The sequence below is a fragment of the Aquila chrysaetos genome, chromosome 17 (genome assembly GCF_900496995.4).
Source record: "Aquila chrysaetos chrysaetos chromosome 17, bAquChr1.4, whole genome shotgun sequence".
NCBI lineage: Eukaryota > Metazoa > Chordata > Aves > Accipitriformes > Accipitridae > Aquila > Aquila chrysaetos.
In genome coordinates, this window is record NC_044020.1 from 10,772,114 (window position 1) to 10,844,202 (window position 72,089).

General features: G+C 41.3%; 1 protein-coding gene across 1 annotated transcript; it reads left to right on the plus strand.

The window, feature by feature from the left end:
• Nucleotides 1–7,646: 7,646 nt before the first annotated feature.
• On the plus strand, nucleotides 7,647–51,871 carry PKP2 (plakophilin 2). Its single transcript, XM_030041290.1, has 13 exons — nucleotides 7,647–7,980; nucleotides 15,577–15,689; nucleotides 18,238–18,932; nucleotides 24,883–25,021; nucleotides 28,047–28,254; nucleotides 32,800–32,977; nucleotides 41,298–41,415; nucleotides 42,888–43,049; nucleotides 43,896–44,069; nucleotides 44,670–44,823; nucleotides 47,109–47,298; nucleotides 48,274–48,361; nucleotides 49,287–51,871. Exons 1-13 carry the CDS (start codon nucleotides 7,767–7,769, stop codon nucleotides 49,353–49,355), a joined length of 2,502 nt encoding a protein of 833 aa, XP_029897150.1. The 5' UTR covers nucleotides 7,647–7,766; the 3' UTR covers nucleotides 49,356–51,871.
• Nucleotides 51,872–72,089: the final 20,218 nt, after the last annotated feature.

Below are 72,089 nucleotides of genomic sequence, written 5' to 3' on the forward strand. Positions count from 1 at the left end.
TTTCTGGCTTGTGTCACAGTGTTCCTATCAAGGACTAACTCTGTAATAGTAACTAAAATGTGTTTATATTCAACATCCTTGCAGCAAGCCTGAAGGCCAAAGAAGTATCCTCCGCATTAGTGTTTGACTTCAAAATGTCACCTCAGAAGCAGTAAAAAAACTAACTGAACATAAAGGAATTATGAGATGCAGAATAAGGAAGAAAACAGGAAATAATGAATATATCACTGTATAAATCCAAAGTGTCTCAGAACCTCAAATACTGTGTGCAGTTCTGCTGTCCCATTTTAAAAACGGTAGAGCTCAGGTAGAAAAGTGAAGGCTGATAAAGACGATCTACAGTCTGAAGCAATTTGCATGCAAAGAGCGATTAAAAGGTTAAAACTTTTCAGCCTGGAAAACCAACTGCAGAGGAACATAATAGTGAACTGTATCATCAGTAGCACAGAGAGGATGAATAAGAAACTCTTATTCACTTTTTTTTCATAATACCAAAAATAGATGACATCAAGTGAAATTATCATCTAGCATATTCAAAAAACACAAAAGGGAATATATCTTCTCATACCCTATAATTAAGCTATATAACCTATAACAAAAGGGCAATAGTGATGCAAAAAGATGTTATTCAAATTCATGGTGAAAAATCATTAAAGACAATTAAACACAAAGGTACTGCCTCACACTAAAGATATCCCTGAGCTGCACATTGCTGCAAGCTGCAGCAGTATACTAAGGGAGTACTATTTCACCTCTGTGCTGTTTTTATACTAGGCATCCACTGTTGGTCACCATGACAGCATGGTAGGCTACCTAGATCTTTGGTCTGATCCAGGACAGACATTTTTCTGTTCTCATGTCACTCCCTAAACTGCTGGAAATGCCTAGCATATGAACTTTTTCATTGTATTATACCCAGTGCTGTCTATGTTAACAACAATACCTAAAAAAGAGAAAGAGATATAAAAATTAAAAAGTGTAGGAAACAAGGCAGTTATTTATACTGCAGAACTGGTTGCATTTATTGTGAGCCAGGATCAGATGGGACTGTACTTTTCCTGACCTGGCTTACCCATGGCAAATTACTACCAAAAATGTGCCTATAAGAAGCTGATCAGTCTGACTTACCCCAAAAAAAAAGAAAGAAAAGAAAAGAAAAAGAAAAGACCATTGGGAAATCATTGTGTTCACAGAGCAGCTCTCGACAGTAGTTCTTGCTGGCCAGCTGGACCTGCTGCTTTTAAACACAGATTGCTTCTAAACTATTCTGGCAACTGGAGGTTATCTGAGATTTTCCTTTCCCAAGGAAACAGGCCAGCCGGCTTTGTGACTGCTTTGTGCACAAAGCCGCTAAAGAAGAGTTAAGGATCCAACCCAAAATTAATATGCATGTACACTTTGGTTTTCTTCCAACTTAATCTCCGTTATGTTTTAGTGCATTCTGTCATTTTCTTATGGTGACTGGTTTGGATGCATTAATTTGGCATTATGCAGATGAGTCTCTATTAAAACAGATCTTTCATGTGTGCATCCTCAGGTTGTGGAAAAACAGTATGATATAGAAATAGCCTCCCATCATGCATTAAATAACATATTAAAAGCAGTTTAGATAGATATCTGTGATATTTTAGATACCATTAATCCTACTTTACAGCAGGAAATGAGTAGATGCCCTCCTCAAGTCCCTTTAGCCCTGTTTTCTGCAACTTCACTAAATGTAATAGGAAAATAAATTAAGATATTTAAATGAAACTAGTAATTTTATTTCTGCCTGGAGGAGGGGTGTTGACAGCTCTTATTTAAAAAAAAATCCACAAAATGTTAGTTTTTATCTCAAAAGATGCTTTGATGGGGGAAATATGATCAATAAGAACCTTTCCACTAGCACTAGAAAAAAGAGTGTTTTAAAATGTTGCTCCAACATTGTCCTCGATAACCACATCTCATACATCTCAAAATTAGGAGCCAAAAAATAAAAAATGGTTTTCAATTTCTGGGTTACCACATTTCTTCAGGAATAGTATTTAATTCCTCCATCCCTGACTTGTATATAAAGATGAAATATCAGTCATTCGGATGTATTGTTTCCTCGTACCATAAGGCGAAGACAAAAATCTCTCACATGCAGGCCCTAACAAAAGAGGGCCCTGATAAAATTCACAGCCTCTAGATGATACTGCCTGCAATTACAACTGACATAAACACTGGTGTTGTGCTCCTGTGTCAACAGTTCAAGAGTATTTATACCTCCACCTACATATACAACACTTTCTTTTACTAGTGACCAAAATGCTAATGCAGGGAAAAACAACCACGCCTGAGACAACTGAATAAGCAGCTTACTGAAATTAGCTCTGCCTCATTCCTTTCATTCCAAACCCTGCAAACGAGTCACATTACATTGTTGCTCTTTTTAGCGTAGCATCTGATAAGACCATTTGAATATGTTTTCCTAGATCTTTCCTGGCTGTCTCCCCAGTGCCCAGATGACTGAGAACTGACAGATGCAGAGCACAACCTTTGTTCCAGTAACTGGTTGTGTGCATCTCTGAGCGTAAGAAGAAGAAGAAAGGAGGGGGGAGGAAATCACACTTTTAAAGTCTTACACTCGATTACTAAAGAGAGAGACTTGGAATAGTAGGATAAAATGGCACAGGGACCTGGAAAGAAAAGAGATGAGGACAAGAGAGTAAGCCTTAGGCATAGGCAATTGCCTAGGGCAGCAGCTACTTGGGCAACAAACAGTCCAATACGGGGACAAGCCATGCTGTTACTTTATCAGTGCTTAAATGCAGCATTACCAGCTTTGCTGGTGCCTCCCTGCTGCTCAGTTTTGCCTGCTTTGCTAGCAAGCCTTGAGCCAGCTGTGATAAACTGTGCAAGAAGTGAGCAGTCAAGGGAACGTTATCCACAAGATATTGACTGGCTAGGACAGAATGGGCTTCACCACCTCCCTCCAGAACCTCCTTCCCCCGCTCCAGTTCACAGCGTGCAGCTGGTCCTGCCGAACGCAAAGGATCTGTAGGGAGACGGAAAATCTAGACTAACCCTGTCTCCTCCACTCTTGCTCACTGAAAAATATTTTCCCAAAGGAACTGTGCAGCCAGGCTCTTTCCTACCTGCAGTGCGAAGAGGAGCCCACTAATACGTAAAACACGTCTGGACCCCGCTGGGGAATCGCCACAGAAGTGATTCATAGTCAGGCCTGTTAAAAACCTTATCTCAGTTCTCTCTGTTCCTGCTGTCTCCTCCACTGCATCAAAACCATTACAAAGGACACATATCATCATACACAACGGCAGGCACACACACGCCCCCTTTCTCTTGGAGACTGCTCTATCTATTTCATGTATCAGAGTATGTTCTAACCCCACAACTTGTGCTAAGCATAGCATCCAAAAATATCCCCAGGTTGAATGCAACCCAATGTAGATAGATCTCTAGCAGATCTCTAGCAATAGCATCCCATTCCCACCAGACCAAGCTCCGTGTGGTAGTGACAGCATGCAAAACTGCTCAACAGTCTGTGGCTCAAGCAGAGATTTTACCTGAGGGCTACAGCGTCGGCCAACATCAGCTGCCACCCTGGAATAGGCGGGCTAGGTAACCAACACCTCCAGCTGCAGGAGGAAACACATTGAGGCAAGACTGATGAAATGAACATTGCTTTATCACCCAGGGCAGGATGCAAGTTAGTCCTGCCCTACTACACAACAAAAAAGCCATAAGCCTGAGGAGCCACTGTTATCTGCAGCTTCAGGACCATCCTGAATTCCTGCAGCCCTTGACTCTCCTGAGACATAAAGCAAGGCTCATGGCCATGTGGCAGTTTTGATATGACGCTTCTCAAGTCTGGACACTTAGTCAGCTCTAGGCTAGGGCCTGGATTTCCAAAACCACCAGTTGCACACTCACCTCATCAAAGTGAATGAAGGTTTTTGATGTTCCAGTGAGGATCATTGTCAGTATATGTGTGTGCGTGCGTGTGTGTGTGTTTTCTTTCCTCAGGCAATTTGCTGCTCCCTTGAACTCTGACTAGGTCAGGTAGAGAGCCCCAATCACAGCTCTTACTGCTTTTATTGCTGCATCTCTGTCAAGCAAAGAACTGCTGTCACACTCATTTTACCACTGCAAAAGTAGCATTTTTCCCCAATGTGAGTCTGAAAAAAAATCTTTACTTTAAATTATCCTACAGGACAAAATAGATGATCTTCTGTTTCTCTGCTTCCAAAAATGATGCTAGGACGAAAGGAATGTGTACATTACTGTGAGAAAATTCAGGATACCAGAGCCTGGTGCAAAAGACAGATGTATTGAACTTCAGTTCTATCTCCTATGGCAAACAAAATTGCAATAAAATGCCGATCTCAGATTTTTAAGCACGGAGTTAACTCCTTCCTGGGTACTCTCCAAGTCTGCTTTGCAAGTTTTGCTTTCCTAGGAGCAGCGACAGGGAGCAGGCTGGGCGGTGCGGTTCCAGCAAGGGAACACGCGGTGGCAGTGTGGCCGCTCGCTCCTCGCAGGGTTTCCCTCGCGGGGGAGGAAGAATTGGTTCTGGCCCTCGGCGGGGGGGCTCCCATGAAACCAGAAGGAAGAGGACAGAGGTGGGAACGACCCGGCTAGTCCCGAATAACCTGCACTTGCATGTAACACCTGCAACCATAGAATGAAAATAAAAAAGGGAAAAAAAAAAAAGAAAAAAAAAGACCTGAGCGAACGGCACTTCATTTTCCGTGTGGTCCTAGAGATACACGTAGGAATAATGTGTGTATTTAAGATGAAGCCCTTGTTGTCGAGCTGTTTCACATTTAAACTGAACACCTCAATGCTCATACTTACACCTGTTTCCTCTAAGGTTCCTGCAGCTGAAAATAATCTGTTTCCAGGGTACAAACCAACCTTGTTCTATTAAGCCCTAACGGTGGGGGGAAGAAGAGTGAAAGGACCAACTACCACAACTTTAATATAAATATTATTTGTGGGGGACTTCTGATTGAGAAAGGTTGCATGGTTTAGGCCAAGCACATCTGGTCAGAATAAAAATAATTCTTGTAAAGAAATTCCTGGTTTTCTGATCTGCTTGACTCCATCAGACACTGGACAGAAAGCAAATGTTTTTGTATGTGATTCCTCATCCCTACTCACTATATGCATCATAATTAAATCTATTTTTCAAAAATCTAATGAGAAATTATCCATCACAAATTGTAATCCTTTCAGGGATAATCCCAGCTATGTTGCTTTGCATCTGCAAATGGCACTGATAAAGTATTTCCCTCTCAAAAGACTCGGGGGGTTTTGTTGCAATTCAGTCGAGAAGAGGTGTTAACCCAAAGTCAGTCAGCTTGAAGGAATTGCTATCGATGGGACAATCAGTTACATGGTATTTTCTTATTTTCTTCAGGTAAGAAAAAGCCTTAATTCATTTCTGTTTCAGATCTTGGCTAAGCATTGTCTGAACTGCTGTGCAGGCAAAATTCTTTCTCTCTCCCCTCCTCCCAACCCCCCAAACTTTCCATTCAGCATTCCTAGTTACAAGGAGAGAAATCTGTCTCAGAAATCTCATTAAAGATTTTAAAGCCCAGAGAAAGCTGCCATTTCTTTTGCCATGGATCTCAGAAGCACAAATAAATGTACATACTTGCAAAATAAAGTTAATAAAAATTTAACATTTCTTCCAACAGAGGCAATGCCAATGTGCCAAGAGCTTGTAAACCTATATATGGTGTCCGAGGCATCTGAGGACACACACTGCAAGAGTATTTTCTAAATCCTGAATCCATTTCAGGTGTATTTTATGTATGAAACCAAATTGGCTTCAACTAGAAAAACTATCCAGAATTCATGTTTGTGCTAAAGTTTGGGAACAGAGAAGAGGACAGGGAAAAGGAGGAGGGGAGGAAATGTTTCACATTTTTTAAACTATTTTGTAATCTCCTCAGTAGTCCTTACTCATATGTGTGGAGAATGTAGTATCTACTGTTTACTGGAAATGCTTTTGTGACTGTCTGTGTGGCAAGCCAAAGGGTCTAACATAGTTTCTAACATAGTTTACATTCCTTCCTAGCTGTGATGTGTCTTCCCCATTGTTTTTCCTGCCTTATACTGCCCATTCTTTCATTTTTTTATCCTTCCACTTTTCTGTTACATTTTTTCCCTGCCTGTCGTAGTTCCGCCACATACCTCTACCTTCCTCCTCTCCATAAATTCCTGCTCCTCTTTCTCAGCTGGTACCCCCACAGCTTATCGCCAACCTTTACGCTCCCACACATAACCTTCCCCCGTTTATAAGAAAGGACTCTGTCACTCCATTTCTCTTAACCAGTGAAACTATTCTCACGTGTCATTAACGTGACCTCTCCTCTGATATGCCACATTAGAACAAAAGGGGATGACATTAGCCAGACCAAGTGCCAAGAAAGGCCAGAGCTCCCTCCCCCTCTTAAAGAAAAAAAATGGAAGAGACACAAAGAGTAAATCAGGGGCAAAAGGATTCTGGACTCCTCAGCATGGAGCCAGTGCCTCCCCTCATCCTGAGTTTTCCGAGAATAAAGGAGGTGCCCCAGTTTCTTATGTTACAGTATACCCTAAGAGAAGGATGGCCCCAGTTTCTCCCCAGTCACCCTGTACCTTCACTGCTGTCTGAAATTCTTGTAACAAACAAGCTGCACCAGCTCATTTTGAGTCCCAGAGTGCCTCTGAAATAGCAACACATGAAGTTAAAACCCGCATTAATTTTCATTTGCTTTTAAGAAACATTAGCTTTTCTGTTAAAACACCTACATTTTGTTTGCTAAGGATTTTTTTTTTTTTTTGAAGCGTGCAACTCTGGATCACCTACTTCTTTTTCTAAAGACTGCCCTTTCCTTTCCCTAAGCCATGTTATATGTTCCCTCTTCCCTCCTCCTTTCAACCTACCGTGAGCAGAGCGTTTGTTTAAACAGTAACTCTAAGCTGTGTCCTGAGATAGTGTGAGAACGTCAGCCTTCCCCCGGCTCACGCTCACTGCCTTTCACTGTGTAAGAAGCCACTCACGGCCGCGCAGGCAGGCACGGACCTTTGCAGGGACAGAGCCAGGCTGAGGTTTTTCAACCTTTAATTGAGCAATTCCCTCAGCACCTCTTTACAACGAAACGGAGAGAAGGCGGCTTCAATTCATCTCTCTGCAAATCCTCAGGACAGCCTGAAAAAAAAAACCCGAGAGCAGGAAAACCTCCCGGACCCGCAGCCCTACACCCGCCCCCCCGACACAATCCCGCCTGAAAGTTGGATCTTCACAGCCGGGCCCACTATATTTAAAGCAGTTTCGCGTCTTACGTTTTAGGTTGAAACTCCCATACGTACGCACAAAATGCAGCTACGTGCAAAAACACAGAAGTATCTAAAGTACGTAAGACAACGCAAAGGAGCTATAAGGGAAAAGGCACGAGGACGGAAACGCGCGTGTGTTTGCTGCCGCGGGGCCGGACCCTTCACCTCGGCGGGAAGGGAACGGGAGGGGAGCGGCGCCCCGCCCCTGCCCCGCCCTGCCCCGCCCCGCCCCGGGTGGCCGCTGCGGGCGGAGTGGGGCGGGGCGGGGCGGGGCGGGGCCGTGCCTGGCACCTGCGCGGCGGGCGGGGCAGAGCCCGGGGCGGCGCTGGGTGCGGGGCGCGGCGCGGCCCGGCCCTCGGCGGCTCAGCCCCGGCGCTGGGGTAGGCGGCGGCGGCGCAACAGGTTATCGGAGCGGAGCGGAGCGGAGCGGAGCGGAGCGGCGCCCGGCTGTGCCCATGGCCGGCCGCGGCCCCGTCGCCGAGCAGGGCTACATCCGCACCGTGCTGGGCCAGCAGATCCTGGGGGAGTTGGACAGCTCCAGCCTGGCGCTGCCCTCCGAGGCCAGGCTCAAGCTCTCGGGCGGCCGGGCCGGGGAGGAGAAGGCGCTGCGGCTCCAGCGGCAGGTCCAGCAGACGCTGGCCAGGAAGAACCGGGGCTCGCTGCATAACGGTGAGTGGCCGGCCCCGGCCCCTCGGTGCTGTCTGGTGCTCTCGGTGGCGGTTTCGGCGGCGGCGGGAGCGCGGGAAGGGGCTCCGGGGCGGCGGCCCCGGGGTGAGACCCGAGCCGCTCGGGGCAGCCGCCGGTACTACCGGTCGTCGGCCTTTACCGGCTCGGACAGAAGAGCGTGGCCCTGTCGCCTTTTCCCTTCCTTGTTTCCCCACCCAAGCGAGTCAGAAGTTTCTCCGTCCCGACGGCCGGACGGTGGGTGAGCGGCGGGGGCTGCCCCGGGCAAGAATCGAGCCGAAATTTTCCTCATCCCGCAGCCGCTCACTGTGCTTATTTGAATACCTTCGCTTTCCCCACTGGCCCTGTTTGCAAAACAAACCGGGAAGAAACGTAGGAAATGTTTTTCCTTGTTTCACCTCGAAATAAAAAAATAACAAAAAAACCCCAACCAAAACCAACAACTAAAAGGAGGTTTGGAAAAGTAACTCTAGGAAAGGCGTGAATGGGAAACACGGAACGATATCGCTACCAGACATTATTTACCCTGTTCTTTGACGTGCATGTTACAAACTGACATCAGTCAATCCTTGCTTCTAAGACCTTGTAGCCCGAAGGCCAGATCCGTCAGCCAGGTCCGCACAGTCGTGCCTTTTGGCCCAACCAGGGTCTGACTGCAGCGTCGGGCACCCACAGAGTGACTTTGTCAGGTGCTGAGGGTTAAAGGCAAGCTGCTCGAGGGGTTTAGTCTTAACTATTAATGGCCAAGAGTTGTGTTGTTTTCAAAGTAAATTGAAAAAAAGCAGCCCTTACCATGAAAACTTTAATCCTGTTTTTAAATAGGAAGACACGACTGACTTGCAGGCTGTATACCCTGTTGCTTGGTTGTCATTAAAGAAGTTGCCACCTTTCATTTGCAAAAAGCTGTGAGCCAAAGGTCTTTAAATTTATAACTATACTTCACTTGTCTATCTTGTCAGGCAGAGGAATGTTTCCTTGTACTTCATCTGGCTTCTATCTAAAACATGCCTCATGGCGAAAAATGCATACAATGCAGACACGGACATACTCTGCTCAGAAAAATCAGGTACACAAATCGCATAAACAGGTACACGCAGCTGTGCAATGTGCAGCTACACATGTGAGTCCTTAGTTCGGCTGCTCTCATTTAAATAAGATTTCTAACCACTTTTAGAGTAACTTAATTTCTTTTTCTCTCAACAAAGAGCCTGGGAAAAGCTTTTTAAGAATAGTTAATAAATTATATGGTGTCATGAGCGTGAGACCATGTCTCTAAACCATGCATAAAACACTATTAAGACAAAGTTCCCCTCCTCCTAACTCAACTTATCTGGAATACGTTAACAGACCTGATGGATTTGGGGATAGTTGTCTTGGTTTGCTTTGTTTTTCTAAAGGTCAAGTATTTGATCTCTTTGCATTTCTGAGATAGCAAAACTTTTAAGCTTCAGGATCGGGAGTGGCAATTGACATGTCTGTTACTTGTATTGTTCATGCATAAAATGAACTTTTCTTCTTTCAAATGTATTCTTGTGCCCAACTCGCCATACATTTTTTTAGTCCCACTGCAAAGCTCAGAAAAAATAAATGGACCTGGAATGTATTCCACGTATTTTTATATACATATATGTGTAATGTATATGTATATCTATCTATCAATATCTTAAATACATAGAATGTGAATCAAATGCCTATCATGCATTTAACATGTTGACATTCTTGAAAAATATACATATATATGCATGTGTATCCCAATGTGCTTCCTATATAGACTTGCTCAAACTTTGACTATGCTTTGAGAACATTTGGATTCTTATATGTGGGGTACTTTTTAAAAATGTGCAGTCTTTTACATGCAAAAAACTCACTTTCTCTGAATTATAACAGTTTTCTAGATACATTTACTAAGGGTCGCATATTGTTTGCAGTTGCAGTGAAGATGATACAAAGATGTAGAAGGAGCAGGAGCAGGCCTCTGTAAGATAACTGTCCTATCTGTAGGAGTATTTCAGACTCTGTTCAGCAAGGTACTTAGCACATACCTAACCAGAGTATTCACATACATGCCTAAAATTAGCCAAGTACATAACCACTGGGTATGAAAAATCAGTGGTAGTAAAGGTCCTGCCTAGTATTGTCTGTGCACACCTATTTTCCACTGACTGTACTTGAAGCTTTGAAGCTGCAATAAGTACTCTGTCAAGCATTCTCCTTAGAGTTTCAAATTAAAGGTGTCTGCTTAGCCTTGAGCATTACCTTTAAATGGAAAAACATCCTTTTGCTTCCTGCCCCCATATTGTTTGCTGTTTCATGCCCTTTCCTCACCTTTTTGAGGGTGTATTTCTTCTTTTTTATAATAGAAATTCAGGTTGTTCTCAGATTTGAGGGTTCCACTGGCTGCCAAATGATTGAAGTCACATACTGCCGTGACTTTTCAAGATGTTGTCAAACATTGTTAGTAGTTTTTCAAGCAGTAGTTTAACAACAGCTGCAACTTTTCCAGTTCATCTGATGCTGAACCTTTATAAATTAAAGATTATGCTGCCCTTAAAAATTATGAACAACTAAAGAAGCTGTATGAAATGTCTGAGTACTTGTTAAGGATGGAAATGGAATGATAGATGGTTCAGCCTTATCAAAGAAAAATGTCATTCAGAATCATATACCTTAATAACTGGTGGTTTTCAGCTCACATATGATGTAACACTATTGATTATTTTATGTGCACTGTCTGTTATTCTCTTTATGAGTCCACTTGCTTCTGATCGTGTTCAATTTGGATTTTGATTGGCTTTTTAAATTAATTTGTGGTATTTCTGTTTCTTTAGTACAATCCCTGGACTAAAGTCTACTTTCCTGTACATCCTGTACATCCTTATCAGTTCCATTGTAAAAATTGAGGGCAGAATTGAGTACAGTATCATAAAAACCAGTCTGATGAACTGCTGTCTGTGTAGAGATTCTTTCTCTAGCACAGAGTTTTATAAACACAATGTGTTTATAAAAAACAGAATTATAACAACGTGATTTCCAAATCAACAGCATCAGATACAAGACTGTTACAATTAGAGCCTTATTTATTCTTCGCATTTCTTCATTTCTAAAGTTCTCAGCAGTATTTTTTGTTAAACTTGCTTTTAGGGGTTTGGGGGAGTGTTCTATCCTTAGCCTTCTGTTTTGCAGAATTCTGACTGTATTAACTGCTTCGTAGTGATTTTCTGTTTATATCTTTGTGGGAAAAGGAAGTAGAAAAAATTCCTTGTTGGTGACTTCCACTTTTTATTGGTTTCATTAAATTCCTCACCTCTGCTTCCAGAGCCAGAGGAAATCTTTTTCTTAAATTTGAGTACTTGTGTAAATGTACTGACCAGCACAAAGTAAAAAACGCTAGAAAAACTCCTTTGGGACCAGGCATGTGCTGGCAGAGTGATGACGGCACATGATCAAAAAGAAGGCTCTTTGATCTCTAGATGAAGAGATTCAGTGAAGTTTTTGATATGCCATTCTTAAATGTCACCATCTCAGTCCATCGTGAGTGGTGGAGTGTAAGAAAGGATTAAAAGATGATAGTCCAGGAACACTTGGGAGTCTCTGTTGGGGATATAATCACCCACCTGCTCTGAGCAAGAGTGGACAGTGGGTACTTAGCAGGTGGGCACTCAGGATGCATGAAAATATCGTGGTCCTTAACAGACTTCTGTGTACAGGGTACAGCTGCATTGATGCCTGCAGTGGGGGGTTTAAAGCCAAAATTTGGCTTTCATGGTAACCATTCAAATACAAAAGCGTTGAAAAAAACTGACAACTGAGAGTTAACACTGTATGCGATTTAAGGGGAATTTGATACACCTAACTCCTAATGGAGAATGATTGTCTTTCTCATATATCGTATATCTTAGAGATGCCTCTTGTCATTGTTGCTTTTGAAAGCCAAGCAAACGGGTGATTGATCTGCCTGCAGCCATAGGCAGTGATTGCTGGGGAGGACCTTCCAAGGCCTTTGGAGATGTTGGACCTGTCACGTCCAGGGAACAAAGGGGCCTTGAGAAGAGCCTCTGTGAAGACGGATGGGGGTTTTGCTCGGTCACCTGTACAGTCTCCCTCCTGATAGTGTGATTATTTTTTCAGGACTCAAAATTTTGTCACAACTGTTGCAAAAACAGGTGATTTTTATACAGCTTTGATTTTAGGCATGGAGAAGAGCAAAGGGGTTTAGTTCTCCTCCTCCACCGACCACATCCAAAGCGTTCCTGGGCTGCTTTAGTTCATACTGACAGGGGAGAGGGGAGACTGTGATAAACGGTTCCGCTCAGTTGCCCACACATGGGTGTCTGCTGCTGCCTGAGATGCCTGAGTTTTCCAAAATATCCTCCTGGGTTGACAGACATGATGCAGGGCCTGTAGGAAACCCATCCTTTTTTTGACTGGCTGCTAGAAATCGAGTATGGTATCCTATGGCCTCTCAAATAGCATTTGTCCCTTACGGATGAGTAACTGAATCGTGTGCATATTTACTCAAGAGAGAGTTTTTGTGAGACTTAAAACACTAAGTCTCACAGTTAGAATCCTAACAATAAATGAACCCATAATATTTTTTTTTAAATCATTCATGGCTTTTTTTTTTTAAACCATTGCACTGAGTGTATAGGGACTGCCTAATGATTTCTGAATATATGCAATACTGAGCAAATCTGAGAGGTGGGAAAGACATATAGGTTTTTGTAGTATGGTGAAAATAAGCTGAAGGAAGCCTCGCTGGCAGAGGCAAGTTTTGATTAGATCACCTATTCTGCATCTCATAACTAATAGAAAGACACAGCATTTCGGTTACCACTTTTTCCTTTAACACACTGGCTTTTGGCAGAAGTAAACAGCATGCAATAAAAAGACATACATTTTATGTCTACCTAATAAATCTACAGGTAAAATGCTAGCAAAATAATTTACTGATATGGTAAGAGCAAGCAAGAGATACTGTAAATGCAAGTGAAATTCCACAAGCTAACATATACTGTGTTTATCTCTGAAAGACATAAAAAAAAAAAAAAAGAGGACTACTTGAAGATAACTGACTTACAATTTCTGATTGACTGTAGTTTGCTTTTGCAAAGAGGGACTGTTAGATATGTAGTTTATCCTCAGTTAGTTCATGGACAGCTTTGTTATTTTTAATTTATCCTTATTTTTTTATTATTTGTTTAGTAAAGACAGGGACTTTAGAGTTACCTAAAACATGCACAAATTACTTGCTCAAATGATCTTTATGACCTACGTAGAAAAATAACTGAGAGTAATTTCTCACTTAGTAAAGTAAACTGGACAAAAAATACTAACTATAAAGAAACAGAAATGTATGTGTATTTGTATTTAAAGACTTATATGAAAGCACTTTAATATGCAGCAATGCATAAAGTGAATCTTTAAAAAGCAGGCACAGGTGATAGGCTAAGATGGAGTCTTATTGAGCACCTGAAATAGTACATTGATATGGGAATAATATCACACAAATGAGAGATTTATATGAATTTGTAGATTTGGGATGTCAGTGTACATTGGCAGGATTTTTTTGCAGTATAAACCAACAGTTTGCTCTTACTGCTTTCTCATGTACTTGGATAACCCTTGGGCTATGGTAACCTTGTAATGTCACAAAGGAATTATTACAATCCAAATCATGAGTTTGACCAAGCTGCATCATTCCACTCTCATGACGCAGTTACCGTGAATGTGTCTTAACAAATCACCTAATACATGTTTAAATCTGTCTCTCATGGCCAAAATGAAAGAATTGGAAAGTATAATTAAAGCAAAATAACTGCAAAGTATGATTGAATTAGGCCTCAAATTATTGCAGTCTGCTATTATATTGTATATAATATAGTATAACACGATAATATATTATATTATGCACAAATTTGGGCTTATCCAGGTAGCTACGTGCTAGTGAGAATCATTCATAAATTATTCTTGTTACATGAGTCTCTTGTTTATTTTCATCCTTGTCGAGCCCTTTACTAGCTATGGACGCTAAGGATCAAAGATACAGGTGTACTGACGTTCCTAGGGATACCCGTGTGCACCTAATGAAGCCCGAGTCTAACTGCGCAAACTGAAAACCTCAGCTGTTTGGCACACGTACACCAGCTGCTTTCAAAGATCCCAACAGGCACTCGCCTGCATGGTTTTGGCACCTGAATTCCCATGGGCATATGACTCCTACTATTTTTAGAAGTGGAGACTTCAGCAGTTTGACCAAGTTAATGGTTAGTTCTTTAGATTTCTGTAGTATCTTAGGTAGTATCTGGTATTTTGAAAATTCATGGCCGATTAACTTCTTTAATGACCACTGTTATCTGTTCAGCCTAAACTTCTGCAGCACCCATTGGCCCCATTTATGACCGATTTGAGGTATATCATGCTTTCAACTTCTGCTTCACCTCTTTAAACCCATCTGTGTTATTTACATTCCTGTATGCTGATTCTCATAGTAACATGGGAATATCATGGATAATTATTTCAACAGTATCTGTTGCTTTAAAAAAAATTAATAGAAGCACTTTTTCTTTGACAATGCATTGTACCAGTGAAAAAGAAACAGCCTGAAGTTTTTGCTTGGTTGGTTTGTTTGTTTTTAATTAAAAGAAGAATGCAGTTTTAGTGAAAGAAATAATCATAATGCACTGTTCTATTTTCAAAGCTGGGTCATGGAAAAAAAGAATCGGAGCTGATGATACACTGTGGATCATCTTCTACATTATTTGTAGGATTAGTGAACCTTTCAGGTGCAGATTTATAGTGTCATTAAGCAACCCTACTTTACAGCATCATATGCAACATGCCTCCATAAGCCATAGAATTTGTTCGTAGATACTTTGTGCTCTTCGGGTGAAGCACTGAGAAGGTTAGTGAAGCACTACTTGCTCCATTATCTTTATACTAGTGCCTGAGGGAGAAGAAATATCAGCAGTTGAGGTAGATGACTATGAAATAAACAGTCTATACTCAGTGTATGCTATTTGTTTACAGTGGTACATTGTGAAAATTGCCTCTCTAGGGTGCACAGTAACAGAGGTATGCACAGCAACCCATGTTTCTCATCTACAATCTACAGCTGCAATATTTTAATTTCTTGTGTACTGTGCATGTTATAGTCAGCCTCTAACATAAACCATGCATATATATTCAGAGTGGTTACAGTGGAAAATAAGTGTTCTTAGTCACTGCTCAGTGATACCATTTCTCACTACTTAATCATCTGTCATTATCTGCGATATTTAAAATATCAGCTTGCTTTGTTAAAACATTTTTTCATTAAATAGCTGCATGAACAACAAGACTTCTAAAAGTTAAAAATATGTCGTAAATAGGAAACTGAAAAACTGGCTTGTATCCTCAGAAAGCTTTGCTTAGCAATGTTTTGAATGTGATACACCGAATGCAAATGTATTTCTGTCATTTCCCTGTCTTATTTTCAGCTTATATATTAGTGGCACTGTAGACTGGGACATTTTCCTCGTACTGTAAATCATCCTTTATAACAATATCATGTTTTGTTAAAATCTTGCTGATATTTGGTTATAGGCAGTTTGCACCGTGCATCCAGTGTTCCAGAGCGTGTCTATAACACGGGGATTACTGAAAGTGATTCTGCACTAAGAACTCCCTATGGTTTTTCATATTACCAGTCAAACCAGGTGAGGAAAAGAAGACAATGAATAGAAATTAATATATCACATGCATAGTTTATTCATTTTGTTACCACAAATAATAGCATGTAGATGGTGTTTCAAGGTTTGTTTGCTTGCTTGCTTGCTTTTTAAAGCCTGATTTCTAGAAAATGAGGTTTTTACAGCTGAGATCTGTTAACGTTTTACCCCCTTCCAGTGACTTCTGAGCCCAGTAGCTAAATTCAACTCATTCGTACAGACAGGCTTTTTGCAATCCTGTTGGTTTTGTGAGAATTGGCATCAGGGTAGAAAATGAAAAACCATATGAACACCCCACTAAAGCAAAGGCTGTGACAAGCCAGATCTTCATCCGTCCCACCAGGCAGCCGGTCAGTGTTCACATCTGTAGCTCAAAGCGGCCGGAGGCCATGCTGCCACTCACAAGAGTTGGAGGTTGCTAGAGGACGTTCAGCGATCCCGTGGCATAACAAATGACATGGGTAGGACATGGGAATGTGGTGAAAGAGGTTAGGGAATTAAGCATCCAAAGCCACAGGAAAACAGATTGCTTTAGTTTCACAAGGACAGGTAGAGTGTTCCTTATCATTTAAAATAATCCTGTTGTAACCTGTTTTAGCATTACAAGAATTTGAGCAGTACAGTCCTTGCAATACAATGGTGTTTCTAAACTGCCTAATCATAAATTCCCTTGTTATTTTGACCAACTTTTCTTGGGTCATGGCCTGAATGCTACGATAAATAATTGGTTTCCTGCAGGGTTTGTGACACAGCTCATAACTGGTATGAACCTATTTGAGGGAGCAACCATATGACTTGGAAATCAACACACAGCTCAATAGCAATGCTGCTGCATGATCAACATTAGTAAACTGAAAGCAATTCAGCTTGAGAACAGAAATATTTATTTAATAACCATATACGGAGGGGCTGATTCTTTCTTAATTTTAGATTACTCAAGAATGGCTTATTGTCATTAAAGGAAATAGCCCAGCTTCTGGCCAGTTAGTGAAGCAGCTCTGGCTCTGTACGGGGAGAGTTAGAACCATTTACTTAAATACATTTCCTTCTCTGTCCTCCTATCCTCTGTTCTCACCTATCATCCAGTCCATAATATTTAATGTAAATCCCTTCTCTCTAGAGGAGAGCAACAAGAGGGAAACTGGAGGTGACATAGGAACTGCAAGAAAATGCTACAGTTTTCCGGGGGGGGGGGGGGGGGGGGGGGAGAATTAAAAAATAAGAGAGAGAGACTATTTGTCCTGTGTGAGAGCCAGAAAAAGCCACAAGGTCTAGTATTTCACTAAAACATTAATTTCCTTGTCCCCAAACAAAAGATAAAGATATCCTTGCATAGCTTCCGTAGAATAAACAGATGTATCCAGTGATCCTTGCCTCAGCCTACTAGTTTCAGCAACCTTTACTCCTTTTGTGAGTTGATTATCACCCTCAGGAACTCCTCAACAGTGAAATTAAGGGATTTCAGTCTGGCAACTATCTGCTAAGCACTGTCCCTTCAATTAATAAACTGTGTAAGCTTCTCAGTTTACCTTAAAAAATGCCTTTAATATTACAAAACTTTAATACAACATGGAAATGGAATATACAGGAATTTGATTAATGGCTGGATGCCACTGTGCTTACTGATCTGAAAAAAAAATGCGGGCTTGACTCTTCTATTTCAAGGCCAGATAGACTCCCAGTTGATTTAGTTCTGAAAGGTCTTCAATGGAGTACGATGTCCAATTTAGAGCGTAAGAAAAAGGTAGAAAAATTGGAGAGGCCCCAAATGGCACCTAATCTTGAATCTTGAAGGCACATCTACAAAGAAAGGTTGAAGGAAGTGGGTTTGTTGAGTTTAGAAAAGATAAAATTATAAAGCAAGATGATGATCCATTACTGTCCATGCCCATTAGGAACAGGAAAAGAAAAATCATCTTAAATTGCAACTGTAGAATTAGGGAAACAATTGAGATGGTTTTATTAGACTGTTATGTAATCTCCTTCATTTTTAAGAGGTTAGACAAACAGGGAAGGGACTATCTCTTTTTACTAGAACCTACCACAAAGTGAACAAGAGGGCTTAATAACCTTATATTAATAAGGTTAATAGGAATATGCAGACACTTTAGTATAATGTTTTAATATCTGACTGATTAATTTTCTTCTGTCTATTGGAAAACCTTGAATTTAATTTTAGTAGCAGATGTGGGTGTTAATCCCTGAGGAGTTTCAAACTGAAACTAAAATCTCCATTAATAAGCAGACTGTTCGCTACCAGGCACAATTGACTTGCGCACCTATTTTGAGTTCATGACAGAAGACTAGCTGCTTAGACTTCGTCTCCTAATGTTTAGACCTTTGTTAGGCAGATACAAAGAAGTGTTGCAGAATCCCATTTAATGCACAATTTTGGTGATGTTCACATTTTGTTTTCTGATTCTGAGAGCAGACCTTAGAATTTTTATCTTTACTTTTTTGGTTTGGTTTCTTTGCTATTAGTCCTAAATGCTGTGCTCTTACTGAGACTCCTGTTCTCTTATGCACCCTTGAACAGGTGCCCTCGCCATCCTCTTATACAAATGGCTGGGGGACGAGGATTACTTACAAGACAATGGAAGAGAGAGCTCAAAGGCAGCCTCTGAAGAGACTAGAGGTTTCACCCCAACGAAGTCCTGAAAGATTGGCATATGTGTCCAATGATTTTCACTATGACGGAGGGATTTCAACTGGATTCTCCATGAGGCATGGAGATAGCAGGAGATCCAGCGGGACCATCCCACCAAGATATGCTCGGTCTGAGATTGTTGGGTACACTCTTCGTGATTCAGTGAACAGGGGACGCTTCATTAAGAGACACTCCCACATGGGGCCTATTAATGATGCCATCCTCGATGGTGTCTACCCCAGCCCCACTGTCCCTCTGTACCATCAAGCAGGCAACAGTCGCAGTATGACCAACCTTTTGGAGAAGGAGAACTACCTGACCTCAGGCAGTGCGATGGGACAAGTGAGATCCCCAATTGCTCCCCGTTTGGGGTCTCAGAACAGGCAATCTTTAAGGTCCAGCTGGTACCAAACTATTTTCAGAAGCACACAGACCAGGAGGGAAGTTTCCCAACCAGCTTCAGTAACCAGTGTCGCTGCAGAAACGGATGGGAAGAGGATGCCATTGACAGCTGCTGTGGCAGCAGCAGGGAGAAACGGTTTCCTGCAGAGTGAACAAGCCACCATCAATGGATCTCAGCTAGGGTAAGCACAAGGCAGGACCCGCTTTGGTTCTGGGGTGTCACAGCTGAAAGGAACCTGTTTGTTTAAAAATAGAAAGTAAACTGACAGCTTATGGTTCAGCAGCCAACACGGTGTATGAAATGTCAGTACAGAGGATGCAGAATGTAGATTCACTTTTAAATATCCACTTCCAGTGCAACAGAGGAAAGGGAGAAAAAAATGTATGTGTATGTACATACTGCAGGGTCCACACCTTCTGCTCAGGTTTGGGGACCCCTTTTGCCAAGAGTTAATCAATTTTATAAAGAGACATGCAGTAGGCACTGAGTAATTTACAACTTAAGTCACAATACACGGTAATGTATTGGCAAATTTTGTGCTCCTAAGAGACCGGATTATTTCAGCACTGGTTCTCGTGAGAATAGGTCAGAAATCTACCAGTGAAGCAGCTTTTGGCAGATTGACAATTTCCAGTTAAAAATCCTTCATGGTTTCAAGGAACCTTTTAGTTTTGATAAACTTCAGTTAAAATACAGGCAGGAATTTCTCTTAGCTCTGTAGCACTATCCATCCCTGGAACAAATACAAACTGCTCTGAATTTCAGGGCTTTTTAATACCATGAGATCCTACATGCTCTGAGGACACTATCTTAATTTGAAGTCTGGTTAGCTCCATGGCAGAAATTGCCAAAGCTGCCCCCAATCTCAGGAAAATTGTTTAAAATCTTAGAAGCACTTTTTTTTTTTTTTCCAAATTACTTCTTTTTTCCCCTGAAATTCCCTTCCAGAGAAGATTTCAGAATGTCTAAGATCAGTTCCATTTTCAAAAGAGAAAATTTATCAATTCTGAAATTCCCCTCAGAAGTGAATATTTTTTTTCATTTTAGAAAAATCCTGAATGGTTCCAGAGCTCTTAAGGTTCAATGGACAGAACAGACCACTTGGTAAACAGGGGATGGTTACTTGCAGTGTTTACTGTGGTTTCTGTTTTTTCATAATCCAAATAGGATCCCAAGGTTTCTTATGTAAGTTAATCATGGTGTAATTTACAACAATGTTATTAAGAAATGTCTCTTTTTCCATAACTGTGTAGCTGTTATGTTCATTTTTCTGAAGGCTGCCTTTCTTCTTTTTCTAAATTTGTTGCTGTGTGAGATGAGATATCATCCGATATCACTGCTGTGTACAGATCAGTTATTTTCTGTCATCAACTACATGTTGTGTTTTATGACTAGATTTACAAATATATACAGTCTTGTGCCCACATCTGATCTGGATCAAAATTTTCACCTCTGGGTGATGCACGAGTTAAGAGATCTGGTATTAATGATGTGACTCTTAAGTATTCAGTCTTTACCACAAGTAAGTCCAGAAAAAACAGCTGAGAGCTCACAACAGCTAAAGATTTGGGAGTAGTAATGTTGAAAATAGGTGCCTGGGAGGACTTTGTTTCTCAGTAAGACAATTTACAAATAGGCATATATCCCATTGACTTAATCATTTACTTAACTTTAAGCACATCCTTGAGTGCATTTCTGAGCCACAACCAGCAATTTTGATATTTAATTTTGTGTAGGAGCAATTTTGGTTCTTCTTTGGCAGGTGCAGACACTGGAGTCTGGTTGTCTGCCTGCACAAAAATCAACCAAAGTGGTTTTCATACCTGCAGATGTAAACATCTATCTTCAGTCATTGTGCAGGGGCTTGCTTGAGACCATGCTGAACTCAGGTGGAAGATTTGTGACCTAATAGAAATCTTTTTGACAGCATAATTCCTTAAGTGCTAGTTTTTAAGTTCAGCTTTTGCTGGAAATTACAGAGGAAAACAATTGGAAGTGCTGTGAAAGCCTCTAAAGTTCTTTTTGCAGATGTTCACAGATTTCATTTATCTCAGCACTTCTATTTAATTTACTTGTACATATCTTGTTCAGATTTTTAAATACCCTTGGTTCTAGTTTAGTTTCATAGCTACATTTTGGGGGGAGTAAGGGGCTCTTTATTTTACCCAAAGTTTAAAAAATTCTCTGTAAAATATAATAGCTTATATTAGTGAAGAGGCTGATGAAAAGCAGCATGTAAGATACAATTCCGGAAGAGATTTGCACCACTAGATTCTTAAATGATGAGGAAGAAATGGTAGCTATTTTAGCTGACTGAAGTAAGTATTTGTTACACGTGCTTATGTGATGACGTGTGTATGGTATCGAAATATATTATTACTGTTTTCAGACATCTAAAATACACATGTAATAAATCCCCTTGTAATTCTCACCACTGGAAGGGCTTCATGCAGAAGTCCTATTGTTATTGTAGTACATTTTGGTTCATCCACATCTAGCTACTGCACAGTTTAATGTAGAATTAAGTATTTAAAATGTAATAGACAACATTTTGCTTTGGGGTATACACTGCTGTCAAATCAGAGATATTTCACTCAAGTCCATCATTCCACCAGTACTGCAATAATTTCTTTTGACAAGACTTCTCAGTTTAAGATGTTAGTAGGGACTTTCACATTTCTTGTCATTTCCCATTCTCTTTGATTTTAAGATTGCATTATCTGATATACTGCTCCCTTACCTCTTGCTCCCTTAATAATGGAAGGGGGCGGGGGGGGGAGGTCAGCCTGTTTTCTGAGTAATTTGATTTTTTCCAGAAATTTATACTTTTTTATGCAAATCAAAATTTAGGTCTTTCCAAGATTAATTAAGAGGATGTAAAGTAGTTCTGTAACGTTAAAGAGAAGCAGTGGACTAGCTGTGTATGGTATTTGAAATGTATATAAAAGCATTTTCAAACTTTCTGTAGAAGAATTAGCTCATGCTATGAAATCAAAGTAGAAAAATCAGAGTATAGAGATGCTGTCTCTGTATCTTCTGGTAAAGTGAAGCAGTTAAAAGCATCCTCATATCAAGGGCTTAGGAAAGAGAGAGGTTCAGCCTGAAGCTGTCTGAGAAACAGCTGCTCACTGAATCTGACCTCTAAATGTATTGAGAGCTGTCACAAAATGATTAGACAACACAGTGTATATATCTCAAAAATGTTACATTCTGGCAATTAAGGTGAAGTCAGAACTTGTCAAATCATTGTTCTGTTTAACAACCGCTGCCTGCATATCCATTTGTTTGTTGTCATTGCACATGCTGATGAGCCACGTGGCTATTAAGTTTGCCTGTAAGTGTTCTGAGGGTAGGATGGAATCGTTGCATCAAATTCTATTTTGACAAGAGTTAGGGTGCTGCAACTTTATGAATACCATTGAGGGTCAAAGATTATATTGTATCCTTTATTACTGTCAGATAAAACACCAGTGAAAGTTATTTTTATCCAGTGAAGAGCAATCCTAGTATGGCAGTGAACAACAGAAGAGAAAGATTTTTGGCTACTGCACGTGAAGGAGTATCAGCCATGAAGGCATGACTCTGGTGAATGGTGGGCTGCTCCCGGTCACAATGCAGATCCACACACCCAGCACTTAGAAATTTGGTCTCTGGCTGTACATGTGTTTATCTCAGCCTGATAGTGACTGCTGATGGACCTTTACTACTCTGGGACGTCCTTGGTATCCTGAGGCTGAGCTCCCATGTGGATTCTCTGGTGTCCCACGAGGGATCAGCTCATGCAGCAGTCTTGACCCTGGCCAGGGCGTGGATAGAGTCCTTCTCTGCTGTTAGTCACTGAAATGACTCACAATTTAATACATCGGAGGTGTCTGCTGCTCTGTAGAAGGTGACTGAATTTGGTCAAAGGGCTCCAAAGTTACTGCAGTGACTAAGAGGCAGGTAGGCATGCTCACATGTGCACGTATATAACATGGTCACAAACCCCTTGTTGATTGAAGAAACCTGACTAAAACCCAAGCTTGAAATTCCTGTTCTTCTGTTCCACTTAAAGAGAGCAAGAAGAAATATGATGTGGCTTTTTTCCATTACTCATTGTTCAAGATGTTTAAGTAAGTTTCTGATCAGTACATTCCACTTGCAACTTAAGAGTAACTTACTAGCTACTTTGTTTTAAATCCCGACTGACGTAAACTCTGAAAATCTGGAAGCTGTAAGCGTTGCCAGACCAGAGCCCAGGGCACTAGAGATACTAACCATAGTTCTGTCTAATTTCACTTTGATTTAACCTTTCCATTGACATCCTCAACACACTGTCCCCTTCATTTCATCTTTGTCTTGCACAAGCGCGCCTCAGCACCTATAGATGCAGCGTATTTGCTCAAAACACTATCTCAGAGGGGGGGAGAAGACAAGAAATAACATGATTTATACCAAAGGGAAATATAAAGGCAGGTGGAAACCTCAGGGTACAGGAGTATAATTTCAGTTGCAACAGGTGCATCGAAATTCTTCTTCATTTCTTTGCTGTCCTTGCAGCCATACTAATTGTCTTTTGCCTCAGCAAAAGCAAGCACCAGATGTTGATTTACAGTGTAGCTGGCAGGAAAAATTCCAACAAAATCCATTTTTGTCTCAGAGCTCATGAGTTCATCATAAATATTTGGGGGGAAAGAGTTGGATTTCAATGTATTTATAGCAAGATTCTCTGTGAGAAATCTGCCTGACTTCTGCCTCATTTGTCTACCTTGCTCCTCTGCAGCCCATTCTGGGCAAGCCTGGACTTCCAGACTCTTTCATTGCTGCCAGTCCATTACTGAGACAGTCTCAGAGCTGAAGAACTGAGTGACTCCTGGTGCAGTCCACAAACACATGCTTTAGAAAATTTTTTTTTTCTCAGTATCAAAACATTTCGTATTTCACGTTTCTGAACATTGTTTATTATTTAATATTTCTGCTTAGTTAAAAGAAAAAAAAAATCAAAATTTCAGTTTAAACCAATTTATTTCCCAGGCACCTATTTTAACATATAAAAGGTAATTGTGTCAAAAATTCTAATTTTAGATGCACTTACTGAGATGGTTATCAGGTAAACCATTCTGATTCTGCTAGCTCTGAAGTAGGGAGTTATTGCCAATGACTACTTGTTTCACTGTGGTTCACAGACTGTCCTCTCATCCCTGTCTGGCCAGCCCGGGATCTGGTTCTACAAAATTATTTGGTTTTAAAAAAGTAGAATACTCATGATTTTGTCCACTGCTTCCTCCCCTCCCCCCCCCTTTTTTTTTCTCTAGGTGGAGACTTATTTGAAACAAAAAGTAAATAAAAAGTCTGGGGAACATAACCACCTGTCCCAGAGCTAGTGCACCTGATTGTGCCATGAATTGTTTTATGTTCCATTTACTGGGGAAAAAATGGGTCTGGTGACCTCTCTTTCCAATTTTGTATATTGTTGTCTAACACAATTATAATTCAAGCAAACATGCTGGAAGTTGGGAGGAAAATAGCCACACATATTTTTAATCCTACCACAGGCGATGTACATCCTTGATTTAATGAGTGGTGTTTTTATTTTGTCCCACCTGAAAAAAGGCTTTGCCCATCTGTCCCACCTGAAAAAAGGCTTTGCCCGTCTATTTCAAACTAGAACAACTTCTATAAGCTTGAAAAAAGCAGGTACTGAGCCTTGCATATATGTAGTCTGGGAACTGAGAAACTGAAGAACGGCATGAAAACAAATATAAAAAAGCAATCATCCCATTACTGAGAAAAACATCAAGGTATCTTCTTGATCAGTAAAAGACACTCTAATTTGGTTACGGCCTCCTTTGGATCTTAGTGCTTCATCCACTGATGTTTCCATTTTGGTTTTATAATGTGAAGCATGACTTGCTTTGTCCAGAACCTCTTATTGTTGCAACACTTCCATTTATGATTTTCTCTTCCCCCAGAATTTTAGTATGTCTTAAAGCTTTTATAATATTTTCTGCTGCTGGAAAGGGAATCATTTTCTAAGAAAAGCTGAAGTTACTTGAAAAATATTAAAATCCTGGTATTACAAGAAATTTCACAGGCTAAATGATTTTTCTGCAGTCTTGCTTCACTACATTTCCTCTGTCTATATTTTTAAGGAGCCCAGAAGGGGAGATGACTCTGGATCGTGCAGTAAGCATACTGAAGAGTGAAAATACACAGTCCACCCCTAGGATTCTTGCTGCAGTGACTTTCATACAGCATGAGTGCTTCCAGAAAGCAGATGCCAGAAGAAAAGTAAGTAATTATTTTTATGCCAGTTACAATCAGGTAGAGCAAATAACTTTCTATACTGTATGGCACTGTGTGCCAACACGAAAAAAAAAAAGACACTCCAAGAAACCTTGTAGGATACTGATGTTGAACATTTTCCCTAAAATATGCTGATGCTTTTTTGCTGCAGATTCTTTTAAATCCATGGAATGGCACTGGTGTATGCTAGCAAAAATTTGGTCTTTATCATTTTGTGATAGGAGACGTAGAAATGTAGGGTAAAAATTCACCCAAACCATCTGTAATTACAGACGTTTGTGACCAACTTTTAAAAAACCCCATTGATTAGGATCCCACAAGCTCCTGCAGGCAAAGAGCTTTACTACCCTTACCAGTTATTCCCAAACTATAACTTAAATCTCCCTTTTTCAAACTGCGTTGATTAATTTCTATCCCATCTTGATGGATATGGAGAAGAATGTCTATTTTTCTTTCTCCTTGATAATGGTTTTTCATATATTTTAAGGCTGCTAAGTGTATACCCAATTAGTTTGCTCTTTTTCAGGCCAAACGAACATAGCGCTTTCAGCCTTTGTAAGTTGTAGAGTCTGAACTTTTGGGGCAATATATTGGCTCCTGTGTCTCATCTTTGACTGGCATGCTTACGTCGTTGGTACAGAAATATCCCAGAAAAGAAAACTCTGGGAGTACAGTGCAAACTTGTCCAAGCTTCAGGGTTTTCTAGGACTGCACAAATGTGTTAATACAGTGTATGGATTAGCCAAACTGGTAAGGGCTTGTTGGGACTGCACAAATGCATTAATACATTGTTTGGATTAACCAAATTTGTTAAGTCTCTTACAAGAGACTTGTTAAGTCTCTTACAAGTTTTTTGAAAGGACATATTAAAAATATTCTCTTCATCCTTTTCTTTAAATTTCACTATCGAACACAATTATGGCTCCCTTGCTGAACAGTTCTGTACATTAATGTGTAAGGTGGTTGTTTATTTCAACCATTTAAAAAAAAATTCTTACATCTGCTTTGTTTTGTAATATGCTTGGTATTATTCATACATAATCTCAGCCTTAACTCCATATTCATATATATGCAGTCCAGTTCAGTGACAGCCAAACATCACTCAGCCCTTTGGTGGTTTTAACTTGCTTCATGGTAGATCAAAGTCTGTTTTGGAAAAAACCACCAGTACAATTAGAAGCCTTAACTTCAGTCTCAGGACAGAGCTTCAGAACTGAATGTTTGAAGGTGGTTTATTATTCAGACCTCTCTCAGGCAGCTTCCTGGAAAAACAAGTGGATGAGTAAAAGCGTTCAAATTGGAGCAGTTAGCCTGAAGCCTTCTTTATTTTCCTGTCTATCCCACATATCCTAGCTGAGTTTTTCTGTTTGGTGCCCATCAGACTTGTTCACATGGGCATTGTCTTGTTTCCCCTTTTTAGCCTTTTAGCCTGCATTCCTTTTCTTTGTCTCCCGATGCTTTGTTGCCTGCTACTTCATAGTCTGTGTGTCTAGTGGCTTTTCTTTTTCTTGGGAACTTGTGGTCTTACAGTATTTTGGTGAATTTTGTCTAGCGATGACAATTTAGAAAGACCAATCAGTAGCTTTTGTAAATTCTCCTCTGCACATTAGGTGGAAATAGCACCACTTCTTTTACAAGAGCTATAAATCCCTTGAAATTACCAACAGAAAGTCTCCATAAATGTTTAAAAAAACCAACTAGCTACAGTATCAGTGTCAAAAGGGCTTATCTACTGTAATAAAATAGGTCGATGTGCCTTCAGCATGCTCTGTGCTCCACTTACCTCAAGATATATATTTCTGTATTTCATTCTGCTAGCATCTAGATGATTGCTGAGTGAATGCAGGGGGAATCAGGTCAGCAGTGCAGCAGCAAGAAAACTGTGCCTTTTGTACAACTGAATCAGAGGAAAGGCAGGCAGGTGGTGTAGTTTGCCAGGGCATGAAGGGCAAAAGGCTTTGTGAAGTTTCATTTCTTCATGTTGCCAACACCTGTCGGTCGTATTGAATTCTTTTTATCATTAAACTCTGCACCACTCAAAACAGTTGTATCAGATTTCTAAGTCTTTCACATGCTGTTGGTTCTACACAAGGATGAGTTTATCCACAAAACCATATGGCATTCTGAGATGCTGGAGGAAACTGTCCTCAATTGTACATGAATGTGAAGTATTTTCCATAGTAAACTCATTCCTAAATGAGCCAAGGCTTGCTTATACCACATCACAGCTCATATGGGATTCATCATTTGCCACAACATGTAGAACTTGGAAACTATTTGTTTCCATACAGCTGCTGTAAAATAACATCTTCTTAATTCTTCATTCATTTGGGGCCAAAACCTCATTTTCTAAAGAGTTAGACACTGAAGAGTAGTTTTTGTTAAATATGGGTGGTTCAGTAGTTAACTAGCTTACAATGTTTAATGGTCTACATTTCGAAGTTTACTAGTTTACTATTTTTTTCTCAGTATGCCACAGATAAGAAGTACTAAGTATAATGTATTCTTATTTAATATACTTTCAATACATGCACAGAAGTTAACAGAGAAAAATATTCTGTTTCCATCAGGCTGGCTGCTGAGACAAAAAAGCAAACTTGGCATATCAGGAACATTTTACATCAAGAAATCTCAAAGCAGTTTATAAATATTCCAGAGTTAAATCTCAAATATCCATTTCACCAAGATGGAAGCTAAAATACAGAGCAATTAAATGTCTTGTCAGAGAGTACAAATGTGCAGCAAAGCTGGAAGAGATTTAGTTTCATTCTCTGACATTAATTATTAAAATATGATGCCTCCCTTAGTTGTGGATTTTAACTATGACTCATATGAAAGCCCAGAAGTTAACAGTCATGTCCAAATGATTAATGTTCTCTGCTTCATGTCTTTCAAATAGGAGCAAACGAAAAAAGTCCCTGTGACTGTTTAAAGGTTTGGTGGGGAGGTGGGGGGAGTTTTTCATTTACAGTATCTAACTATTCTCTGCTGTGCTCTGTTTTCCTCGCAGGTTTTCTCACTTGGCGGTATCCCCAAAATTTTACAGCTTCTTGACGTTCAGAATGAGGACATTCAGCGGGCAGCAAGTGGTGCTCTGAGAAACTTGGTGTTTGAGGACAATGACAACAAACTGGAAGTGTCAGAGCAGAAAGGGATCCCGCTCTTGCTCCGCCTGCTCCGCCACACCAGGGATGTAGAGACTAAAAAGCAAATAACAGGTAGTGTTTTCTGTGCAGTTGAGCATGAAGTGCTTTAAGTAGCACACAAGCTTTCCATGTGAGGTACGTGATTGTTTACTTAGGCCATGTTTAGTGACTAAATACAAGAATATTGTCACCTATTCTAAGCTCTTCCCTTAGGGTGAAATTCCAAGGTCCTTACTCAAGACCAGTCCTTAAGACAGTAAGAAGACACTAGGAACTAACTGCAACCTCCTCTCTTAAAGCATCTTCAGAAATGACACGAGTCTATTTGTTTGCAGGAAGCTTGAAGTCCTAGGTATTCCAGAAAAGAAAGTGAGTCTCCAAATAGGAAATTCTGTAGAACCATTTTGTGACCCACATTCATTCTAGTTAGCATGCAAAGGAAGAGCAGGCTTATATTTTATAAATGGAAGAAAACATTATGAATAAATGAATGGGGATTTGGTTTAAGTGATCTTTAAAGATACCAGGAACACAAGCTATTAAAATAACAGTGCTTGAAAAAATACAGAAGGTGTCGAGCAGCCCTACTTTGAAGGAAAGGCATGTTGAGACCTTCTGTAATTCTGCATTCTTTTAAGTATTTGAAGTACTGTGCTCCCTAAGCTGGAGAACAAAGCTTTGTCTTGTTGGGTCTTTTGGCTCAGTTCTACAGCTCTGCAACATGAAAATGGTTTAAAGTTTTTCGCATTCATCAGATGCAGATTTGGGTCACTTAGTAACTTATTGTATGGTGTGTTGTCTCTCAGTGCTATTACACACCAGTGAGGGAAACAGTGAAAATGGTAGTACAGTGGCCAGAAAGCTAATGCTCTTGTCTTGCTAGCAACTTCATCATTTCTGACAAAAGCTTTGACTGTGCAGGATAACTCATATAGATATTGTGAATATTATTGTCTTCCCTTTCACTAGTGTGAAAATGGATGAAGGGGCACCTTCTTTCTGCAATAACTGCTGTCATCGAACATGAATATTTACTTACGAAACATACAAGACACCAACAAAATATTTAAGCGATATCAAGCAGGATGTTGTAGTTTGCATAAAGCAAAATACTCTGATACACTTTCATGCCTATCCGTTGCAAGGGATGGCTTTAAAAATTCACCGAGAGAAGTATTTCTCTCTTTGGTCAAGCCCAAACGTGCAGTCAGGAGGAAGTACATTGGGTCCCTTGGTGAAAATGGCACTAGGACATACTTTCTGCCATCACTTGAGCAATTCTTCCAGCTGCCTAGCAAGCTGCAAGGAGCCAACAGGGCAAAGGGCACCCTGGTTGAATGAATTTCTATGAGAATATTAACTTTGCTTCCAGCCACTTTCTTTCCCAGCCTACTCTTCAAAGGCAGGCAAGGGGTGGGCTGCAGACAGGAGGTAGACAGTCACTGTTAAGCATATGTTTACTAAGGTCAGTGCTTCCAGATGATCTTGGCATGTGCAGTGATATCTAGGAAACACTGCAATTACAGTCCTGTACAGATTGAGTATGTAGCCCGACAAGGGCTGCAACATAGGGCCTTTTCCAAGCACAATGCAAACCTCTGAGTGCCTTTCTACCAAAATGGTTAAACCCTGCTGAGCAACAGTTTCCCTGATTGACGGCTCACCTACAAGTGTTGGTTCTCCTCTTGCATTGCCTTTGGCTTCCTACAGGACTAGTGGAATATCATAGCTATGCATGCAATCGCACTGCAGTGTTGTAATACTTCCAGGAAAAGGTTAACGCAGAACCTTTGGGCTTCCACCTGGTCAGCATGAGTAGCCCATCTGTCTTTCCACGTCATACTTATTACTTGCCTACTTTGACTGTAAATTAGAGACTTCCAAATGTGTGATATGATAATTAACTGAATGTCTTCCCCCATAAGAGATTAGTAAAATCATCTTGGTACCTGGTAATATCACGCTGAATTCCATTGAAAGATTTCTGGCCAAGGATCGAAAGCATGTGATACTCATTAATAAAGATGTCTAAGCTCAGCAGAGGAAAGCTTTTTGTTTCTACTGCTGTGTAGGAAGCATGGTACCAAAGCACTCCACCTGACAAAAATACACGACAATAAGGAAGTTGTTGGAGAGAGGAAGTTAAAACTCCGAGACACAGAAGTTTTCTCATACCATACTTCATTACCTGTCAGAAATATGATCTAATGCACAAGAGATAAGTACATCTCAGCCTTAGAAGCTTATCTTTAAGGTCACTGGCTTATTAGTACCAGCAGTGTTAATACAAACACTTGCCTAATATTAAGCCATATCATATCATATCATATCATGTCATATATTCTTAAAGAATATTTTGATGGCCTATATTTTGTTCAAGACCTAGGCTGAGGAATACAGTCTGAGCATAATCATGCAGTCTGCCTTGTATCGTCCTATGAAAGACTGAAAGCAATGAAAGTGTATGGAGATAAATGCTGATTATAGCAAGTGCTGTGTCCTGCCTCACAGTCTGTGCGTCCCAGGAGAACACACAAAAAGTGCCAAACCAGTACCCCCACCAAAGTAGCTCTGTGCTTATGACAGTGGTTTGAAAGCTGCTGTGGACCAGTTTACCTAATGCTTCTATGCAGAAAATAGCTGCCTGCGTTCTCTGTGCAATTTCTCTGCTTTTTTGATCTCTTCTTAGGGGGAATGAGACCTCCTCAAGATCATCACATTGACTGAATTTGCTAGCTTCCTAAAATCACTGATACAAATAAAGGACCCATAGGCTTTGTCCTTTGTTTGACATACTAACAAACTTCTTGCAAATCTCTCAGGAAAGGAATGAGGTTACTCCTGAATAGTAGGAGAGGATGTCACTTGGAGACAATGCAGGAGCCAAGACAGGAATGGCATTTTGTAGTATTTGGAGAGCATACTGAGGAACAGAAATTAAAATGACTGTGGCATGAAAAAAAAACCAGAAAAGATTAGCTTTTGAAGGTAAGCCAGATGAGCCTCCAGGGAGTATCTATCCTCTTGATCTTGTTATCATGCAGCATAAATCTAAGAAATGAAAGAAAATTTTTTCCTGCAGGGAAGATTACAGCACAAACAGAACTGTCATTAAAAGAAACATAAATTTAAAAGGAGACCCCACCCATTTTCCCAAATAACCATCTAAGGGAAAACTATGCCCCTATGAATACATTATATCATAGCTGCAAGGGCCCTCTCCTAAAGATCTTTTCTAATGTGAACAAATTCATCCACACCCAGAATGCCACTGAGAGAATTATTCTGAGCCCAGTGAGAAAGTGCCTGTGGGTAAAGGTAGGATTTTTGCTGGAAAATTTACAGTGTGAACAACATCTCAAATTCTGTTCTGACAATTCTATTCTAGGCATCTGTCTATAATTCAAAATGCACTTGTTCCTTTTAATATGATATTCTGTCCTCATGCCCTTGCATTTGTGCCATTCTGTCTTAACCTGGTTCCCTTATCAATGCCCTTTGGACTGCATGTCTGATTTCCTACAAGCCTTGTTTATCCTTCGGGAAAGTACATTCTTCCTTTTATCCCCTAATTCAGAAGTTGAAGAGCTGATCCCAGAAGAAGGAATGAGCTGCTTCTGGCTGGCTTTTGTTTTGATTTTACTATTGCTCACAATAGCTGAAATTAAATTCAAAGTGTAAGGAGATACAAAAGAAACATTTTTTGTTGTGAACTGATGAAAGGAACATTCACTAATACTCTGCCAGTGTTTGGAGGAGGTCTGTGAAATTTAGAACAACAAGCTGGGGAAACAATGAATGCCTTTGTAGTGAAAAGCAGAAATATGTGTCTTTTTCTAGGGCAAGAGTACTTTAAAAAGAATTACCGTCTGTTGGAATAGAACATAAGCAAACCAACCAATTATATGAGATTATATTTGAGATTTGTTTTGGTGTTTGGAGATTGTGAGTAGATAAGGTATGTAGTGTTACTTAATGATTTATTTAGCAACAAATGTCTGGACAGTAATGGCCAAGCAGTGTTTAACAGCTTTGCTGCCTATGAGGAATTTTGCTATCAAGTGTTAGAGAAACTTGGTAACGGGTATCTCCTGTTTCCAGCAGATTTCCAAAGACCTGGAAACTCACTCTTTGTACCTCCCATCTACCCCCTTTGCATGCAAGTTTATTCTCCCACTCATTGGTCTTTACTTGGTACTTGGAAGTGCCAGGCATCCAGAAGAGATGAATTCCTCCCTGGAAGTGTGGAGAGTGGTCACTGGCATCAGTGGTGTTAGCTCTGTTTAGCTTGTGTTGCTTTGGTAACAGAGAAGATGTTTGCTGTAGATAGGCAATGCGCACGCAAAGCTGTGGAAAACTGCACTTCTCAGTTGGGCATTAGTCTGACTATATAGAAATGTGACTTTAATTACGTGGATAATTGTGCCCCTTTTTTTGCCCCATTTCCATGTCCTCAGATCAGGGCTGGTGAACTCTTATCACCCCCTTCTGCTCCTCTTCAGGATATCGAGTGCCAGACAGGCTCCTTCACTCATTAACTTCAAGGAATTTGAGATTAGGTCTTTCAAACCGTGGGGGAGTCTTTTTGCCACTCTGATTTTATTTTGGATATTGCAGGTTTGTTGTGGAATTTGTCCTCCAATGACCAGCTGAAGCACCTGTTGATTAGAGAAGCCCTGCAGACACTGACTGAAGCTGTTCTCATCCCTTACTCGGGCTGGCCAGATCGAGATTACCCAAAGTCAAGTGTTTTACCTGACCCTGATATCTTCTACAATGCCACAGGATGCTTGAGGTGAGCACTCAGGCCACAGGTACCCAAAACAACAGTGATGATAAAACAGGCCTGCACATTTATTTTCTTTCTTCCTTTGAACTTTGATGGCTCCAAGAGAAGAATTTGCATACAGATCATATTTTGAAATGCCTCATGTGCATCAGACTGGAAGAATTACTGCTCAATACAATGAAAAAAGCCTTCTATATGTTCATTTGATGGGTACTCCACAGACTAAATATATCCGTAACAGAAGATAGTAATCAGAGGCCTGGTTGCAGTGCATAGTTGCATTGAAGTCAAAGAGATGCTTCACTGAGTAACAGCTGTTGGTATGATGTATAGTATTAGCCCCTGACCGATGATGATAGTAGTAAGAACAAAGCTTTTTTAAATGGTTGTAGGAGTAGTATTACAAATTAGCACTGGAGAAAAACTAACAGTAACTTAAAAGAAACTTTAAACCTGTGTGAGTCCTTTAAAGTTATTTTAAGACTCTAGTGCAGTGGTCTCCAAACTTTTTTGATCATACTTTTGAGAACACTCCCTTAGTATATGTATATTTATTTATTTATAAATTATATACATGTACTACTGTGCTATTATATTATGTACATTTTAAAACATACATAAAACCAGAAATTTAAAAGGCTGATATAAAGATGAAATAAACAGTATTTTAATTTTTTAAATTTTATTTATTAATGGTACAAAAATATTTCCTTCCCACACCCCAATGGACCGTCTTGTGCACCCCTTGGGGAGACCAGTGCTCTAGTGGATGGCAACCTTTGAAGCCTAGGTCTAAAGTTGTATGGTCTGCTGATACAAATACAAGAGTGACACTTTCACAGGACGAGAAGTTCTTTGACCCATATAAGTATAGTTTATAACCACTTTATTAATACTTTTTTCATAAACAATTCCTGCTTCATTTTAATTTCTAAAATTTATGAAACATAAGAAGTTACTATCTACTGGAGTCACATAAAAATATGCCTACTCTAGAAACTCAAAATAATTAAGACTCTTATACATAGCTTGAGTATGTGTCTATACTTTTGACTGGCCAAACAGATTTATGGTTGCGTTTGTTGAAAAGTAACAGTGCAAAACCCCATGAAGAGTCCTAGACTATAGCAGGTAAAGCAGTAAGGTTTATTTCTTTGAAGCACAATTTCTTAGTTGTGCCCAAGCAAAACACAGTTATAGGCAGCAATAAGATTTTTATCATCACATGCCTGCATTTAGAGAATTTGATTCTATGTAAACAAGAAATTAGTCTGCTATGAAGAGTAAAGAAAATTCACTATATTCACATATCGCTGTTTCAGGGTAGCCTCAACAGAAATTTGTTGTCATGTATGTTTTATTCAAGCAGCGATAATGCTGTTTACAGTGGATAACTCATTGTGGGCAGTTCCTTTGAGCAGTGTCAGGTTCAGACACCCAGGAGTGTTAGCATTTTCTATAAGAACCACAAAGGTGGCAGCTTTCTCTCACAATTTCTTCCCTTTGCACTATACTGTTGTATAGCCCTGTAAGTGCCATTTGGGCTACCGACAGACTAACATACTTGAAGGATTAGTGCTGTTGTCATAGGTCCATCAGTGGGACAACTGAAGTGCTTGTGTACCTGGAATTTTCTTTCGAGAGACGGAGCAAGTCGTCTTCATCTACAGCAATATTAGGTATTAGTGGGACCACAGTGTCTTCTGCCATTTGTGCTGGGTAAGTTCTGCTCACGTGCTGTAATACCTGCTGAGTCCTACCAGCTTTACCAGGCATGGGAGCAGTCCTTGGGGTAGTAAGCAGAACATGCTCAGCAGTGGCCAAGTCTCTCTTTTTTCTACTCAGCATATAAACCACAACTAATAGGTACATTCAGTAGCATCTCCAAGGACCCTTTGGGTAAATACATAGAGTTAATCTTGAGCCATAATCACTTCTCATCTGAATAGATGACTCGGAAAGGGGACATGGCACCTACAAGCACAGAGAATTGTTCAGTTTTCAGCTGCTGCCAAAGATGCTTACTTTGATGTGTCATAATCTATAGCTAAACTGATTATAAAATGACTGAACCTAAATTAGGAAAAAGCCATTTTTTAAACCAAAGTAAGCCCTGTCCAACTTTTTTGCACAAGTTCAAGTAAATTGAGGCCAGGCTGCAGCCATGGGGTGGATGAATAGATCTACAGTTGTGTATTTACTACTGCAATCAGCTAATAGCCTCATGAACAGAGTAGCAGCTACTACAGAGAAACACCAACGGCCTCCGTAAACACACCCCTAAATAACTGAAGTATAAAAATCACATCTTTAATAAAAACACCTTTAAAAATAACAGTCCATAAAAGTGTGTTTGTATTTGTAAGTTCAAAGTCATTGCACATTAAGTAAATACGAGTATCAGAGATGCATGTCTTTTGTTTACACAGTCAAAAATGCATGAAAAGACATAGTCTGAAATAATTAATGAGTAATGTATGAGTGCAAAGGCATGTCCTGAGTTTTAACTCTTCTTAGTAAAGTACAAGGAATTAAGTTTGAAATTTAGAGGCTGGGAAGCTGCCCAGTTTTGCCTTATATGATGTCCATATTCTAGTCCTTCTCATTTTTAAGAGCTTGAATACTGAAAATTATAATTAGAACAAGAAGGACTTGTTAATTCACAGGTAAAGTTGATCTGCAGGATTGCCAACATACTTTCTGGCAGAGAATAGTTTTTAATGAGGCTTACTATATTTGTACAGACCAAATATCTGAGATTTTTAAGATTAATCAGTTTGCGTCTCTTTACTGGAAATTAACACACCTCACAAATTAGGTCACTGGAAGTATTCCTTCCTTATGTATTAATTTAAAAAAAAAATCTCTGCACAAAGAAGTGCTGAAAACCTAGAGAAGAGCACACCACAAAGTAAAAAAACTGTGCACTGAGGGAATGATGTTACTAATGAAGACGTTTGAAGAATATATATATTTGCCAGAGTATAAATCTGTAATTAGTCTTCCCTTTTGTAATACTAACATGTTTGTTGTGCATGTTGATAAAGTCTATAGCCTCCAGCTTCTATTACAGGGTAAAAATAGTACTTTGAAGTGCAGTATGTTATGCATGCTACAGTACTTAGTTATAGGAGAATGCCAAAACTACTTTTCAAAAATTTACATACTCCTATTGACTGAAAAGGACACCCACAGTCCAAATCTAACACTATCATCTGACATGGGCGTATGCGCCATGCCACACAGTTACCAACTAGTAAATTAAAGCTCTCTTCATCCTCATTGACAGAATTTCAGTAGGAGAAGTGAATCCACATCTAGCAGATAATATTGCAGATACTAACACTGGAATGAGTGAATGACCAGGACACTCCCCGTTCTGCTAACCAGTTATTGCCAGAACTATTGTGGAGTCCTGGATCTCGGCTGCCTGCCTGCGTCAGTGTATGCAGTCACTGATAAGGAAGTCTGACCTTAGAAGCGTTTGTTAATCCCATTCTCTAGGTCTGTAATTTGTCTTAAAGCTTTGCTTCTGACACATTTTTACAGAAATTGCAGGTCACAAAACTTAACATAATAAAAAGAAGCTGGGTACACCACACAATTCTGCATTAGCAGCTAGAATAAGTAATGGTATTGTTCAGTCCTGAAATATGATAAAAAGCAGTGTGCCCTGAACAAGCAGAGTAAGCCAAATCAAAAGGCCGGTTGCCTGACAACGAGCTGAACAAGTAAAATTGGTGTGTTAAACTATCTAGAGGAGTATTGCAGACTTTTGCAGTCAAGTCTTGTTGGATTTGAAAGGTAAAGTCACTTTTTCTTGGCCTGAAAGTCCTACACATAATAGATCTGTCTCCAGTTCCAATAAAAATGGGTAGAAATCTTCAAGATACTTAGCCTCCTTCTCCATACTCCTTCTCTAAGCCTGAAAGATGCCAACAGCATGCAGAATATATAGTTTTGAATATTACTTACATACATAAGTGAATTTCTGGCATGACTCTTCCTCTGATTAAAAGGAAGGCTTCGTAGAAGTCTGTCTGTATTATACCTTGAAAGGTGATAATGATCTTGTTCCATTTTAAGCTTGAAATACCTGTTCCCAAAAGTTCTGCAATGCTGAACTTTCCAAAATTTATGTTTAGTGGTCATATTTCTTCCTGCAAAACATTTCATTTAAGTGTTGGAGCTAGTGATCACAACTGCTGTGTTTCATTACAAAGTCCTCCTTTTTAATTGCTCTGTCATTGGAGCATCCTGTGGCCCTACGTATCCTAATTCTTCAAAACTTTCTAGACAACTATCTCCAGAGAAGTCAGCTAACCTCTCTGTTCCTGGTTCCCCAGCCAGTAAAATAGAAGTAGCACTTCCTTTTCCAGTACTATTTTTCATGCTCTCTTTTAAGCTCTTTGTGAATTACAGAGTGACCCACGAGGACGGTGGAAAGCTGTAGTTGGAGGAAGTAGTATCATTGCACTTCAGACCAGGAGGCTGCATAAACATCTACTTCCATTTGCTCTGGAGAGTTGTGAAGCCAAAGCTCTCACCGTGTGTTCAAAAGTGTAATGGCAGCTCAATTTCATAATGGAAGCTTCTAAGAAAGACCATAAAACAAATGACTGATGATAACAAGTCTTTGAACTGAGGCCTCTTGCATAGCATTGCCATTCCTTTAAGTTTATTTCCATCCATTCTTATCTTCTCTTGCCTCCTCTTCAGTTTATCTGCTCCCCCAGTTCCTGAAAGGAATTGCGTTATTTCCAGCAAGCAGCTTGCACCCTGGTGCCTGTAGTTACTAAGTAGATCCCTGGATACCTTTCCCTCCCTTTTGCATTTCTGAACTGTGTAAGGCATGAAGGGAATAGAACTTCCCGAACTACCTCAGGAAATTGTTATCATGTAATTGAATTAAATTCAAGTGATCAGTTTCAGCAGAAGGGGTCCCAGGAGCAAAAGCCCTCTTCTTATCAGTCATGTAGATGATTCACAGCAGTGCAAAAACTTTTTCCAACATAGTCGGTCAGTGTGTGACTCGGTGCTGTCTTAAAGGGAGTATCCCTTTCATTTGGTGCTATTTGAAATCTAACCAAACACGTGTTGTCATTCTGTTTCTTTCAAAAGCACACTTGATTTTACTACGTTACATTTCTTTGTATTTACCTCTCATCTCTGGATCAAAACAATATTTCCCAGTAGGGAATTAGCTGATCATCCACAAACACCACAGGAACGTGGGCAAATAGCTATTTCAGTTACAGATATAGTTACACCGTGCGTATGTGCAAGAGAGAACAGAAGCAGCAAGTACAGGATGAGATAAATGAGGCATGTAGATAGACACAATGCATTCACATTAGCATGTGGTATAGTTTCGGCATGTCACCAGGATTACCATATTTAAGCATGCTGGAAGTCACAGATTTTTAATAGTTAGATGATGCCAAAACCTAAGTTCCAAGTCATTCAGAGGAGATCATCCCTACAAGCAGCAATCTCCCGAAGGCTGCATTCTCCCCAGGCTGCATTCTCCCAACCATTCAATACCAGCACAGGGTAGAGATAGCAGAAATTGGGTAGCAGAAGAGTTTTCCTATGAGAAAGACTCTTGATCTTGACTCCAGCTCATCTTTTTTTCCACAGATGTATTTGTCTCAGTGTACTTCTGATGAAAAGCAAGTAAAACAAACTGGCACAGCAGACTTGAAGATTTCTAGGGAGCCCTGAAGTCTAACCATGGGGGTTGCCATGAGCCACAATAGTGGACCAGCCCAACCGTGGCAATCGCCCAAGCACTGAGTATTTCAAGGCCTCCAGGAGCTCCACTACAAAAGAGTCCAATTCCTGAGCTCAGAGAGAGGTGTTCCAGTTGTCAGGAACCTCAAATCTTGGGAAGCCAAGATGAAGTCAGTTTTGCGATTTTCTAAGCAAAATGTTGCCATTGTTTCAAAATTATTTTTTTTTTTAATTTACATTTCTGTGACAATTCTCAGAAACATTTCTTTTTTTCCCAATCTAATAATATTTTTATTTCCTGGAATTTCTCAAGCTTCAATTAGCAAACAAACTTAAACTGTGAGCTGAGATGCTCTTCTCTGCCTTCAGACCAACTCTGACCCTATTCAGAGTAAGGTGGTTACAACTGTAACTGGGCGAGTGGGAGAGCAGGAGCTCTTCCCTTCCCAGTCCATGTTGTGGTGATAAGGAAACAGAGAAAGGCGGAGAATAGAGTGGCCATATGTGTACAGACGTGCACACAGACACACACCGATATCTCTGACTGGATGAACAGTTGAGCATCAGCTTCCTAGTGAAACAGAGTTAAGTAATTAATTTCCTTTGCAGAACAGGACAGTGCCTCTGATTCAGGCTCTTCTCTGCCTCCTGAGCTATAAAGCAATGTGCCCCACCATATTCATGCTAGACAGCAAGGCTAGGTGATGGCCTCTCCTTGCACAGCCATTCAGCATCATTGTAGTTGTCAAAAGTTCAAGGATTTTTAGAATAATGTACTGTGACAAAACAAAATACTGTATCAGCTGAAGTGTCTTTGGCAAGGGAAATTCCACACTTATCTTTTAATAGTATTTTTAGTCTGTGTGCCTCAGAAGCTATTTTTGCTATGCACTAGAAGGGCCGTAACATGTACATTTCTGTCAGCATAACCATAAACATATGAAAGGGTGACATGCCTCAAATGTGACAAATATAGGTAAAATTAAATTCTGAAGTGATGTCTATAGTAGGCCATATTGAGGAATCTGAATATTGAGTCTGTGATATATAATTCCATGAGAGAATAAATGAACTCATAAATAGGGATACTGTTAACAGCATGACCTAAAGTAAAACTATAATTACAATGTATTAGTATTTAATTTGAATATGTACTTCCCAAGGCAAAAAAAAAAAAACCAGAACTGCATTGACAGCATATAAAACTCAACATTCATTTTACAGTCATAAGCCACAGGAAGGTTTAAAGCTGTACCTTACTGGCTTTGTCATTAATAAAATTTTAAACCATTGTAGTTTCCAGTGGGTAAAGTAAGCATGCAAAATAACCACCCTGAAACTATCTAAAGGAACATATCCCCCTCTGTTTGTGATGGATGCTAAGATTGGGTTTATATTTAATGTTATTTCAAACAAAGAAGCTGGAATGTGATACTGTGTGCAGCCTTTCGGCCAGCAGAGCTGCGGGAGTCCAAAATAATGAGGCCTGGGTTTATAATTCCAGCATTCCATAATTCAGAGTTTGTTCAGTTGTAAAAATAATTATACCCCAAACTTGTAAGTGTTGTTACTTCCCTGGGAATCAGTAGCTTATTTAGAGCCAAACTTCAAGCAGCAAGTGTGTGTTTGGCTTTTCAAGAGTTTTGAAATCACTTTCATAATTCATTTTCAAGTTGTACTTGGGTTACCACAAAGCTCAGAATGTTACTTGAAAGCCAGTGGCTTCCTTTGGGTCTGGAGGAAGCAGAAGGCACGCAGCGCAGCGTCTGAGCGGCTGCGGTAGAACAGCAGAAGGCATCTGGCATTTCCCTCTCTGACTGAGCAGCCTCTACTGGCTTCAGCTTTCTTCTGCTTAGATGCCAGCAGCTTCTCTGGGAAGCTGGCAATCAGCTGAGCACGGTGTATTTTTTCCTCTTCCTCGTCTCACGCTGCACGTCGCGATTCATCCCCTCAGCCTCTCGCCCAGCGGCGGGGACGGGCTGCTGCTCGCCTCCCCTCCTGCCCGCTAGCACCCCTCGGAGCATTTCCACCAGCACGTGAATCGCCATGCGAATTTGGCCCCGTAACTGACATCGGTTATCTTTACTTGTTAATGTACAAGTGTTGCTACAACTCTCAGAACCTGTGCCTGTTGATGGGTCATCCTGGATCAAGAACTGGTTTGGTGTAGGTAAATGCTAAAGGACATTTGTGTGCATGGATGTTTTTACAGGTATCTTTCCTCTCATATTTTGCCACAGCTACTGTCCTAAATATTAAAAATATACCTAAAAATGGAATAACAGAAAAAAAGTCCAGTTTGTTGGACTGTTTAAAAAGGATTAATTGAATTTTGAGATGAAGATTTGAGTCAGGTCTTACCTTATCCATCCAAAGATAACTGTTTTTCTGGAGCATTTGTTTTCATCTGGGAGTGCACTGAAGTGAAAGTTTTACACAGCAGAGGCTCAGATTATTTTACAGCTCTGAAGAAAGGAAGCAGTCAGCCTTAACTTCAGTATCTTTACAATTTAGTTGGAAAAGTTTGTCGGAGGGGCACAAGGAAATATCTTTGACTAAATCTCTTCTCACCAACATATTCCCTCCTGCACAGAAACATGAGCTCTGCCGGCCCGGAAGGAAGGAAAAAAATGAGAGAATGCAACGGCTTGATTGATTCTCTTGTGTATTATATCCAAGGAGCTATTGCAGACCACGAGCCTAATGACAAGGTATTCTTTGAGATGAAAGGTCTTTTCCTAGGGGAAACTGCTAAGAGAACATTTCTTTTTTGTTTAGAAACCAGTGTTCAGAAACAGTTGTGATGTAACTACCAAACTTATACTTATTTCCAGGGCTTTTAGAACGGCCACCAAAGATGAAAGTCCAGTAAGAAGCTTTTTGAAGTATTTTTATCCTGTAATCTAAAAGAATAACATACCTTAGCATTGGGAAAACATTTTCAGAATCACCAGGGAGAGCTAGAAACTTCCATCTTTTTTTAAAAAGTGACATAAAGGCACAGATTTCAGAGATCCTGAACACCTAAAGAGTCAGATATTCCCTTTTTAGGTGTCTCAGGGAGCTAGCTAGCTAGAAGCTTAAAAAAATTAATCTGGTTACTCTCCTGTATATTTAGTGCTATATACCCCTTAGGAAATGAAGAGCCTAAATCCCTTTGAGTGGCAGTGTAATTAAGGAGCTTGCATCATTTAGAATGGGATTCATATTCCTAAGTTTTTTACAAGTTATACTTGCTGCCTAAGCCAGTAACTACAAGGACATGGACACCTAGAGAAGCCAGTTCCTCTACTGACTGCAGATGAACCCTGAATGTTGCTTAGACTAGATGCTTGTCTTTTAGCTGGGTGAAGTTGGGTGAGAAGACAAGCATCACTTATGAGAAGGTTAGCTGCAGCCTGTGAGACACTTCTGGCGTGCCTGCTATAACTTGTGCTGTGTAGTGGTAATTACTGCACATTTATAGCTCTGTTCTAGGATTAGTTACTTGAGCTTCTCCATCTCCTTGTAGCCAGTGCCATTAGCTTCAGGGAGAATCCAGCACATTACACTTGTGCCAATAGCTCGCTGCTGCATTTTGTCTTAAAAGCACTCATTCCTTTTTTACTTTCAAAAAGGGAGGAACTGATAATAAAGCTATTTGCCACTAGACTCATCACTCAGAAACTACAGGCCTGACCTTAGCCGTGCCCAGAAAGGCACATCTAATTTACAAAAGCATTCTACCACAGAAAAGTGCTTCCTCCTTAGGAAAGATACAAAGCTTTTCTTTTGCTGACACTACGGCAAGGTGTGTACGTGATCATCTTTACTCTTAAGCCCTTAAACATTCCTTGGCACGCTTCTGGTCTGTGCCAAATAGCACTCGCCCAAACAATTCCCAGGCACAATTCAGGAATTATAATGTCCCGGGACCATTTCCAACAGGCATGCACCCTGCTCCGAACGCAAGCCCTGTGTGCCAGTTGGCCTCAGTGCTCAGCAACATCCCAGGGCATGTTTAATTTATCACTGTAAATGCAGTCTTGTGGATCACTGGCATGAAGACTAGCTCTTCTGTAAGCCATTAGAAGCTCTGCAGTTATTTGCTGAAAATCCTAAAATGAAAGCTCTTCCTGTGTCTATACATGTCCCTTCAACGCATGCCAAAGCTTTCAAGATTTCTATTCTTTTGTTATTTTAGGCCACAGAGAACTGTGTGTGCATTCTTCACAATCTTTCCTACCAGCTAGAGATAGAGCTCCCTGAGAGCTATGCCCAGAGCATATATATGCAAAGAAGAAATGTTTCTGACAACGATAAAACACCAGGCTGTTTTGGAACACGGAGCAGAAAAGTAAAAGAGGTAAAGCACATGTTTAGTTACATGTCATTTTGTTAATCAGTTGTAGCAGCTTCTGGAGAATAAGGCTGTAATCTTAATCTGTTATTGATGTATCTGGTAGCGTGACACTTACTTGCCCCCAAAATGCAAATTTATTGATAGCCTTTCCTAACACTCATTATCTTGTTCAGCTGCCGCTGCTGAAAATGACATAGCAATTCACTGTTTCATTAGTTGAGGAATACTGCCACTCGGTTTCATGCCCTCTGATGGAGCTAAGTGGTGTCTGTACCATGTACGGCAACTGTGCAAGTGCCCTACCGATGAGTGGGTGTTGTGACGGTTTCACCAGTGAAACCAGCACAAGGTGACTTGCCACTTCCATGACTTGCTGGCTTTTGGGCTATCTCAAGACCTCTTCTTTTGATGCCACATGGTACATATCACAAATAGTCTGACAACTGGGAATTGTTGGAGGGAAAGCAGGTATCAGGGGAGGGCAGAAGCGAAAGAAAAGTATTGATGACCCTTCCACATCTATTGGTTTTGCTGGAGCGTATTCTGCCTTCTCCTGTTCGATCCACAGTACAACTCTAGCTGGTCATTTCTGTTTCTCATTGGCCTCAGCCCCTAGTGTCAGTTGCTGAGAGATGAGAAGCAGCTTCCCCCACACCTATCTCCTCTTTTTGGATGGAGAGGCCAGTATAATTAAATATTGAAATCTTACACGTTGTCATTTGAGTTCACGACTTGACAATCTGCAAATAATCTGGTCATAGAGAGTTACAAAATGGCTAGTTTGGCTTGTGATGCATTAAGTCGTATAAAGTCACTCTTTCTAAGGGCTTGATCTGTTTGCATGTTTAGAAGCAGCAGGACACCCCACTACCTGAGGAAAAGAGCAATCCCAGAGGTGTTGAATCGCTCTGGCATTCCACACTGATTAGGATATATCTCTCCTTAATAGCAAAGAGTACCAGAAACTATACCCAGGAAGCATCCCTGGGAGCTCTTCAGAACCTCACAGCTGGCACTGGACCGGTAAGTCAGCTTTTTTCTTTTTCTTGTTGTTTAGTTCTTAATGTGAATGCAAAGAGTTTAGGGCTGCAGTGCAACATGCCCACCACACTGAGCTCAAATAACCCCTGACGAGTCACTGGCTCACAGACATGATCAAGTAAATCGAAAAACACTGAAAGGGAAGTCATAACCAGTGGTGCAGCTATTTCTTGCTTGGCAAATATGGGGACTGCTTCTCCTCACTCTGTGTACACCTCCACGTGTGGAATTTGCTAATTCATTGCATAATGAGGGATGAGTAGATGCTAAAAGCACCAAAAAAGTGGGTTTGTGGAACGTAATCGGTCCTGTAGGGAGAGGAAGGCTCTCACAGAACTGCAGATCACTTTTGTGGTGAAGAAGCTAATGACGTCTCTCTGAGGAACTGGCCAGAGAGCAGGTGGGAGAAGGAGGGCTCGAAACTTCTTTTATATCACCTTCCTTTTCTGTTGCAACTCGTATGTAGCTCTGGATTTAAACTATTGTAAACGTGCTTAAATTGCTGTAGAGAACCTGCTGCATTTTTTTATGAGGCTATACATTCATGGTAATGACACACTATTGCCACATGCCTTATAACAGATGCCGTTTGCGGTGGCCCGGACTGTTGTTCAGAAGGCAAATGGCCTTCCAAGTATTCGAACTATGCTGCATGTAAGCCACCCGACAGTAAAAAAGACAGCAGTCTCACTGCTCAGGAACTTGTCTCGCAACACCTCTCTGCAAAGTGATATAGGTGAGCAAAGACTAACACTGTCTCTTGGGCTTTCTTTCTCTGCTCTCTTTATCTTAAAGTTTCCTTCTTTAAAAAAAAGAAACATGCAAAAAAACTGATATGTGAGTATAGTCGATTTTTAGGTGAGATACTTGCAGTCATTATACAGGGTTGAAAATAAAGAGTTTTGCCTAAGAAAGACTCTAACCTCAAGTTTTCTCTAAATTGTGTATTCCTCATCAGATACTTCCATTGATGTTACTTTCAAAAAATACATAATGGAAGTAAAATCCACACAGATTTGGTAGAGGGAGGGTTTTTTCTGCTTAAAATAGGGTAAAGGAAGGTGAGTGCCGAGTTTTGTGCTGCCAAAGCTACGCAATCCTCTATGAGAAATCATAGAATATCCCTAATTCTTCTAGCAAAGATCGTATTTTCTTCTTCTAGACATAAAGCTTTGGAAGCTTGCAGCTCACACAGCTTTCCTGCATAGGTGTTTTGAGAACGGAAGCTAGAAGATGCTGTAGCAAAAATAGTTCAGTCTTTTTAGAGGACCTTATTTCTAAAATGTTGTAATTATTTCCACATCAGAAGCTATTTCTATTCTGAGTATTCTCATTTCATTTAAATGTATATTTGAAATTTTTTCCTCCTGATAGGATAAAATGAATTCACATCATCTGTTGTCCTTTTCTGTGTTCCCACCAAAAGGTGAAAGGGAAATTACAGGCCTACAGCTGGTTCATGGGGCAGATTAACCTCCAGAATTCTGTAAACAGTCTCCTGGGCACGGTTTAATCCTTAGAGAACATTCCCTATTAATGAAAATATTAAAACATGTTCTTGGGCTGATTTCAAAGGGATAATCCGTATGCTGTTAAAAATTGCAAGTGGTGAATCCCCCAGAAAGAGAAGGAATTAAAGTGAGGAGAAGGTGGGATTTCATCAGGAAAAACAATTTATGAAAGAATGTAGGAAGGATAGAATAGCACAAAGCTTTGGAGAAAGGTACTTCATCTGGCACGTTCACAGTTTTCTTGCTTTACCCATGGTAGAGAGAACTGGGGGAATTTCAGGTGAACCTTTTCTCCATGAAAAGGTGTTCTTTTTGATCGACTGAAATCATGTGTGAATTCAGGTCAAATTCTTCAAATAATTTTGGCCAAAGGAAAACATTTGGAAGGCCATACTGTTTCCTAGATAAAAGTGTCTATATTTATCAAGCAAAATGAACCCTTGATATCAAATTGAGATAAATTTAATATAAAAATCTCTAAAAGTAAAATGATTGAAAAGCAGCAGAAAATTTCCTATTTTACTTGAAAAAAATAGCACTTGTTCTGAACTGACATTTTCAAGATACTCCAAAAGTACTTTCTGAAAATCGCCTTCCTTGATTTACCAATGGAAGGAAAAACGGACCCTCATGTCTGACATAATTGCTTTGACTGATACTTAGCATAGCAGGTGTTTCATTCAGTTTTAAAGGTCCTTTTCTAAATTGCAAGTAGTTTAATCTCAATATACATGAACCTCGTCACACACCCATCTGGAGGAATGACCAGAACTCACGGAGAGCAAAGCACTCTGTCCAAGTGAAACACAGGGTAGGGAGAAGAGAATGGCCCAAAATGCCCCAAACTATTGCCCAGTGCTGCTTCTTACAGTGGGAGCAGCTGGCTACGAGCTCTTGCTGACTGCTGTGATTTTCTCCCTTAGCTCTGGTCCAGACGGCACAGATCTATCTCACAGTGTACGGTAGGGCCTCAGCTGCTGTCCAGAGCTCGTTTGCCATTTGATTGACCGGTAGGGTCGCATCCAGTGTGGTCCAAGTGATGAGGTGTTTCGTGAGTAGGGATGGACTTCAGAAGATGACATTCTTAAGTAAATAGCTTACACCCTGGCTCAGAAGGTTGAGTGGGTGCATCCCCTTATAGCCAACCACTGGCAAGCGCAACACTTACAGTTGTGCTGTAGTCACCCTTTCTCAGTTTGCTGTATATCGCTATACCCATGATTACCTATAGGACACACAGGGTTCCTCGGGAAGTGGCAGCCTGCTGCTAGCCCATGCTAATGACTCACTACAGTACGCACGGTGTTCATGTATCGTGTATGAGGCAAAATACATACTGTCCAATTTAGTGCGGGCACAGCTTAACCTAAATCATGGGGATGTGATGCAGGTGTGAAACCATGACTCTGTTGTGGGAGCACACAGCACCCCGATAGGTGATAATGTAGGACGCCTAGATAAATCTGCACGTGTTAGTAATGGAATTGATCGTCTCTCTTCCAACTTGTAGCTAGAGAAGTTTTGCCTGATTTGGTCTCAATACTTCCTGAGTCTGTGCTGGGGTCTGATATTGTCTGTGAAACCACAGCGGCCATCTGCTACACCCTGTACAATTTGACGCAGAGCAATTCACACAATGCACGGCTTCTCCTGAGTGCTGATGGCCTACCGAAGATTATTACCATCAGCATGAACGACAGGTAAGATGGTTGAGAAGCCTTCCCCTCTCCCTTCTCCTTTCCCTGGGGAAAAAAGAAACAGCAACTTCTGCCACTTGGGGTGAAAAAACACTGCATCTCAAGGTACAGGACAGCTTAAACAAGTGACTGGGATGTGAATAGAATTGAACATATTGGGAAATACAGAAAAATCTCTTGTGACAACTGTTCTGTGCACAGCTAAATTTGCCACGTTCCAGCATTTTAAATAACTCCTCAGAAGATAACTGCACATTATCTGTATTCTGATAGATATAGTGGCTGAGCATCAGATCTTATCTGTCCCCAAGAAGTTTCTGTCTTTCCTGTTCCTTGTAACACAGCCCTGATAACCTTTAGCAGTAAAGCACAGGGATACATTTTATAGAACTTACAGAACTGTACTTGAGAATTGTTTTTAAAGTGGCATTTTAGATAATAGATTTGAAATTCCTTTAATCATTCTTTAACATGTAATCACGTGCAACCAATATTTACTCAAAAGAGAATTAATTTATGAATAATTATTCTGTTTGCCTTCCTTTCTTTTTACAAAATGAAAGAGGAAATTAACCTCAGTAAAGGAGGCGTCATGAGGCTCTGAATAGTTTAAATCATATCTAGCTAACCAGAGATTTTACCTGCTGGAAAGATCCTTTTGAATGCTTGTTATGCTGAGGTATTTTCCTCAGCTGAAAATGAATAGTATGATAGCTGCTCTAAGATGAAGGCTACGAAGTACTTCATTTCTCCCTAATTTTGAAGAATGAGTGAAGCAGGGAGGCACGTTTCATTTGCTTCAGCAGTCAGGACAGCATGAAACATGCTAGGATACCTAAAGGGCAGTAAAACAGCATTTAGGAGGAAAGAGAGACAGAACAAATGCTACGAGGTTACATTTGCTGAAGTCTGCACAAGCACTGTGATTATGAAATGGGAATTTAAACATGTTTTATCATTCTTTTTGCAAAATTGCAGTAACATGTTCAGCAAAGCTAGTAGGGCTGCTTCAGTCCTCCTCTACTCCTTGTGGTCGCATACCGATCTCCACAGCGCTTACAAAAAGGTAAGATCTGTGTTAGAGCAAAGACATGTTTTTGTTAGAGCAAAGACATCCTTTCAGACCTAGAACCCTCTCATTTGTCCTCTGGGGCCCTGAGCACTTCTGCACTGTTAAGAAACAACCTATGATAGGATTTCAAGTGGCCTCTGAATTTGGTGTTTCTATTACTTGTGCATAACCCTGCGCAAGTAATGTATGTATCCTTTAACAGTCTTGCATCACACTCAGCTGTATACTGCCCCACAAACCAGAAATCTGCGTTCAAGAATAAGGGTGCTGTACCCATATAAACTGTACCTGGATTTTGTTGTCTCTGTTTTTTTGCAACTACATTCCTTATTTTGCTGTACAGCAATATCCCTGATGGCATGAATTTTCTAAAGTCACATGCCTAAAAGACACATTTGTCAGATCAGAGTTTCAAAAAATGCTGATTACTTGCTGTTCCTGTGCAAATCGGGTCCCCTAGAGATACCGTAACTGGTACTGTACCAGCACTGAAAACTGCAGGCCACCTAATGCCTTGACATTTTTGAAAAGTCAGTCTAATATGCAACAGAAATCACTTGATCAGATGAGACTGATAAAATCCTGAGTCATTTTGGCGTTGCCCTGTCCTCTTTGTTCAGATAGGGTTAATCTCAGCTGACATTAGTCACCTAAGAGTTAGGAGCCTGTAGAGCTGCCTAGAAGAATAGGCTCCCCGTACAGTCAGTGGAGAGAGTTAAGCAACGCCAATGATTCACCTCACCTTAGACTGAACGGAGTCACTCCTTGGAGATGCCTGTTCTGTCTCTGTTGACTGGAGAGGACTCTGCCTACACCCCTACCATGGCTCCATATCTAACTTTTAGGCAGCTGAACCCATCCTTCCCTTGCAGAATCAGCACGGGAGATAATGAACTATTCTGTTTTTTTCATTCCAAAGGCTGACTTTAAGAAGACGGATTTCATCAATACGCGAACCACAAAAGCCTATAACTCACTAAAGGATTGAATCAGAGCATAACACCACTGAAGACAAATGAGATTATACGTCAGTTAACGTAACTATCTTCACATGATTGGTGTTCCCGTCATGAACCAGCAAGTATCTCAGAAAAAAGAGGCTGATTTTATGTAAGACTTGAGTGACCAGAGGGTAGCTGTTTTGTGTTTTTAATCCTAATCACCTTGTTGTCACTGTATATATTAATATAAGAATAACCAAAGATGCATTCTTCAGGAGGTCTGAGGTGAAGTTTCATCCAGATTTACCACTAGTCAGAGCTTCAGATGACTGCCTTTATTCTAACAGGCATTTATACAGAGAGGTTTGAAATGCTGATTGGCAGAAAATTCTTTTCAGATTATTTTATACAGATAGTTTTCTACAGGGGGTAAGCATCAAGTGCACTGCTCAGGACATAGTAGTTTTTCACATGCTGAATGAAAATCTCCAAACTCTGTGAGTATACACAAGAAGCTGTTTCACTATCTGCATTATAAAAGCACCAATGAAGTTAAAATGATTATTTTTGTATTGCTTGTATTCATGTGCTCACTGGTTCTTAAGCCTCTTTCCTTTGAGATTTCATCAGCAACAGCAACAAAACTGATTTTATGTAGGTCTTATCATCCCTTGCTCCTCTCATCCTCCCTCACATGGCTGTTGGAATTTGTAACTGTGTCCAGAAAGGGTTTTAACTAGAACCACTATGTTTCAGACACTTTGGGGTGAACTTAGACCCATCATTCTTTGCTAGTTGCTGGAAGAGTTATTTGCTGGTGATTCAGTGATTATTTTAAGAAAAATGCATTTTCAAAATTATTCTGTTGATAATCTATATATAATAAAGGGAGTGGAGTCTTGCCTTTATTTTTGAAGTAGTAGATACATGCACACAAGAGATTAGGGTCTATGCAGCTGAAGGAATTCATCTGATCCTGCTTCATATTTTCTTACTTGAAGTCATCATACTCCCTAGAGCAATTGCGTGCAATGTGATAACTGAAGGACTATGTCTGCACATGTGGGACTAGGTAACAGGAGGAGAAAAATTCTAAGCACCTAAAGGCAGTTCCCATGATACGATCCTCAGACAGGGGAAAGAAGCACTAAAAAACCCCATCTGACACCTTTAGTAAGTGAGATTTATCTCAACAAACCAGTAGGTAAATTGTCCATTAAACCAACAGGAAATTCATATATAAATATGAAAACTCTGTGAATTGGATTATCAGCTGACATGATCTGGCATTACTCTTCTGAAATCAGGGGAGCTAAGATACATTTATGGCAACCAAGACTTTGGCATATGTATTTACAAGCCTTCCTGCACGAACGGAGCCCGTCCTGTACCCCCATGCTGAACTGGTGGCACGGGAGCTATTACAGCTGTTCTTACCCAGAAGGGGATGTACAGTCCTTCGAGTAGAGCCCTCACAGAGGAGATCATCAGGCCTCTTCATTTCATCACTCCGGGCCAAAATTCTAGCTCCTACCAGAAACTTAGAATGAGTGGATTGTGACATTGAGCTGTGTCCAAACCTATTTCTGGATATCGGGGAGCTAAATTCTGCGGGTAGATGCACATAGTTCTCATAGGGTTCCCAAGAAGTCCCACACGTGCGTGCAGAACAGAACGTGTCCTGGGGAGGTGAGCAAACAACGTTGCTTTCCCATCACAGATCATTTTCATAGGTCTGTTAGTCCTCTGCATTTGCTTTGAATAACTGAGATCAAATGCATTCCACTAAGAGGTTTTAAAAATACTATTTTTTTTTTAAGAGGTCATTTTCAAAATACTCCAGGTCCAAAAACAACACAGGGGAAGGGAACTTACAGCACCGCATGTTGAGGAAATTGTTTTTATAATTTTTTAAAATATGATAGAAAACAGACAATTAAAATCTAACTTTTTCTTCTAACAACTTGTTAACCCAAGTAACACTGCATATGCCATGAATGAATAAACACCAGGAAACCTGGACAAGTCTACTTTTACTGCCCAAAAGTAGCGGTAGGCAAAAGTAATATAAAAAGAGTAGACCTGAATACAGAGTAGCATAGGAATGAACTGCAGTCTAAAGTTAAGGAAGGGGGCTTTTAGAAATACTCAAGCACTGGTTTAGTTCTGTGAAAATCACATGCTATTTTAAAGAAAGAAACACCAATGCTGAGCATTTTTAAATGCCTTACTTAGTATGTCTGTCTCCCGGTAAGATGTCCTTAAGAAGGGGATGCAAACTTTTTGGGTTGCTTCTATCGATTCAATGGTCTTAAAGGCCTTTCCAACCTAAAAGGTTCTATGATAGTGTCCCTTTAAAATCAAAGCACTGTTCAAAAGTCACGAAGAAGTCTATCAGTCCTGGCAACAACTGAGAGCTGTGAACAGGGATGAGAAACAATGACACGCCTTATTACAACTGATCTCCTACTTGTATGCAATCAAAAACATTTCAGCAGGACTCCAAAGAAAGCAAAGAATGTTAGTCAGAGAAATAATAAAGTGTTCTCTCTAATGCAAAAAATCTGTCTTTGGTCTTTGTTGTTATTAGTGAACCTACTTGCTGGGATGCAGCAAATGCGTTTTCAAGCCTTAGCTCTTCCTTTAAAAGGGCAAATTCATTTTTAAATTAAATCTAGGTACAGAGACTTAGGCTTTTCTACAACAGGAGAGTGTTACTGAAGGGAAGCTGTGTAATGCTCCTGTTGGCATCAGAGTGCTCCTGCAAATGATTTGTTTTTACTTAGAAGATCTGTTACAGCTTTCTTCGTACAGTATTGCTGGCCTATATCAAAGCACCTGGCATCCTCCCTCTTCACCTCTCTTAACTGGTCTTTGCCAGTAAACTTTACCGTGGGCCATATCACCACTGGAGATCTCAAACATAATTAGAATCATCCTTGCCATAGTCTTGGACTTGGGAAATATAACCTCCCCACTTGTTCTTTTACAGAGAGGAGAATTGAAACCTTGAATTTAAACATACTGGGTAGCAACCAAAAAGTCTTTGGCTGAATGAGGAACTGACCCCGGGTCCCCTTATCTTGAGATAGTGTCTTCAACCACAACCCAGTACAACCACCTTTCACTGCATTGTTTTAGTAGGAATCCTTAATTAGTATGGATAATGTTGTAGTAGATACCACAGAATATAAACATTAATTCATTGCCGGAGAATTAGTCATTACTTTCCTCATTTCATCCTACCTTTTTGCTACTGTAATTGCTCCTAAATATTAGTGCTTTGTCTTCTCCCTCACTTGCTAAATAGAATTAAACTCTGTAAAATACTGCATTATATTGTGCACAGACACGGGGTTTATGTTACCTGCCTTTTTTGTGGGATTTTTCTTTTGAGTAGGAACGTGCTATCAGGAAAGGTTCAACCCTGTGTTCTGGGCCCATACAAAACTGCAGGCGCGATGAACCGGCACCATCATGAGCCATGATACAAGAATCCCAGCCCTTTCACCGGCTACTGCTTAGCCTGGCAGTACATCCTCAAAAGGCAACCCATTAAAGCTGAGGGTGTCTCAGGCTGCCTGTTTGCTTGTTACCATGTTTAGCCCTTAGGCTGCCAGAAGCATTATGTTTTCCTGTCTTTAGGGTTCAGGACCAAAAAGCCCAACAGTATCACTTCACAGCCCTCTTGGGGGGTGGTTCATGAGATGGCCTAATGAACACAGGCACAGTGGGAATCATGCACAAGCTATGCAGAGTGATGACACTGATGTTTCCTAAATTATTTCAAATCCAGCAGCTGCTCTTCCATTCTTTTACTTTAATTGCTACTGATTAAAACCTCAGTTTACATTCCTGACTCATACTCTAGACCCAGCCCATGGGGAAGATAACATGACCGTAAGGCATTGTCTGATATGAGACAGAGATCTGGAAACAGCTGCAGAAATCAGACTGGAGAAAATGCACTTCTGAGCTCAACATCACAGTGCATCAACGACAAGGCTTGAAGAATCAGGTGTTACTATAACCATGTGAGTTTACACCTAGCGTATTTTTTAGATGTTGCACAGCATCTGCCCATTGAAAACCCAGCAGGGAGATTTGCTCAAATATACAAAAGACAAAACGGGAATTATTGCAGGTAGTATACATAGATCAGGGGTTTACCATTCTCTACAGTCATACTTTGGACATTTTAATAGGTTTGCATATGATGAGGAAATAAACCCATTTTATCTTATTCCACATGTTCAGAGCCAAAAACATTTTATTATACACATAAGAGGTATTGTCAGCTCAGGATCAGAAATTAGAGTTTGCTTGCATCCTTTCTTCAGCTGTGTCTTCCAGTGCTGTGTCCAGTGTGACTGTAAATAATTCAAGTTTAGGAACTTAACATTTGTTACAAATTTTTCCATTATTCAACCTAAGCTCCCATTCCCTTATTTGTATCCTATTATTCTTAGTGATCTCTCAGACCAGCCTAAATATCCACAGATAGAAAAAAGAGGAAGCAGGCATTTGCCTTACATAGACTTAGCAGCTACAGTTTAGAGCCAATACTGCAAACCCCCCCCAAGGTATCAGGGCCCTCTCAACATGCCCATGCCCTTGGCCACAGAGCAGGCAGCACCACGACCGTGAGAGGGAAGAGGGACACCAGCTACAAATACAGTGCTCGTCATTAGGCTCTTTTATCCATGCCGACCACGTATTCCCTCCAAAATTGCACAAGACCCTCTCCTACCTATGCTTGCGTTTTGCAGTCTCCAAGCTGTAATCAGGTATAGGACTATGAGCCAAGCTGCCATCACTCACAAGTGGAAAGCTGTTGGCCTCAAAAGTCCCCAGCCTGCTCTTGCTTTCTGGGGCTCAGAAGGACCCCACTACTGCCTTGAATGTGTTTAGACATCTGTGAGTCCCTGTAACTTAAATAAGAGCTTTCAGGTCTCCCTCAGTTCTAGGGAGATTTAAGGGCATTGTTTGACCCTCAAAAATATGTCTTACTGTGTGTTCACCAGGACTTGAAATAGCCAAGCCTCAGCCAGTGGGTAAACACAGAAAAATGATGAAGAGTAAAAAGGGCTTATTTAGCTGCTGCCTAAGAGGGTAGTCATCCTTCAGAAAGTTCAGAAACTTTCTGAAGCCCATGAAGGTCATAAGATAACAGCCCCCAGCCAGAATAGCTGTGTTTGTCTTGGAATAACAACAAAATAAATCAGTGATGTTGTAGTATCAGTGTTGAACTTCGCCTGGAAAGCACACTGTGCCTCAGGATACATAAGCACACTTGAGTTTAACTCAAAACGCTGGACATTGGGCATAGCCTTATTAAAAACTGTGCACAAGTTTGAACCCATGCAACTTTTTAAGGCTGGAGAACCTTGGATGTGGAATGCAGCATGAATGATCTGTAACTGAGATTAAAACAGACTTTGTAGAAAAAAAGCTGTTAACTAAAAGTGAGGAAATGCTGTAAAGAGGAAATATGCTTTTGCATCATAAAACTTCCCCTTTGTAATAAAAAATGTTGCTTGACAGCATAGTTGGGATGGGCTGTATGGTGCATTTGTGCTGCGGTTACCTTTGCATTTGCATTGCAGTTACGACGTGGTAACAGGCAGGATACTGCAGAGAGAACAATGGAGGCTTTCAAAGACAACCTTTATCCTTGAGGAGGGACACGGCGGCCATGCAGGCTGTCTGCTCTCTCTGTTTGCTAGCGCATTGGATTAGGTGTGTTATCTGGCTCCTGCTTCATGCTTAAAATGAAAGCTGGGATTACAGGAATTTTAGTCTGTCTTTTTGAAAATTAAAATAAGGATCCTTAAGAAGTTTCTTCTTTCCTGATGCTAGGAAAAAAGCTTCTGTAAATGTATGATACATATAGCCTTGAAATAATATTTTATTAATAGAATCATATTTGTTGTTTTAAAAGCATATGGACAAAGATTAGAGTTTTTTAAATAAAGGGAGGCTGTGATGAGAAACCCAGGCCTGGTGATATATGTGCTGATGAAAAGGACAATCTGCAGAGTAATATTTTGCAAGCAGCATTGTTGTAATCCTTTTTTTTTTTTTTTTTTTAATGATACTACTACTCAACGTGAAAATACTTAAAACCCAGAAGTCAAAAATGGGTGCTTTAGATAGCAGTAAAGTTCCTGCAGGTGTTATTGCAAAAGTTTTGGCAGAGCCTAAATGACACAAAGAGATGGAGGAAAAATTGTCTTCTGGTGTGAAAGATTGGAGCAGAGGTGTTTGAAAGAGGTGTGAGTGTCAGAGTGGTTCATTGAGGAAGGGGCAGGAAAGCCGGAGCACGGGGAGGAGGGAAGGCAGCTGGCTTCTCTCTGCTGAGAAGTGAGGGATGCCGAACCTCCGGTGAGAAGTGTTACCAGACAGGGTCAGGCAGCAAAGGCTACCCTGGCAAAAAAAGTGAGGTGGGTAAACTGTGAAGGTGAGAAAGGCCAAGCAAGCAGTGTGGAAAAGAAAGGAAAAATGTCAGAAGCTCTGAAATTCGCTTGGCAGAAAGCAAGACCATCTGGATGCCAGGGCAGAGGCACTTTCAGCACCTCCAGCAAGGAGGACTCATCTCAGAAGACCTTCACTGCAAACCCTGACAGGGTCGCACACAACTCCCTTCCCAACTTGTACGTGGAGCGAACAAGAAGCTGGAGTGGGTATTGCCAAGGTTTAAGGGCTGGGCACTGCTAAGGAGTTTTGTTTTACAGGTTTCTGAGCTCCTACACACTGAGCTGGGGGAACCCAGCACTGGTTTGGTACTTGCCTCTTGCACAGCCACATCTGTGGGCCGGCGGTCTGACCAGTGCTGTGCCTTCTGAACACCAAGGACTTTTTTCCCAGTTTGCATCAGTCATTTTCTACTGTTATGAAGAAAGGTGGACAGATTGACCATTACCTGGGCTTAGGGTTGTAATTAAGTTATTGTGGTGGTAATTATGGATGAGTAGATAGGACACAATGAATTCTGTAGTCTAGAATATGCTCACCTATGAAAGAAGAGGTGTTTAGTACACCTGAAAGACATGGGCCTGCGTTTTACAGGCAAACTCATGTTCTTCACATCTACTGCAGTGGCTACAGATGTAGATTTGTTAAACTGGCATTAGAAAAAAAAGAGAAAAAGCATAGGAACCTGAGGTGGCCTGATCTAAACAGGTGTTTACATGTAGATGTAAAAGTTGGACCCCACTGTTGCTATTTTGTGTATTTTTCAATAGAAAAGTGCTTTCAAATCCTACTGTTCTGACTCAGAGAGAGAAAAAAAAAAAAACAAACCAGCACCCCCAGCCTGATCCACCGCAGCACAGCACTGGAGCAGCTTTGGAGGAGCATTTACTGGTCCACATGCAAGTTTCGCCGTGTGACTTCAACGACAAAATGGCAGGCGCACGGTGGATGCTCTGTCACTGCGTACGCCCGCTTTCCCCACAGAGCCAGAGAGCTGCCAGACTCATGGCAACCACCCCGGCCCATCCCCGAGCCGTGCAAGGCTCTACCCTCTGCGTATGGTCATGAATAGGTGCCTTTTTTTCTCCCCACTGCCACGGCAGAAGCGATGCTCTCCGCTAGCCAGATGCTGCTCGTCAGGCTGGCTCCCCTTCAGCGCCCGCTGCACCGGTGCAGGGCAGGACGCCACGCAGCGGGGACACCCACGGGGAAGCGTTATGGAGCAGACTTATGGCCTGTGGGACGGATGGATGCTTTGGTAAGGGTTGTTTGAACAAATCTGGGGTGGGCACGACATGGCAGGCTGGGAGGGCTCTCAGCAGCACCGAGGCGAACGGCTGCTTTCTACCTGTTCTGTGGGCACTCACTCCTTGGGAAAAATGCACTTAGCAGCATCCATCTAACAGTTGTGTTAACTGCGGTTGGCAAAAGCCTTGAAAAGTGCATGTCTGCTCTCAGGCTCTCCATTAAAGTCGGCAAACAGCAGTTAGTTGATTCCCAGCCAGGAAAGAAAACAAAGGTAAATAAGGTGTAGCCCTGAACGATGGTCCCTGATCTCTCGTGTGTTTATACCAACCACCTGCAGCAGATGTATATTTTGCTCTGTCACTGTTTCCATTCAGATGCAGTCTGGTTGCAGGGCCTTGGCTAGAATTTTTTTGTCTGTAGACGCACAGCTAAAAAAAAAATTAAAAATCAGTGTAACATCTCAATCCAGAGAAGTCTTTCAACAAAATTCTTGTTAAACATTAAATTCTTGTTAAATGCTCGTGACCCTGTGGTTTGGGCAAGAAAATACTCTCCTGACTGCTAACAGCACTACTGGCAAGGTTTCTGTCCTTCACTCCAGGCAGTCCCCAAGATGTTTAGCTCTGGCTGCAAGCAAAGCCCCAGCATGACCTGCAGCCCATAGTTTACATTGACTTGTACTGTTGTCCTTTAAGCAGAGGCATCTTTATTGGAGGGGGATAGTTTAATTTTAACATTCATGTCATTTAACAGCAGCTTTTTCAGAGTAAGAAGAGGAAAGAGGAAGATGAGGAGGAAAAGAAAAGGAGGGTTTCTGTGAAGATCTTCCCAACATTTTTTCTCTTTCTGGGCCGTAACAATAACTCTCCTCCTAAACTAAGCAAAATATGATTCTTTCCCCACCTCCTTCCAAGATAAATCCAATAATGTTTTTTGGGGAAGGCCTTTGTACAGCAGGCTTGCTGAAAACTGCACACATGCTATAAAGTACAAATCATTTTTGCTCTGGCTTAGCAGACAGTCTCTGAAGGTGACATCTCACTGACAAGGTTGAGACCAGAAATAATCCAGCAGTCCCATCTCTGCTCCCACATCAGAGTCAGTTCCATCTCCTGTAAATTTAGCAGTGAAGTCAGGGTAACATATTGCTTACCTCCATAAAACCCAAAACCCATTCCCAGACACAGAAAAGTCAGCACAGGGTGGAGGGAAGGGAGCATCCCAAAACAAAGGATGTTGCAAGTGTGGCTTGAGGATTTTCTTGCCAAAACAAAAAGTGAGCTACATCTGTTTGGGTCCTTCTTCATTACAACAGTAGCTGTGTTAATACAATGGTTGCTCATGGATCTACAAGCTCTCCCCAGGTGGGGAGGGTTAAGGTTATAACAGTGCAGGAAAGCCCCAGGCGCACACACACTGGTGTTTTGTAGTCCCTCTATATACAATGAACTGAATCCTCCAGGGGGGTGAGAGGGAATTTTAGAACATGGGCCCTGTAAGGGATACCCCTAAAATAAGGGATGGCTCATTGTCCATGGCAAGAGGTTTCAGAGGCTCTCAGGATTGCTTTCCAATTTGCCATTTCACTGGAAGGGGATGTAACAGGAGATCCAGCCTAGCTCACTGAAACTTTGTTCACATGCAAGATAATTTCTGAAGGGACAAGAGAGCCATGGCAAATGTCTTATGCCTATTTATTACTCCCTGAAGAGCTTTGATGGAAAGCATCTTCAGTAATATTGTTCTGGTTGTTGGAGTCCTGTATTTCCCCAAACATACTTCTCAGAAACCATACCATAATGTCTGAGGTGGTGGTTTGTGGCAATACCCCAGCTCCAGCATTTCTGTGCAAAGTGGTATTTAAAAGCCCTGTGTGCTCATATTCCCTCTTGATGCCAGGCCACTTCGTTGTCACTGGCTTTCACCCATGGCTGAATTTAGCAGACCATCCCCATACTGCATCGCTTGCCGTTTTCTTCTTCCTGCTGTGAATTTTTCAAACCTGTGAACCCTTCCCTGTATAACTCTGACCCTTGGAATTTGCAGGTAAGGAGATACAACAGCTTTCTCACACCTGTGCTGTGCAGTACCTAGTTCTTTGCACCTGACAAATAACTGCATCCACTACAGAGATTTCATAGGATAAAATCTGTTTGGAGTCTTTTTTTAAAGGCTCCTTATTTGAGACACCTGTCCCCATAAGCAGCTTTCTACCCTAAGGGCTTTTGGGGCTGTGGGAGAGGTAGTTCTGTGAAAGCCAAGCTTGTAGTTTGATATAAACAATGACGTGGTAAAACCTCAGGTTGTAAAAAAAAAAATTAAATCACCCCACCTTGGATTTTCAAGTTCTGTTAAAAGCTTTCTGTAACTGAAGCTGTAACTTTTTTTTCCCCAGCAATAAAGCAGAACGTGACTTAGACTGTTTAAAAATCCTTCATGTTCATTGGCCTGAGGTGTTTAAATGCTTGGCCTTAAACACAGCTAGCTTTAGGGGCTCAGGGGTTTTGCCATCCTCTTTTTTCACTGGTGTTCCACAGACAGGCATATTTGAGTAAATCATCTATCCCTGTTATCACATACATTATATACATTATGCATGTATCTTTACAGGTGGTCAGCTCTTCCATGTACACCAAATCAACTTCTTGTTGTCCACAACGTTCCATTTCTTTTAATATGTATTCTTGCTGGTTTCTGCAAAACACAGGCATGCTGCTCTCACAGCCACACTGCTGCTGCTGATGCCTCCGCTAGATAGAGGATTTGGTCAGGGCTTCCTAGTGGAGATACTAGTGATTTTGCCATCCAGGAGTATTATGAATAACTGAAAAAGTGTGAAAATAACTTCAGGTTTGGATATGAATATTATTCAAGAGAAACCAGCTATAAGTTTTGCAAACTCAGTTTCTAGGAACACTTTGACCTTCCTCAGTAGTGGAAACAAGACTAAGCTGCATTTGGATCTACAACGGGGACACTCTCATCTTGACACACAGGCTCAAGCACTGGGCCAACAGAGAGCTCAGTGTTCAAGAAGTGCAAATCTCTGCACCGGCGGGTGCAATAACCCCGGATATCAGTGTCAGCTGGGACTGACCAGCTGAGCAGGTGACCTGCTGGAAAGGGCCTGGGAGTTACAGTGGAAACCAAGTGAAATGAGAACCAACAGCACACTGACATTGTGAACTGGGAAAACGGCATAATGGGCTGTTAGGAGAAGCATGGCCAGCAGACCAAGGGAAGTTGTTACTGCTGCTTGGCAGGGAGTAACACTGCACTGGAGTGCTGTGACTTGAACCCTCCCAGTTCAAGAAGAGGGATGCAAAGAAGCTGGAACGGATCCAGCAGAGAGCTACCAAGGCTGTGAGAAACCCAGAGCACGCAAGCTGTAAGAAGAGGACGAAGGACATGATGGGCTTGTTTGGCCTGGTGAAGAGGAGGCAAAGCAGAGATGTAAAGCAACCTACAAGTACTTGAAAATAAGACCCAGAGATGACAGAATCAAACTTGTCACAGTAGTGATAGGTGGTACAGCAAGGGGCTACAGGGCAACAGCACCATGCTGAGGTTTGGGAGATTCAGGCTGGGCCTTAGGAAGAAATTTCTTACCAGCACAGTGATGCTATGCTAGAAATGGCTACCCAGAGAGGTCAGAGATGCTCCATCCTTACCACTTTTGAAGACTTGGCTAGAAAAAACAGCATGGTAACTCGATATTTCCTATTCTGTGTACAGTGCAAATGGTGACATCTCCAGTGCAACCAAGACAGCTGCTGACAGCAAATGACATTTCAATGGTGCTTCTGTGTTTGCTCCCCTTTAGTACCATATAATCTCTACAGGATTTTAAATGCTTCTTGGCATAATGTGAAAGAATAACAAACCAGCTTATGTCCATTGAGATAGAAAGAGAAATTCTTCAAGCTAACTTTAGCTGAAGACTAGGAAATATTTTCCAGTTGAAGGCAATCTCATCCACTAGCTGGGGATTCAAACTCCATGGGGCCCTTCCTAGCTACAAGCAGCAGACCAGAGCAACATGTGTTCCAACTAACATTAGCATTGACTTGGTTTGGCCAATGACACTAGAACAAGATGTGTTGACCTTCTAGTAGCATAAAGAAAATCTCTTTCTTATTCCCTAGCACAAAGCTTAGCTTCACAGCAGAGCAGTTTTTCACAGTTTTTGAATGCTTCTGTACTTCTGTGTTGTTATTCTAATCAAGCCAAAAGTTCTGCCTCCATGAAATTTCACACAACCCTTACCTGAAAGGAAAAATACATGTTGAGAAAAAGAACAACACTAACTTACAGACTTTCCTGAAATGGATCTTAAAATCATCACTACAAAAGAGCTTCCCCATATCTATTTTCAAAATCTACTGTACTTTTGCTTGAGCTTTGATTTTTTTACAATGCTGACAGCTTCCTTTACCATACTTTTATCATTTTGTCATCTCCTTTCAGTATAACTCTCACATTACGGCTGTAATAGTTACCATCAGACTGGGCCAGCTTTGGAAGTTCCTTTAATCAACTCGCTAATCAGGACTTTATATGTGAACCCCACATCAAGAAGCAGTCTGATTTCTTAAAGGACTTTGAGTCTTGCCTAGCTGATGAATGAGCAATGCACTCAACTGTGAAAAAGTTCTTAGATAAGGAGGAAACCTAACCTTGCTCATCAGGTGTTTTCACCAGCTATAATCAATAGATAGTTTCCAGATGGACTCAAATCTTGGGCTCTCAGTACAACTGTTTGCATAATGTGGCACTTGTTTTCTCATTACAGTTACCACATTAATGTTAAATACCATGTTCAGTAGGTAGAAATATTAGAGGTTATCATTAGTTAAAACACTATGACCTGGATGTATAGATTCATTTTGTTATGGGCCTTCATTCTTTTTTTTTTTTTTTTTTTCTTAAAGATAGAGGTTAAAATCAGGCAGGAAAGGTGAGAAGGATAATAATGTACTCTAGAAGTCTTCTTCATTTGAAATTTTGGAGCTTCTTCTGTAATTAATATGATAATTTAGAGATCAGTTTTATTCTGCTTCTTTTTTTTCAACAGCTGTGAATGAGAGATGCTAGCTTACCTGGGAACTTAGGTATAAACAAGAAGTGCCCATGGAGATTGAGCCTATATCTTTAAACATATTTAGAAACCTTGTTCCTACTTAGGTAAGGGGAATGGGAAAAGACCTGGGCCTGTGGGTAGCGCTTAATAGATGAGTAAGGTTTGTACTGCATCTGTCACTTAGTAAATGCTGAACAAAGCAAAAGGAAGGAACAGGTATCATAGCTCAGGAGGGAACAGCCCAAAATCATATGAAAGAACTTCATACTGAAACAATTTACTTGTTATGCCTCCAAGGCAGAATGCTACAGTAATCTGCTATTCTAACAGCAGTAATGAAGTCGGAGGTAGTTTGTTCACAAGATAAATCCTGTGTTTCTTTCTTAGTTGATGTAAAACTTAAGGAATATCTGCTAAAAGCCCCATGTCTCAGCAATAACACTGTATTGACCAGCCTCAGTTATAGTTCTGTGAAAATATATGAACTAGTCAGCAGTAATTAATAATAGAGGAGTTAGGCCTATCCTTACAAAACTGAGATGCATGCCACCTTGCAGAGCCCAAGCACAGAGTCCAGATACGAGATGGTTGAATAAGTGGAGGCAAGTGGTTTAGCAACTACCAAAGCCCTCATCATAGAGGAAAACTTTACTCTGGAGTCTTCCTTTCAAGATGTTTGAGGCCTTCAGAAGTCTAGTAGCCATCATGAGTCACATATAAAAATTGGAATTTTTATTCCTAAAGCATGTAGGTACTTTAAGAAAAAATCATATCATGCCACTTGGGAACTTAGATATTGCATATCTAAGCCTTTGTATATATAAAAGTACAGAGAAAATAACAACCTGAACACTGTGCTCAAACTTCATTCTCTGTATAAATGTTATGGTTCAGAATGTACTGCAGGAAAAGACCAACAAGTTTTACCTGTTCCTGAAGAGTTTACTGGATTCCTGCACCCAAAAGTAATTATTTATTGTTGCTTACCTGTTAGATCAATGAAAGGCTCTTGGCATCAGTAAAATCTGTTATGAACTAGGTGCCCTTCAAAACAACCAGTCTTCTCTGGCATCGTCTAGAAGAACAGTGGGTGAATTAACCTCACCTTTGCCATCTCAAACACATAGGGACATAACTCCATTCTACCCTAAAATATTCACCTCAGGTAACTTTCCAGTGACAATCCATGCTACTTCCTCAGCAAAGTACTGACGTGGTAGTTCACTGTTGTCGATGCTGTTCTTTAATGCTTTGAAAAAGCTTCTTGAAAGGACTATTGTTGCACCAAGTGGAATTTTCCCAGTGTCTACTAGGAGCCCATGTGTATGTGAAATGAATGTACAGGGCTGTATGCCACACACAAAAAAAAAAAAAAAAAAAAAAGTCAAAGACACTACCAAAGCTGTTCTTTAGGGCAATGGGAATATCCATAGCAACTCAGTGTTTCAGAGCAGTGTAACAGTTTAGAAACAAAACAATCACCATTTCTGGCAATACTCACTTATCCTTATAGAACTGGAGGCAGTAATAGCAATATCAATCAAAGCTTTTCATTAAAAAGTGCACAGTTATGTGACCGTACACCAACTTGAAAATCTGCTGCTGCCTTTTATTTTAATAGTCCACTCTGGTTTCAGTAGATACATTGGTTTGGAAAGGAGCTGCTCTTTACTGATGTCTTGTAACAGCAGTGGACCCTGTGGAGGCCTCCTAGGCATAAAGCACACGTGGGCGCGAGGCCATACATCACCTTCCTATCCTTGCTGAAAGAAATAAGAAAGGAAAGGTTTGTTTACCTTACAGTTATAGAATGGGCAGGCATTAGGTAAGACAGAAGTGTATTGGTTTAGTATTTTTTTTCATAATATATAGTCTGTTCTTACTATTAAAAAAAAAAAATCATAGATTTTCCAGATATGTAAGTAATCCAGCCACACTACAGCTCAACATGCCTCAAGTCAGAGGCATAAACCAGCTTGATGCAGACAGTCCTGCAGCCCAGACTCAGTCTCAGTCCAAGATAAGGAAAATTATACAATTGCATCTCAGCCATGTGACCAAAGACCTGGAGAAATTTTTTGAGAGATCAGAAAGGCCACAAGGATATGACTAAATCTGTCATTTAACACCACTTTTTTACAGTTAGGATGGACCGTGATTTCAGTGATTTGTATCTATCTCCCTGATCTGACTTTGGCCACTGAATACTTGAAGACGCTTGCAAGAAGGTGAAGCTTAGAAGTGCTGTGCTGCTTTTCAAAGGTGGTAATTGGCAGATGCACAATGCACTAGTCCAGTTTATTTTGGGGAAACGTTGGTTATATATATCGACATGAATTGAAAGTACCTGCTTCAGATAAACTGCTTTCTTTTGTTCTTTCCTGATAAATTACTTTTGATAGCCATTAAACAAACTTGGTATCAAAGACCATCAATGCTCCGAGCAGCACTACCTGCATTTGTGAGCATTCGGACTGCTGTAAGCACAGCAGGTTCAGGAGTTGGTTGTGTGTTACTCCACGTTCAAGGTCAAATAAGTATCAACTTTTTTTTTTTTGACATTTATTATTTCTGACAGACAAATGTGGATTAAATATATTCAGCAACTCCTACACATATTTATTGTAGGATCTTCCTCATGCAATATGCTAGCCCAAGGGCACCCTTTTGCCAAAAGAGCTTTCATATCACCTAGGTTGTTTCTATAAAGGTGTGAAATCTATTCAGGCACACCAAATTCCACTGTCTCTCTCTATATACGCGTGTGTGTTTGTGTGTGTCTACACAAATTTAGGTACATTGGCTAGAAGAAGAATGACCTCAGGAATGCGGGAAAAAAGTCAAACATTGAAAGTTAGGAAGGACCAGCAGTAAAATTACATTTTTTAGGCTGTCCTCGCATGTTTCCAGCATATGCTCTGCATTGGAACAGAAAGGAAGGGTTTAATCTTGAAATTAAATTACAATCTTAATGACAGTCTAATGTCTATGTCCACAAGAATTCACAGTACTTTACAAATAACTCAGCCTGTGTTGGCAATAGCAATTTTTGACGCTGCCTTACTGCTCACAAACACTTCATCTGGCTGAAACGCTTAGATGCCAGCTGCATATTGGCAGCAGACTAGTTCTAAAAATTAGTGCACTTTCTTTTTCTCAGCAGTATTAAAAACAACACAGGGTAATTACAGCAGTTCTGCAACTCGGGCAGAACACTGAACTTGCCTGAGCCATTCTCTCACTTGAACGTGACATACTCATTACAAGTTTCATTTGGCTAGAGGCTTTATTACATTTCAACATTATGCTGAAGTTGTAGCTTTATTTCACGCTGCACAGGCCCATCCCATGCCAAGAGAGGGCCAGATGCACAGATAAATGCTGAAGTGAACTTACTTTGGCAACCCATCCCCACAATCCTGGAAGGAGGCGTTTAGGTGCCAAGTTTAGATATAAGCTTCTGCTACATTTTGAATGTTGTCATTAAAACATGTCTGCAGTGCATTTACAACCACAAGGTGAAGTCCCATGCCAAAAGTTAACTGTAGAGAAGTGAGAACGTGGTGTATTTACATTACTTTTAAATGCACTCTGCATGGACAAGAGCAGCAGTGACTTATCTACATACCAGCTCCACAAATTCACCTGGCACCTGAAAAAATACAAATACAGAAAAACAACAAGACCCTGTTTCTCACTCACATTGCAAAGGAGAATTAGAAGGGTAAACAGCTCGGGTAAACTAGACCGGCTGGTTTTTCTAGCCCGGTTTGGGCAAGGAACCCCTTGTTAGAAACAAACCCTTTGTATTTTGGAATACCCTTCTCATAATGGTAATACTACTCATATATGAAAAGATAGCCTTCCAAACCATGTTTCTGCCAGAATCAGAAAAACTGCACAAGAAAATGGATTCTTTTAACATGTGAAATGTTGAAGAAGCTACTGCCCATCTAGGCCAGTTTTGAACATTTCCGGAGGGAAAAAAATTTACATTGGCTGCACCGGAGATGTGTCAGCATGTCAGAGCAACCCTCTGGCTCTCCAGACAGCTAACAAGAGTTTTCCCACAAGGTGTGCGTGCGTGCGTACGTGTGTGTGCACATGTGTGTGTGTGTTTGGTGGGGAGGTTGCCTAAAAGCAACATTGTCTTTATAGGCAGCCTCAGTACAGAAATCTGCACCCGGGGCTGCCACTGAAATACCAGTATGGCATTTCACTACCCGCAAGGGTAGGAACCCACCGGTGCTGCTCTCCCCTGGGAACATAAAGCCAGCCAGGTCTGCCTGCCAGGGAGGACAGAATCCAACTGGTTTTTTTAAGAACTGTCTGGAGATCCTGACTGCAAACTTCTCCTAATTCATGCTCAGAGCATTCAAGGCTTCGTGCGAACGTAGCTCCATTAATGACAATACTAAAAACATCTTCTAAGCATTCAAGAAAACTACATTTATAACTTGGCCAAAATGGAAGAAGACAGCTTAATTAAAATAACCAGATTTTCGGAGAGAGCAATAACATTTTGTATTTCAGCTCTATAGTTTTATAGCTCTGCAGAAATTACTTTACAGAAGCTAAGATCTGCTCAGATTTCTTCTTAAGATAATATGTTTCCTTTCACAGGGAATGCTCACCTTGGTGTTTATCCTAATAAAATATTCCTCATACATGTATTTCACCTGTGCTATATATTCTCTTCCAGTTCTAAACTAAAGAGGCCAATGAAGAAAACTTTTCCAGCAAGGCATGTAGCATGTCCAGCTATGTAGCCATCTAAGAAGCTTGAACTGAATTAATTTCAGTGGCCTAAATGCTTTCTTCTTAGTCTCAGTACAGTAACAGAATTGGCCAAGTCAAATGCCTAAGCTCATTTTCAACTTTTCACATAGATCAGGCAGTGCTCTAAGAGGACCCTTGAGCTACTTACAAAGTCTTGCTAAGATAAAGGAGATGATAGGTGAAACAAGACAAATTGGATGGAAAACAAGTTAATTACTAATCTAATAAAATATATTTTGCAGTTGTTAGGGTCTAATAAAACGTATACTTGGAATACTTAAACTGAAATAGTCTCTGGAGATAACCAATTATCTCCAGCACAAGTGGCAAGGTTCAGAAGGACCACAGGATGGTAAGCATAATGCTTATCTTTAGAGCGGGTAAAAGGCAGGCCAGGAATTTATAGACCAGTCAAAGCAACCTGAACTCTGGTATCATATATTAAGCTGCATTCTGACAATAAATAAGGAGAGAGACTGAGAATGCCTAATACTGCCTGCTAAGGATTTACTAGGTGATGTCACAATGGCTTCTGTCACCCAAATTCGAAAAATGCTTCTCCCATTGAAAGTAAGCTGGAGCAACAGTAGGCGAGTATACTCCCTGATTTGCCATTGCCGTCGCCACTGTATCTTCACACAATCTCAACAAAAGAAGACCGGCATCAAGCAAAAAGATGTCCTATGATTTAAGGTGAGATTTAATTGACTTTGAATTGAACTGAAGGAGAAAAAACAAATGGCTGAAACCAGAGTGATTGCCTGAAGGTATTATGAACCATTGGTTAATTGCACTTCGACTCTCTTGGTAAAGAACACCTCTCCAGTCTGCTCTGGTTGCTGACTAGTTTTCAACTAGTTGCAAATGGCAAGTATTTGCAATGCTCCCTTAGTGATGTTATTCAACACATGATCATTCAGCAGTTTTATGGAGCACACAGAAACCGAAAGCTTGGGTTGAAGGACATTCACTGTGGAGAACAAAGTAAAGGCAGGGAGCCACAACAGCATCATACAGGACAGGGAAATCCTGTGTTTAATCTCATTGCTAGCTCAGAGTGTGGTTTTGCAATAGTTTAAACGAACTTAAATTGTTGCTTTTCCTCCCTCATGACTATACTTTCCCTCTGCCCTCTCTTGCATCAATTCCAGCATTTATTCGACGACTCATTCTCTGTTTTTCACGTTCTTTGCTGTGGCCTCTTTGAGCCTGTGTAGCTCTCCAGACAGTTTGCCTGCATGTCAGGCACGTATGGCATTATTTCAGGGCAGGCACGCGTGGCCAGGGGCAGGCTGAGGCTCTGCCCCGGCACATTTCGATCTGGCATGTCACCAACCTTGGCTATGGCTCTGACGTGCCACCAACCTTGGCTATGGCTCTGACGTGCATGACCTGACGGGCACCTTACTCATCAGAGGACGAAGACTCTTGCTGCAGTCCTCAGGAGAAATCAAGACCACGATGACAGTAAGGGGATCTCTTAGTTATCCCCTTTCTTGCTATTATTTCATGCAATTGATTTATACGTGCCTTTCAGTGAGGTCCCTGAGTCCCGTCACAGGTCTCCAGCCAGTCTCATCGCTGGCTAGTTTGTGGTGCCACACCTGCAGGTCAGGGCTTTCAAGGAACGACCGGGTGAGCCAGGTCCCATGAAACCCAGTGTTAGCTAATCAGAAGGGAAACACTCCAGGAAAAGAGTATCTCAATGTTCGCATGCATGCCTGTCATACCACACCATCATGCTCCGTTCATGCGGTGAGCCAGGAAAGTGGGTCATAACCTTATATGTTAGAGTCTGGAAAGAGCTTCTCCCTTCCTCTTTCCTTCAGAGGACAAGAGGAGTCATCCTTTTCAAGTCTCTTCTTGCTCGAAGCTATTTGACTCAGGTCCCAGACCTGTACTTCCTCCCTAGGGAGATGAGAAAAACCAGAAGCCTTGTTGCTTGCATTGTTTCATGATCATGGATGATGTTAATTGCCCCAAAAGTAATTAATTTCAGGAAGCATTCTCTTAGATTGCCCACTGAGTCAGGAACACAACCACTAAACAAGCCATAAAGATACATATCGTGGCCCATTATTTCATTAATCTTGGAAGAACTGCAGTAGCATGCGTTACGTGCAACTCACAAACCTAAGCTGTTGGAATGTTACCTGGAAACTTAGAGCCTCGGTTCTGAACAGCTGGCCAAAGCGAGCTCCTCCTCTGGATTCGCTGAGGACTTGCATGGTGGAAAGTTGCAGCATCAGACCTCCAAGAGGGTACAGCATCTCCGCCACAGGTGGGCCATGCACCGGTAGTCCCTAATCAAAGCAGTCATCCCACAAGAGCCAACAGGATTTAGGGAAGGACCTAACTGAGTGTTTTGAGGCTTGAGAAAAGTGGAGGTGCCCAAGTCAAAAGCTGACCTTGTCAAGGAGGGACATCATTAGCTACTGCCAGGACTCACTAGGATAATTTCTGTGGAGAAACAGGGACCAACGTTTAGATCTTTATTAAAAGAAAGGGTTGTGAATCAGGCTGTGTGTTTTCCCCTCACCTATATCTGCTGGTCACGAGAAAAGCTACAATTCTGGTGTCCAAAATAACACTAACTAGTGCTACCACACTTCCCTGGTACCCGCTCAGTCTTCTTGAACAAGGAAGAAAACAGAAAAAGCACCCACGGGGAGCCTGCCCCAGCTGTGCAGGTTTCAGCCATTCCAGATGTGGGATGGGAACAGGAGGTGCAGGTCTCCAAGTGCCACTGCTCACAAGGCGATCTCCTCGCTCCACGGCTGCCCGAGCGCGGAGGAGGTAAAGGCTCCAGGTGGGGTCATATTTACACATGAGCTCTGTGCCGCATGCGCTGGGCGAGGAACTGACTAACGCGGTTTCACTCCCGAGTCCTTTGTCTACAGCTGGGATTTAGCCCTGCGAACCACAGCGTATCTACACTTGACGAGGGATATCCGATTACTCGTAGGAATAAAAGGCTGTCGGAGCTATTTCGTTTACAGCTGGCCAGCTGAACTCTGGACAGGAGAGCCGCACCCATCCCCAGCTTCAGATTAAACGGGACTACTCTCATTTTCCACATGTAATTCCCACTGAAGGTCTCTCCTGTGCTTTACTGCGGCCACAGCTTGCGTACGAGAAGCCAACGCGCCCCTGTGAATCAATGCCCCGCAGCAGGAGGGGAGCACTGCCGCCCTGCCGCCGGCCCGGGCCCGGGCCCGGCACGGCCCTTCGCCGCTGCGAAGCCGCGGGGCCTGCGGGACGGCGTCGCGGCGGAGCAGCGAGGGGCAGGCGCTGGCCCCCGCCTGGAAGTGCCACCGCGGAGCGTGCGGCGACTCACCTGGCGCCGTCTCCGCCGCCACGCCTCGCAGGCCGAGGGCTTATCCGGAGGGGCAATAATTTTCGGTCGTCACTAGTGAAAGGATCCGGCCTCGCCGCTGGGACTTTACGCCCGTTGCCGCCTTAGCTATCAATGACGGCGACGACGACAGCGGCACGGCTGCAGCAGAGCCGGGTGCACGGACTGAGGGTGGGGGAGAGGAAAGAGGAGCACACCAAGGCCTCCCGCTCCGCCGTGCCCTGTCCCCCCGGGAGTCGCGTTGGAGAGGAGGCACGGCTCCCGGGGCTGCTCTGCTCTCCTAAGGCAGGGGATCGCCCGCAGACCGACACTGCACCCGACAGGGGCTCCAGGGAGGGGGACAAAGAGGCACCCCCAGGCAGCCCCGCGGGCCGGGGCTGCTGCACCCCCTCCCCAGCACGCCAGACGGAGAGGGACGAGCGGTGCCCCTCTGCTCCCGTCCGCCCGTTTTAGCACAAGCGGTTCGGTACCCACGACTCTGCTCAACCCTGCTTAATCTTCCCTACTTGCTGGGCATGCACTCCCACCCTGCCACTGCAGAGCAGGTCCCCAATAATATTAACCCATTTGCCCTGGAAGCGAAAGCGTGGTGATTTCTCTTATAAACCAAATCTCAATAGCATCGGGAAAGAAACCACCATTTCAGAAACCCTGGAAAAGTTTTCAATTAAGATTTACAAGAAAAGGAAAACCGTCTCATTTGGGGGCAAAAAAAAATGTTACATTTTGGACTGAACAAAATATTTGCCTACTGCTAGTTTTTTCTTTTTTTGTATTACCACAAGTGAAGGGAAGTGGAGGACACGCAAAAAAACCAAAAAGGACCAGAGATGCACAAAAGTCCCCAGTGACCTCAGAGGTAACAGACCCCAGTTAAACCTCTGCAGCTCACGTACTCTAGAAGCCCACAGAGCACATACCATCGTGTCCCTCCACGATGCAGTGTGATAGGACCAGCCAATCTCCCTTTCACAGATGGTGCTATAAATATTTAGGCCCAAGGTAACAACACAAAACAGGACTAAATGCTTCCAGAGCACTGGGAGGAGGGACTGGGCAGTCCAGGTCCTGTTCCAGTGAGCCTTTCTCGTGAAGGTGTAACATAACACTGCTGGGAGCAATTAATTCGAATTCCTGTGCTGCTGAATAGCAAATTTCCAGAGGTAACAGTTTGCTTCTCATTAAATCCTTTAGTTAACAAAGTACCACTAACCCCACCCTTCCTTGAATAAAGCCTAGTTTCTTCAGCAGGGTGGACTCATGTGTGCTTTCCTAATCGTCAACACATTCATCGCTTTTCCAGGAATTTTGCAAGAGGACACGTAGCCACATAAGACAGTTTTAGTGAATATGAGCCGGACCCAAGAGCGTTTTGACATCAAGGTTAGTAGCTTTACCATAACAGAATCAAACTATTAAAGGCATTTAGGGTGTGGGTGTAACTTGAAACATATTTAGGAAATAAAACCTGACAGGCTACCACATAACAAAGCAAGAGTATTGTTTTGGGATCTCGTAGGGCCTCTGATTCTGATAAGAAGGCGTCCAAGTAAAACAAGAGGAATTATGACAATAAAATCAATGTTTGCCGATCAAAAGTTAAGAACTATTGTCTGCAGTTTCATGTGCAAGTACCCTTATTCCAACTGTGAAAACTATCACTAAAAAATAGAAAAAGGAAAAAATGCAATCAGCCTAATGGGGTAAATGCACTTTTAACCAAATAGTCTTATTCATTTTCATTATGCGACACCTTTGATAGGTGAAACTCCTCTGTGACAGTTTGACAGTCCTTTCAGATGGTATTGAGCATGTGAGACTTTGTGGGGAATGAGAAAAAGGTAT

Coding starts and splice junctions, on each gene's coding strand:
- PKP2 (XM_030041290.1), top strand. CDS start 7,767: ATGGCCGGCCGCGGCCCCGTCGCCGAGCAGGGCTACATCCGCACCGTG. Junction 28,255..32,799: donor GACTAAAAAGCAAATAACAG/GTAGTGTTTTCT, acceptor TGGATATTGCAG/GTTTGTTGTGGAATTTGTCC. Junction 48,362..49,286: donor TCCACAGCGCTTACAAAAAG/GTAAGATCTGTG, acceptor TTCATTCCAAAG/GCTGACTTTAAGAAGACGGA.